The 72,089-nt window shown below is 39.9% G+C and overlaps 2 protein-coding genes across 6 annotated transcripts; both read left to right on the forward strand.

The window, feature by feature from the left end:
- Positions 1–19,475: 19,475 nt before the first annotated feature.
- Positions 19,476–27,921, forward strand: LOC103992011 (syntaxin-132). Of its 2 annotated transcripts, XM_009411564.3 has the most exons (14): positions 19,476–19,680; positions 22,231–22,341; positions 22,427–22,483; positions 22,980–23,028; positions 23,129–23,217; positions 23,866–23,939; positions 24,024–24,066; positions 25,265–25,325; positions 25,444–25,469; positions 25,550–25,627; positions 25,797–25,877; positions 26,980–27,045; positions 27,567–27,741; positions 27,882–27,921. In XM_009411564.3, the coding sequence occupies exons 1-13, from the start codon at positions 19,663–19,665 to the stop codon at positions 27,732–27,734; spliced, it is 921 nt and encodes a 306-aa protein (XP_009409839.2). In that variant the 5' UTR covers positions 19,476–19,662; the 3' UTR covers positions 27,735–27,741; positions 27,882–27,921. The 2 variants fall into 2 exon arrangements, with proteins under 2 accessions (XP_009409839.2, XP_009409838.2); XM_009411563.3 differs by having other exon boundaries at positions 19,477–19,680; positions 27,567–27,921.
- A 1,462-nt stretch (positions 27,922–29,383) lies between these two features.
- Positions 29,384–54,770, forward strand: LOC103992012 (ABC transporter I family member 10). Of its 4 annotated transcripts, none has more exons than XM_065160268.1 (8): positions 29,394–29,541; positions 50,969–51,081; positions 51,538–51,605; positions 51,682–51,877; positions 52,742–52,828; positions 53,560–53,685; positions 53,776–53,898; positions 54,327–54,770. In XM_065160268.1, exons 3-8 carry the CDS (start codon positions 51,559–51,561, stop codon positions 54,534–54,536), a joined length of 789 nt encoding a protein of 262 aa, XP_065016340.1. In that variant the 5' UTR covers positions 29,394–29,541; positions 50,969–51,081; positions 51,538–51,558; the 3' UTR covers positions 54,537–54,770. The 4 variants fall into 4 exon arrangements, with proteins under 4 accessions (XP_009409842.2, XP_065016341.1, XP_065016340.1 ...); XM_065160267.1 differs by having other exon boundaries at positions 50,969–51,076; XM_009411567.3 differs by lacking the exon at positions 50,969–51,081 and having other exon boundaries at positions 29,384–29,541.
- Positions 54,771–72,089: the final 17,319 nt, after the last annotated feature.

Below are 72,089 nucleotides of genomic sequence, written 5' to 3' on the forward strand. Positions count from 1 at the left end.
GTTTCGCCGATTCTCTTAAGAGTTGAGAAGGCAAAGGTTACTTGACTTTGCCTGCCTCCTCGAGGTTGTACTCCATGCATCGAGCTAGTTACTGGTCTTCGCCTGCTCTTTGCTTACACTTCTGAAGCACTTGAAGTGTTTGCACTCCTTGCATTGAGTTAGCTACTATGATTCACCTTCTCAGTGCCATCAAACTTCTGGAATGCCGGAAGTTTTCACCCCAACTTGGAGTAAGTCTCTAGTAGTTTTGGTCACATCTGGGATTGTACCATCTTCTCCATCAACCTTGCCACCTACTCCACTGAGTAGCAAAGGTACAGCACCAAGTACTGCTTGCTTCGTTCCTTGGTCGGGCACTCTTGCATGACCCGAAGTCCTTCACTTTTGGCTATCTTGATGAGAAGCTCGTTGACACCGGTCTTACGAAGTTCCTTGGCCTCTGCCCTTCAGCCTTGTCTCAGTACTTGAAGATTGCCTCTGCATGCTCCACCTCCTCGGTCCCTTTCACGACCAAGTGCTCTCCCTCCATGAGAGCAAGGGAACAATGACTTTCACGGAAGTCCTGCCTCTGCGGTACCATGGCACTGCCATGCCCATGACTCTCTGTGGCACTCCTCCGAGTCCACCTCTATTCTGACTAATGCTTGATTTTGGGTAGCTAAGTCCCTTTGGACTCGTCGTCGCTTCCTCGCCCCTTTTAATCCCTTGCTTCAACACCTCTGTATTCTCCAAGCAGATCCCTTTGGTCGATGGAAAGACAGACTACAACTCTCATGCATGGCCTCTGCCATCACGTTGTAGGATTTGCACCGATTCTGTTCTCCTTAGCTTCCTTAGTAGCAACATTCGCTTACTCGACCTTGTCCTCTGACTTGTCGGGCTCCCTTAAGCGAATATGGCTCTGGAGCAGTCCAACTCTCCAACTGCTTCGATCATAACTCTACATGATCAAGTCCCTCCCATGAGACTCACTGATACTTGCATTCGAACTTTTCCCTTAGTGGAACACAACCCCCATATGCTGATGACCAAGGCTTTCATCCGATGCAAAACTCGATGCACGCACGGAAGACCCACCTCTGCGGTACTATGGCCTTCACTCCTTGATGTTGAATCTCATATTTTAATGATGAAACCACTTAATTTGAGTGACGCAGGATGCTTCGATCAAGATGAGACAATTAAAGTAGGAAAAATCATGTTGTGCCGGAAGAACATGTCAGAAGATTGGACGTCGGGCCGGTGGATCGGTCGACGTATCGACAGAAGGCTTTAGGTCGTGGACTTGGGCATCGGGCCAAGAAGAGCGGGTATTATGCCAAGGATATCGGAGTTGCAGAGTCAATTGGCCGATTAGGCAATAGGCCGCAGGAGAGGACGATGCGCCAAATAATCGAACGAAGCGTCGAGGGACCAATGACATGCCGGACAACTTGGTTAATTGCTTAGGATTAATTGTCTCGATCGAAGTTTTGTTGTATATGTGCAGGATTAACTACGATGAAAGTAAGACATGTAGTAGGAGTTGCGCCGGAGTCAAGACAATGATCACGTTGGGAGTTCGAGAGCTCGACGGAAGTCCGGATGGTCGTCGGAGGTTCTGCGGGAACAAATCCAAGAAGTCCAGGAGCTTGCTAAAAGAAGCTCATCGGAACTCTCCAAGTGGATCATCGCAAGTCTAGGAGTTTGCCGAAAGTCTGCCGGAGCATCGCCGAAGGTTCGTCGGATGTTCGCCGGAAGAAGCGATTGACGCACCGGAGCAAGTTGCAGTACATGCCTTAAGAAATTCATAGTTAGCACGATGATTAAGTTCGAAATGGGAGGTGATCTCATTAACTTAATCTTGGGGCAATTGGGCCCTTGAAAGACCCAAATTGGGCCGAATGGATCAGCCCATTCGGACCCAGATTACTTGGCCAGAGGTGGCATCGCTTGGGTCGGCGGTGGCACCGCCCAGGGCTTAGTCTCCGAGCTCTAGCTGGGCGGTGCAACCGCCTCTGACAAAGGTGCAACCGCCTGAGCTCGGTCTCCGAGCTATGGCAGGAGGTGCAACCGCCCCTAACAGGAGGTGGCACCGCCTAGAGGCTCAGTCTTCGAGCTCTGCTAGGCGGTGCGACCGCCACAGTTAGGCGGTGTAACCGCCAGACCCCGGAATTCTGGGAGATGACAGTTTTGAGCTCGAAATTCAAATTGGGTTGGGGCCTATAAATACCCCACCCTTTCAGTAATGAATGGTAACCCAAAGGCACCGAAAGCTTGATCTTACTCTGTGATTTTAGAGCTCAAAAGTGTTGTAAAGTCTAAAAGTTCTCCTCCCTCTTTTCTTCCAAGTTTTGATCTTTCAAGAGAGGAGAGAAAAGTTTGTAAGGGTTGTCTCCTAAGCCCGTCAAAAGGAGTGAAACTGTAAAAGGGTGGTTGGCCTTCGCCTATTGAAGGAAGGCCTCTAGTGGACGTCGGCGACCTCGTCGGTGGAGGAAGCCCGAAGTGGATGTAGGTCAAGATTGACCGAACCACTCTAAAATTGCGGTGCTCTCTAGTTTGCATTTACTTTGAGCATATTATCTTTACTGCAAACCTCCTCAATAGCTTACTGCCTTCTGCGCATTTACGATCGTGTTTCAAAGTTCAGTATTTTTCGAATCGGTGTTTAGACGTAAATTAGTTTTATCGTATGAACATCATATTTCAGTTTGCGCTTACATTCTAATTTCCATCATAACTGCAAATTGCCTTCATAGACTTGCTTTAACTGCATCTTGCTTGATCACAAGTTAAAGTGATTTACGAATCGACTTTTCTACCGAAATCGCTCTTATCGTACGAACAAAGTTTTAATCGTCGAAAGTTTTCCACTGCACTAATTCACCCCCCCTCCCCTCTTAGTGCTCTTGATCCTAACAATTGGTATCAGAGCCCAGTATTTCTCATTTCGGACTTACACCCGAGAGAAATGACTCTTCATGGCTTTCAAGAGGGTTTTTCGGTTGTTCGTCCACCATTGTTTAACGGATTGGACTACACTTATTGGAAAACTCGAATGAGAGTTTTCTTGATTTCTATGAATTTGGATTTATGGAATATTGTTGAAAACGGTTTTCAACTTCCCTCTAAACCGATGAACGAATGGTCGGATTTGGAGAAGAAGTATTTTTCTTTAAACGCAAAGGCTATGAATGTCTTATTTTGCGCTTTGGACAAAAATGAGTTCAATCGGATTTCTACATGCGAAACGGCTTTTGATATTTGGCGAAAACTTGAAATCACGCACAAGGGAACTAGTAGAGTCAAAGACTCGAAAGTTAACATTTTATTACATGATTTTGAGCTTTTTTGAATGCAACCAAGCGAGACTATAGGCGACATATACACCCGTTTCACGGATGTCGTCAATAATCTAAGAGTTCTTGGTAAATCTTTTTTGAATTCTGATCTCGTAAGCAAGATCTTAAGATCCCTTTCAAAAAGGTGGGATCCTAAAATAACCACAATACAAGAAACAAAAGATTTAAATATTTTTCCACTTGAAGAACTAATTGGTTCGTTGATGACATATGAAATGGTGCAAATGCACATGATGAACATGATGAACAAAATCACCTTCCAAAGAACAGGAAGGATTTGGAACTCCGGACAAATGGATACCACTTGAGCGATGACTCAAGAGGACAATGATGAACTTGAACTTTGAACGCTAAATCTTAATAAGTTTATTAAATAAAAATCTAAAATAAACAATGAACTTGAATGAAGGAAGAGGCCAAAAAAGAGGAAGGGAACCAATGATGAATCAAAAACTTCCAAAGGTGAAACGACGAATTGGGCTTTGACGAGCTTCAACTACAAGGTAAGTAACTCAACTCTCTTGAATTATTTTGAAATTACTTGAAGTTTTTCATGGGTGCTTAATTTAGATAGTAGGAATAGGAAATAAATAAATTATTTTTCAAAAATTATATCATGTTTTTCTTTTTAGCATCTTTGAAAAATTAAAAAATTGATAATGAAAAGTATATTGCTAAGATTTCATGCATGTTATGTTTGGAAATGTTGAATGATGTATTTAACATTAGGGATGATAATATGATATATGATAATGCTTAGGATTAATCCATGCATGTGTATCTTGATGATTTTATGTCATGCATGAGTTTTTGAAGTAAATGTTGATTTGAAACTCTCTTTTTAGATTAATATGTTTTTGGTCTAATCGTTTCTATGACGAATTAAGATGACATTCTCATGACATATTAAGATGACATAGTGCATGTACATCTATAGAATTTCTTGATAGTCTTTTGATGATAGATGTGATATCATGATGTGTTTGGTCTTGATGGCTTCATGATGAAACTTATATTTTGATTTTAAATGATGATACATGTTTTCATAAAAGACTTGAATACCCTCACATGAAATCAATTGTATGAAATGGAAATAATTTTCTATCCTATTGAGATTAATGAATTTATTTTACCAATCTTATGAATCTCATGAAAATAAACATGATGAATATTTTGAAAATAAATGAGTGTATCATGCATTTGGTCTTAATGATTTCTCTTTAATATACTTTTTGAAATCATACTTGATGATGAATGTCAAGATATTAAAAGGATGTTATCTTGGAATCATGCTTTATGATTTGTTTTTTACCTTTCCATCTTAAATGTTGACACTTATTTTATTAAAGGTAAAGGCATGCTTATAAGAAGCAAATCACATGAATAAAAATTTATAAAAATGAAATGTGATCCTCTATCTTATCATTTTTTCAATAAATCTATGCTTGTCATGAATGAATTTATTGAATGTGACTTTGAGGATGATTTCGGATTTTACAAATGCTTGATTCATACTTATGACATGAGACACATTTTAAATATGAATCATGTTCAATGCTTCAATCATGTTACATCTCCTTAATTCATTTTGTTCTCCTACATTTATTTACCAAAGAGGAGAATCTTCCAAATGAATGAAATGATACAAATGAATCACTTATTGATATATGTTTTTGAAATATCTTTTTAATGTGATGTTGATATTTTGAGATGCCTATTGGAATTCATGACATGAGACAATTGAATCCTTGACTTACTCTATATATAGCTTGAAAATGGATGTTTAAAATATTGCTTGATGAGTTGTTTTATAAGATTTTGCCTTTACGTCTTGAACTTTCATGCTTATCTTGATTTGGCATATAAAGACAAATGCATGCTTAGATGAAAAAGAATCACTTAAAAAATGATTTTCTCATCTGATCGAGATTAAAAATTTCATGATATTTTGTGAATCTCGAAATTGATTTTGATGACTTGATTATGAGTTTCAAGTTAACGATTTGATTCGAATGAGTTTTATCTAAATCATAATCTTGATCTTGTAAAATTGGAATCACAAATAATATCTTTTGGTATTCATGAATTGATACTCACAATATGAAAGTATTGGTATTCATGACTTGAATTTGATTGAAACATTGCATGCTTAAATTAATCATTCTCCTATGTTTCAAAAATTCTTTAAATACCTTATATGATGACTGAAAATTAATTTGCTTTATGATAAATCACGAATATGACTTGATCTATGATATTGATATATTTTAATCATGATCCTTGGTCGTATAATTCTTTTGCTTTATTAAAAGGATTTGTCGAATGAATCATGTCCTTCTTGAATTTTCTTGATATCATGATATGATATGGCCTGTATAATGATTAAAAATTTTTGGCCATTGATTTCTCCCTTCTTTTCGACAAAAACAAAGGGGAGAAAACTAATGCTAGTTAGAACATGCACAGAAAAGCAAAGTGCAATCTTGCACAAGAAGCAAGTGTTGAATTGCCATGATTGAACTTAAGAATCTTGCTATGCTTTTGTGCTTATATGTTGTGATGAAAATCTAGCTTGATGTTACAAAAACTTGCATATCTTTTAAAATATCTAGAGCTACTTCTCCTTTTGTTGATAACAAAGGGGGAGAAATATATGAATTGATACTATGAGTGTCATATTTGAATAAGAAATAGATGAAATGCTATGATTGCTAAACACTTGAAATGTTTGAATCATGTTAAGATATCAATAACTTGCATCGTAATTTTACTTGCTGATATCTTGCCATGTGATGAAATGCTACGATTTGTTGCTAAAATGATTCATGCAATACTTATGCTTTTTATGTGATGATATCAATCATGATTAAAATTGCCTTAATTTGAATTCAAGGTTTATCTCAATTATGGAATTTTGAAATAAGAATGATTACTCACCTTTGTCATGATTTAGAAATTGACATAAAGGGTCCTCCCTTCTTTAGAAAGGGTCTTCCCTTCTTTTTGACAATGACTAAGGGGGAGATAACTAGCATGCACAATTCAAGAAGAAAGCAAAAATTACACTTCTCAAAAGAGAAGAAATTGCTATCTTGAACATCACCGAGAATTGCTAGCTTGAAACATCAAGAAAATGCAAAAATGTGCTATCGTGCCTATCTCAAGAAACTCAAATATGCCAACTTGCATATCTTTGAATTTGCTAGCTTTTAAAACTTGCATATTTTAAGAAGCAAGAGTTGCTTTCTTGAACATCTCTAAATTGCTAGCTTGCAAGTTCTAAAATGTTGTAAAATTGCTAGATTGCATGATAAAAATTTAATATTATGTTTTTCATGCAATGAGTTAAACCTATATCACAAACACAAGAATAGTTGTACTTCTCCTTTTTGTTGATGACAAAGGGGGAGAAGTATGTTGATGACATGCTATGCATAAGCTTATGATGACATGTTGCTTGGATTTTTGAATCCAAGAGTTTCTATCGATGTGGCATATTAATAGGGGGAGTTTGTTTAAACTCCGGGAGTTAAGTTTAACTCCGTCATCAAGTGGTTGTCATCATCAAAAAGGGGGAGATTGTTGAATCTCGTATTTTGATGATGAAACCACTTGATATGTGTTTATGTTTTAATTTGCGTTTTGAGTGACGCAGGATGCTTCGATCAAGATGAGACAATTAAAGCAGGAAAAATCATGTTGTGTCGGAGGAACATGTTAGAAGATTAGACGTCGAGCCGGTGGATCGGTCGACGTATCGACAGAAGGCTTCAGGTCGTGGACTCGGGCATCGGGCCAAGAAGAGCGGGTATTGTGCCAAGGATATCGGAGTTGCAGAGTCAACTTGCCGATTGGGCAATAGGCCGCAGGAGAGGACGATGCGCCGAAGAATCGGACGAAGCGTCGAGGGACCAATGACATGCCGGACAACTTGGTTAATTGCTTAGGATTAATTGTCTCGATCGAAGTTTTATTTTACATATGCAGGATTAACTATGATGAAAGTAAGACATGTAGTAGGAGTTGCGCCAGAGTCAAGACAATGATCACGTTGGGAGTTCGAGAGCTCGACGGAAGTTCGGACGGTCGTCGGAGGTTCTACGGGAACAAATCCGAGAAGTCTAGGAGCTTGCCAAAAGAAGCTCGTCGGAACTCGCCAAGTGGATCATCGCAAGTCCAGAAGTTTGCCGAAAGTCTGTCGGAGCATCGCCGAATGTTCGCCGAAAGTTCGCCGGAAGCTCGTCGGAAGAAGCGATTGACGCATCGGAGCAAGTTGTAGTAAATGCCTTAAGAAATTCGTAGTTAGCACGATGATTAAGTTAGAAATGGGAGGTGATCCCATTAACTTAATCTTGGGGCAATTGGGCCCTTGAAAGACCCAAATTGGGTCGAATGGATCAACCCATTCGGACCCAGATTACTTGGCCAGAGGTGGTATCGCTTGGGTCAGCGGTGGCACCGCCCAGGGCTCAGTCTCCGAGCTCTGGCTGAGTGGTGCAACCGCCCCAGTCAGGCAGTGGCACCGCTTGAGCTCGGTCTCCGAGCTTTGGCAAGAGGTGGCACCGCCTAGAGGCTTAGTCTTCGAGCTCTACCAGGCGGTGCAACCGCCAGACCCCGGAATTCCGAGAGATGACAGTTTTGAGCTCGAAATTCAAATTGGGTTGGGGCCAATAAATACCCCACCCTTTCAGCAATGAAAGGTAACCCAAAGGCACCGAAAGCTTGATCTTACTCTGTGATTTTAGAGCTCAAAAGTGTTGTAAAGTCTAGAAGTTCTCCTCCCTCTTTTCTTTCAAGTTTTGATCTTTCAAGAGAGGAGAGAAAAGTTTGTAAGGGTTGTTTCCTAAGCCCGTCAAAAGGAGTGAAACTATAAAAGGGTGGTTGGTCTTCGCCTATTGAAGGAAGGCCTCTAGTGGACGTCGGTAACCTCGTCGGTGGAGGAAGCCAGAAGTGGATGTAGGTCAAGATTGACCGAACCACTCTAAAATTACGGTGCTCTTTGGTTTGTATTTACTTTAAGCATATTATCTTTATTGCAAATGTCCTCAATAGCTTACTGCCTTCTGCGCATTTACGATCGTGTTTCAAAGTTCAGTATTTTTCGAATTGGTGTTTAGACGTAAATTAGTTTTATCGTACGAACATCATATTTCAGTTTGCGCTTACATTCTAATTTCCATCATAACTGCAAACTGCCTTCATAGACTTGCTTTAACTGCATCTTGCTTGATCACAAGTTAAAGTGATTTACAAATCGGCTTTTCTACCGAAATTGCTCTTATCGTATAAACGAAGTTTTAATCGTCGAAAGTTTTCCGCTGCACTATTTCACACCCCCCCCCCCCTCTTAGTGCTCTTGATCCTAACAATTGGTATCAAAGCCCGGTATTTCTCATTTCAGACTTACACCCGAGAGAAATGGCTCTTCATGGCTTTCAAGAGGGTTTTTCGGTTGTTCGTCCACTATTGTTTAACGGATTGGACTACACTTATTGGAAAACTCGAATGAGAGTTTTCTTGATTTCTATAAATTTGGATTTATAGAATATTGTTGAAAACGGTTTTCAACTTTCCTCTAAACCGATGAACGAATGGTCGGATTTGGACTTGGTTATCAGAGTTGAATCCATAGCCCTCTTGGCGTCTTGTTGTTCACCAAAGTGGAGCTTCCAGTAGCTCCCGATCATACCTATGTATGATCTAGTCCCTCACGGGACTAGATTCGTGTGTATCGCATTGCCACGAACTGTTCCACCACGATCCGCTGCACCATGTCGCCTCTTGGTGACATCTCCATTGCATTCTGATCCTTGTGGCATGAACTCGGATTGTGAACCCAGCATGTGTGGTCTCTGCCAATACATCGTAGGGTCTCTTTCATCTTTAATTTTGTTCTCTCCTTTGGCAATCGACCTTCATCCACGCACTCTTGGGTCACACCTAGATGAAGCACCGCTCTAGGACAATCCGTCGCCTAGTAGCTCCCGAAGTCCACCGACTTCGCTGCAATTAGTGCACCATTGTCCGAATCCTGGGCCTTTGCCCCTACCAGCACAATCTCCGCTATGCACCGCTTCCTTCAAGCAACTTGAATGGCAACACTATGGCATATTCTTCAAGAGTACTTGCCTCCGTGTCCTCTTGCCCCGTGCCAAGACCTTCTGAACCCAACTTCGCCTCAGTAAGTTGAGTCACCTTAGTTCCTCCGTCAAATGCTTCTCTGAGAAAGGGTGCATGTGCCCAGAAGCTCCCTTCATCTTTGGCACCATGTAAGATGAGTTCGCTCCATCAGAATGAAGGACCCATGGAACAACATGATCCTGCTCTTACCTCTGCAAGAGTTCATGTCCATGACCTCTTTCCAAGGAAAGCTTTGTGCCTCCGCTCCATGTTCCATCTTCTATGTCGGCTTACTTCATACGGCTTGGGTACTTCACCAAGTTACACCCAAGTTACTCCGCTCCTTTTTGCATTGAGTTGATGGTGGCCCTCGTGCCCATCATTCCATGAGTCAACCCTCCCTTGAGTCTGATCTTCATATCGACTCCAAGTGTGCCTTCATTTGTATTGCTTTGGGTTGCTCCCCCACTTGATCTCGCAATGTATCCACCAATGCATTCTCTCAAGTGAAACCATGCGACGACTCCCCGCCGCTCGCTCGGTCCATTGAGCTTCGTGGAGTTGTGTTTTCAAGTACTCCTCAACATGTGCGGTCCATCGCACATGATTCTCCCTCTAGAGAGCTGGGACTTATCCCTCCTAGATATCTATCCCGTTGGAGCAACATCTCTCTTCGTTTTGGGGACCACCATCCCCTTGGACTACTCCGATTTGCTGAACAAACTGTGCATTGTTTTGCCTCCTGCAAACGCACTTGCTAGATTGCGACTCCATGTCAATACAGCCCCCGCTGCACCACTCAAGGCCTAGCAACATGCTGAACTCACTGCACACTTCAGCCTCCTACGGACGTATCCTTCACATGCCGAAGAGAAAGTTTCAATGCTCCATGGCGCCGAGTTTCGATCGCCTTGGGATGGCCATGAACATTCCATCGTCCGCATACAAGACCTTGCATGAGTACCGAATTCTTGAAGTTAGCAATTTCCCTCACCTCTGTGAGCTTTGCACAACTCTTTCGATCGTTGAGCAACTCATTCCACTTTACATGGTCTCATCCTTTACCAAGCGCCTCGCTTGCCTTGAGCACTATCAAGTATAGTTGTCAACGTCGAGTCGTAGCTCGAACTCAGCCATCCCAACCTTTATGCGCTTCGTATTCTTCCCAGCTTGCTTGTCCTCGTGGTGCCTCTTGCGTGAAAGGTTGGCCATTCTTCTGAATGTCACTCTCAGATGCCTGCTCCTCTGAGCGACTCATTTTCCCTACATCTCCATGCCCGTTTTTCCCCAAATGGTCGCGCGCATGCCGACTGTCCTCAACGCAGCCCCGCTATGTCCCCCACATTTGCATGTCAAGTATTTCTATGAGTGCTTGTCTTGCTCTGATACCACCTGTCACGGACTTAGCTAGTTTTGCCTAAGTCGTGCGGCACCCTTGCGTGTCCGTCCGTAGGAATTCAAAAATTCCTCTAGGAATTCAAATTATGAAAATACCCCTAGGAATTCAAAAATTCCCTATATGTCCCTGATTTCAGAAAATATTAATTAATTAAAAAGTTTAGTTGATTATTATTTTTATCATTATCTAGTAGTCCTACATGATGATGATTATTTATACATGTGATGTATGATGTGTGGACGGATAACCATGGACCATGTGATGTGTGTACTTGTGATTATTATTATTAGGGTCTACGAGTCTCCATTATATTTCTCATTTATTGTCGGGCCTGCGTGCCTATGATTAAGTTGTAATCATATGAGAAAGCGCAGCGGGAGCGTGGATGCGATAGTGGGACTCACGAGACGAACGATTGCGATGCATGGAGATGCATCGATATGTCGACGGAACCGACGAGGATGAGATGGATGATCACAAGGCATGAAGATGCACCATTGTGCACATAGATCTTGATGTGAGTGATCAGGCCTACTGGCTCGAGTCTGATCACATTAGGTTGTGGTCTATGATTATCTGGTGTGATTGCTTATACACATACTAGATATGTATATATATTTGTATGCGATGTAGATATATATTAAATATGTATATGTGTGACATGTCATATTAAGAGACCAAATCATAGAAACCCCTCTCTCGATAATATTAAGTCGATAAACGTGAGGAAATTAGATTGGCCCACGTGGCCTTCCATCGTTATAGGTAGGAACCGATTCTTGGTATAGGTTGAGTTGGTCGAGTCCCTCGAGGCTCACCTATATCGCGATTTGCTATCTTGCTTACGACATAAAGATATCACCGGTGACCTGAGGGCATGGTATGCTTGGTCGAGTCCCTCGATGGTATAGCATCAAATCAGACTCATCTTGTAACGAAGGTGTTGACTTAACCGAGCGTCATGGTTGGTCGAGTCCATCGAGACCATAGTGATTCGGAGGCCAAACAAGACGGGAATCACAAGGAGTTGTGATCAGCAAGAGTTGCCTACCTTTTGGGCTTAGCGTAATTGGTCGAGTCCCTCGAGGTTACACTAAGATGCTGATTGGATCCTAATCCCCATTAGAAGTCTGTCGGAGACATCCGTTTCACGTGTTGAGGGTGTCACGTGACTCACTAGTAAAATAGTGGGAGCATATTAAGATAGAAGCCCATATCTTGATTGTTTATTTCTTGTAAAATCTGCATGTTATTTATTTTTGCTGCATCTTTGTTTTTAGAAAATGTCGCATTCAAATCCCTTACATGGCATGCTTGATGTCAACCGCCTCACTGGTCCAAATTATACGGATTGGCTCTGCAACTTGAGAATTGTTCTCACGGTGGAGAAAATCGTGTACGCCCGAGGAAGGGGCAAGCGAGGATGAGATCGCTCGCTACGTGAAGTACATTGATAACTCCACTCTTACTCAGTGCTATATGTTGGGTTCTATGACTCCTGAGTTACAGAGACAACATAGAAAGATGGATGTCAGATCCATTCTCCTACATGTCCGTAAATTATTTGAGGAATAGGGAAGGACTCAATGATATGAGATATCTAAGAGCCTCTTCCATGCTAGGATGACTGAGGAGACACCGGTTCAGAACCATGTCCTAAAGATGATTGAGTGGATAGAGAAACTCACAGGTCTATGAATGGTCCTAGAGGATAACTTGTGTATAGATATTGTGCTTCAGTCGCTACCATATTCCTTTTCACAGTTCATAATGAATTTTAATATGAACAAGGTTGATGTGACTCTCCTAGAGCTCCTCAATATATTGAGGGAGGCAGAGAGTATTATTAAGAAAGAGAAGCCAGTTCTCTACACTGGTGAGACCATAAAGAAAAGAAAAGCAGAAAAGTACCTTAAGAAGGGAAAGGGCAATGGTAGACCAGGTAAAGCAAAGGTTGCTAAGAAAGACCCAGCAAAGGACAAAGGCTAGTGCTTCCACTGTGGCAAAGATGGGCATTGGAAGAGGAACTGCAAAGAGTACCTTGCAGAAAGGGTGAAACAAAAGCTTGGTGAAGCTTCAGATACATTCATGATCAGTCTCCATTTGTCAGACTTTGATGATAACACATGGGTATTGGATACCGGTAGTGCTTATCATATATACAATTCGTTGCAAGTTCTGACAAGGCCTAGGAGACTAGAGAGAGGCGAGATGGACCTCAAGATGGGCAATGGAGCAAAAGTTATTATAGTAGCTGTTGGCGAGGTCGCCCTACATCTGCTTGGTGGAGCTTTTATTGCATTAGATGCATGTTATTTTGTTCCTTCTATTATCAGAAACATTATCTCTATTTCATGTTTGACAGTTAGTGGATATAAATTAGTTTTTGAGAACAATGGTTGTTTGATATTATTAGATGATGAGATCATCATGAAAGGAACATTGCATAATGGTTTATTTATGCTAGACACTACTCCACATATCATGAATGTAAGTGTGTCTAAGAGGAAACGAGATGAGATGAACAATGCATACCTATGACATTGTAGGCTAGGTCACATCCATGAAGAAAGGATTCAAAAGTTGCTAAATAATGAATATCTAGATCCATTCGATTATGAGTCATATGTAACTTGCGAGCATTGCCTTCATGGAAAACTGACCAACTCTCCATTTAGTGGAACTGGAGAGAGAGCCACTAAGCTGTTGGAACTCATACATAGTGATGTATGTGGACCCATGTCAACTCATGTCATTGGTGGTTACTCCTACTTCATTACCTTTACTGATAATTTCTCAAGGTATGGATATGTGTACTTAATAAAGTACAAGTCCGAGGCCTTTAAGAAATTTAGAGAGTATAAGAATGAGGTGGAGAACCAAATTGGAAAGAGTATCAAGACTCTTCGATCAAATCGAGGAGGTGAGTACTTAAGTATAGAATTTACTCAATTCCTTAAGGACCATGGGATATTATCCCAATGGACACCTCCTTATACACATTAGCTCAATGGTGTCTCTGAAAGGAAAAATCATACGTTATTAGACATGGTACGGTCCATGATGAGTTTCGCTGACCTACCCATCTCATTCTAGGGATATGCCCTAGAGACCGTACCTTACTTTTTGAATAGAGTTCCAACTAAGTCGGTAGTGTCTACACCATATGAGATATTGAAAGGGAAGAAGTTTGATCTTAATATTGTTAAGATTTGGGGCTTCCCTGCTCACGTTAAAAGACACAATCCCAATAAGTTAGAATCGAGGACAAAGCGATGTAAATTTGTGGGATACCCCAAGAAAACTTGTGGGTATTATTTCTATCATCTCGAGAACCAAAAGGTCTTTGTAGCCAAGAGAGTAGTGTTCCTTGAGAAGGAACACATTCTTGGTAGAGATAGTGGGAGCATGATAGAGTTGAGCGAGGTTGGAGAACCAAGCTCAAGCACCACTCTACTGCCCGAGTCTGTTCAAGTATATAATACACAAGTTTCAACTTTACGTAGGTTTGGCAGAGTATCCCATCCTCCTGAGAGATATGTGGGACATATTAGAGGAGATGTTGTTGAGGATATTGATCCTCAGACCTATGAGGAGGCTATTATGAGTATAGATTTCGAGAAGTGACAAGAAGCCATGAATTCTAAGATGGATTCTATGTGCTCCAACAAGGTTTGGAACCTAGTTGATGCGCCCAAAGATATTATACCCATCGGTTGCAAGTTGATCTTTAAGAAAAAGATCGGAGTAGATGAAAAGGTAGAGACCTATAAAGCAAGGCTAGTAGCTAAGGGGTATCGTCAAAGGCAAGGTGTTGACTATGACAAAACCTTCTGACATGTAGCAATACTAAAATCCATCCGAATTCTATTAGCTATTGCAGTACACTATGATTATGAGATTTGGCAGATGGATGTGAAACCTGCATTCCTCAATGGGAACCTTGAGGAGGAGGTGTATATGATATAACCTGAGAGATTCGTGTCCAAGAACTGCCCAGATAAGGTGTGCAGGTTGCTTAGATCCATTTATGGACTAAAGCAAGCTTCCCGAAGTTGGAACATAAGATTTGATGAGGCAATCAGATCTTATGACTTCGTTAAGAACGAAGATGAGCCTTGTGTGTACAGGAAGGTAAGTGGGAGCGCTATCACCTTTTTGGTGTTATATGTTGATGACATCCTGATCATTGGGAATGACATAGGAATGCTATCCATAGTAAATACTTGGTTATCTAGACACTTCTCCATGAAGGACTTAGGGGAAGCATCCTATATCTTGGGTATTCGGATCTATAGAGACAGATCCAAGAGGATGCTTGGCTTGTCCCAGTCCAGGTACATAGAAACCATTGTCAAAAGGTTTGGCATGAAAAATTCCAAGAGATGTCTCATATCGATGAGACATAGGATATCGCTTTCTAGGAGTATGCCCTAAAGACTCCAAAAGAAAGGGCGAATATGGATACGATACCTTATGCCTCAACGATAAGGTCTATCATGTATGACATGCTATGTACTAGGCTTGATATAGCGCATGCTCTGAGTGTCACGAGCAGGTATCAAGCGGATCTAGGCTTGGAGCCTTGGAAAGCAGTAAAGTGTATCCTTAAGTACTTGAGAATGACTAAGGATCTTTTACTAGTATATGGAGGTAGTAGCCTCAAGGTTGAAGGCTACACAGACTCAAGTTTTTAGTCTGATGTCGATGATAGCAAGACGAATTCGGGGTATGTATACACCTTGAATGGAGGAGCAGTGTGTTGGAAGAGTTCCAAGCAAGATACTACTGTTGACTCGACCACAGAGGCGGAGTACATTGCTGCATTAGATGCAGCAATGGAGGGAGTCTGGGTGAAGAAGTTCATCACAGATCTAAGAGTCATGCCAGGTAGCGAGGAGTTGATTTCCTTATATTGCGACAACTATGGGGCGATTACTCAAATAAGGGAACCCGGGTCTCATCAGAAGTGTTCTGACGAGGTTCCAACTTATTGGAGAGATCATGACCTAAGGAGATGTAGTAATGGAAAGAGTTCAATCCGAAGATAACATTGCAGATCCACTAACAAAGCCATTATCTCAGATTGTCTTTGAGCGTCACAGGGGTCTGATGGGGATCAAACACATAGGTGATTGGCTTTAGGTCAAGTGGGAGATTGCTAGTCATAGGTGCCCAATAAGCCAATCACGTGAGTGATGGCACGTGTGACTTGACACATAATCTTTTTTGCTTATTATATTTTGGCATTCATCACTTTATATTAACTATTGCATATATGCATGTATATATTGTGATGTCCTTAGATCTGTGCAATGGGAATCGGATCATGATGAGATCATGATAATGAGATCAATTCACCTTTAAACACATATCATAAATAATCCTGGTCATAGGTTACTCATGAGGGACATCGTGATAACCGAACAGACTAGTGTGCTGTATACCCATCCATATGATGGATGCAGCTGGTCTCATAGCTACTCGTGTGGGGACACTAGGGATATAGTACATGCTCATTGGAGAATGAGTTCACTTGTTGATCCGCTTACGGAATGCTGGATGGTTGATGATGCTTTATTGTTAGACAACAATTTCGTAGTCCTAGTGGTGTATCTGGTCCTTAGACTTGAGACACCAAGGATGTCCTGTATGAGTGCTCTACTCTTTGATACCAGACTTATAGGTTTGGCTGTCCCAGATCTAGTACAGTTGGTCATTGGGAGTGATAGTCGACCTTACGAGGGCTATTGAGTGTCAATAGATGATCATCCACTCTCGGCGTCATGAGAGAAATATCTCATGTGTTCTTGCTCAGACAAATCCTTGGCTAGGATCATTCGGGTTGAGAGAGAAAGAGTTCTCCGGGAGAATCCGATTAGAGCGAGACTCGAGTAGAAACCTTATGGGTCTGACAGCACCATGCTCGATATATGATCTCTGAGATATTAGATGAATGATGGACTATAAGTACACAGTAACTAAGGACAGACAGGTCCAATGGATTGGATTACCCTTTATCGTTTGGGGACTATGGCATAGTGGCCTAGTACGTCCGTAGTCGATGAGTCAAGTGAATTATTACAAAGATAATAATTCACTAAGTTAGAAGGAGTTCTGACAGGTATGACTCACGACCAGCTCGATATTGGGCCTAGAGGGTCACACACATATGGTAGGCATTGCGATGAGTAGAGATTCAGATATGAGATATCCGCTAGAGCCCTTATCTTATTGGATATCCAATAAGCCCCTGAATTATTGGATCCCATGGACGAGATCCAATAAGAGCTAATGAGAGATTATTGGATAGAGATCCACTAATCTAAAAAGGCTTGAGTAATTGGATACAAATCCAATACCCACTAGGGGAGGATCCATTAGGGTTTGACAGGGGACCTCTATAAATAGGAGGGATTCAGAGCCTCATAAGCTAGAGCCTTTGCTTGCCTCTCCTATTCTTCTCCCCCTCTCCACCTCAAAGCAGGCCTGGAGTTTTAAAGAGCGTCGTCGCAACCCTACTGTGTGGATCATCGCTAGAGAGGAGGATGCTTGACCTCCTTCATCCTCTCCTAAAGATCTGTAAGGAAATAGGGATATACGATCTCCTTAAATAACACAATCTACTCTATATGTAGTTTTAAGTTTCATAGATTTTGCGCACCAATCTTTGCACGATGACGAACATCTCTTTGGGAATAGGGGATTTTATTTTCTAGTTCTTCCACTGTGCATGTGATGTCGCCTCTAAGATTTTCCAACACATCTATCACGGACTTAGCTGGTTTTGTCTAAGTTGTGTGGCACTCTTGCGTGTCCGTCCACAAAGGTCAACCTCCTCGAAACCTCCCATGGTCCCTTAGGACATACAAAAGAGAAAACGGGTTAGAGAAAGCGCCTTACTTGGGATCCACAAGCAAATATTTCTGAAAACACCTCATAGACAATGCAAATTATAAACAAACTTTACAAGCTCTGAACGATTACGCAACAAAGGGTCCAAATGGTCCACTACAGACCGAATATCTCTCATAAGTGTCCACATGACAACATTTATTTACAAGCTTAAGAAGGTCACTAAATCTAACTAAAATGGGGTTGTTAAGCCTTCGACCATTCCTCTACATGCTGTGCAAAACATGAACAAACAAAAAGACATGGACATACATAAGTATTACATCAAACATCCTGTTTAGAACTTTGTCCGTGACAGTTCGTTGGAAGTTCTGCCGGAACCAACTGAGAAGTCCAGGAGCTTGCCAAAGAAGCTCGTCGAAACTTGCCAAGAAGATCGTCGTAAAGTCCGGTAGCTTGCCGGGAGTCTGCCGGAACATTACCGAGAGTCCGTTGGAAGGTCGTCGGAAGATCGCCGGAAGCTCACCTGAAGAGCAATTAACGTACTGAAACAAGAGTGCTTTGATTATGCCTTAGTTATTGTAGTTAGATAGTAGATTGAGTTAGAATTGAGAGGTAATCCCACTAACTTAATTAGGGGCCAATTGGGCCCTTAACATGGTTGAATTGGGCCGGATTGAACAGCCCATTCAGCCCTTGAAAATATGGCCAGCGGTGGCACCGCCAGGGCTGATAGTGGTACCGCCCCTGTCAGGCGATGGTACCACCAGAGCTCGGTCTCCGAGCTCTGTTAAGCGGTGGTACCACTTAGTGTCAGACTACAAGCGGTAGTACCGCCCAGTAATAACGGTGGTATTGCTAGTACCCCAAAAATTCGAGATGAGACACTTTTTGGCTCCATTTTTGAAGTCATTGGGGCCTATAAATACCCCACCATTTTTTCTGCATGAAAGGGTAATAAAGTACTATTATATGTGTAAAAAATTCTAAGTGTTTGGAGTGTGAAAACTATTGTAAAAGAGAAAAGTTCTCCTCCTCCCTCTCTTAGCCTTGTAACCATAAAAAAAAAAGCAATGAGACTTGTAAGGGTTGTCTCCTAAACCCAGCAAAAGGAGAAAGAGCTGTAAAAGGTGGTTGGTCTTCGCTTATTGAAGGAAGGCCTTTAGTAGATGCCGGTGACCTTGACGGAGGAGGAATTCAAAATGGATGTAGATCTCATTGACTGAACCACTCTAAATTCTGATTTACTTTTCATTTCAATATTTTCTGAAACTATTTGAATCGAGACGAATTTGATGTGAAATTATCTGAAACTATTTGAATCGAGACGAATTTGATGTGAAATTAGAGAATTTTCTGCTGTACTAATTCACATGACATAAATGACTGAAAATGTAGTTGCTTTTCCAAGGAAGACAATTTTGAGTTTTTTCAACAATAAAATATTATGATATATCGTGACCGTTACCACTTGTGAATATAACTGCTTGGAGGGAACATATTAATTAATATTTTATTTTTGAACGATATATATATATATATATATATATATATATATATATATATATATATATATATATATAACATTAAAATTATAATGACAGATGCGTTATTCCAAAGATGGATTTGTAAAAACACTTTAGTGAACTCCATTAATCCTACCTCGAGAACAATTTAAATGGCCAAGATCCCACCATTGCCTGGGGTCCCTCAACGTCGGACCGCTGGCCTTGTTGGGGGTGCCGTTTAACTTAACCATCCCTCGAAGTCCCAACTTAAGCGCCCCAATCGACGGCGAAAGCGAGAAGGCGTTCACCTCTCTGTTTCCTCGATTAGATCCCATCTCGGATCCCGCCGTAAATCTCCTCTCCTGCAGATCCCGCGTGGTCCTCCGATCTTTTGCTGCATCGAGCCCGTCTCCGCGATCGGTTTATCGCTTCCGGCAGGATGAATAACCTCCTTTCGGTATTTTTCATCTGTTTTTCTGGGCATATATTTTGAGCTTTTTGGGTCTTACAAACCCGGGATTGGTTGATATTAGAGGAAAGTTTGGCTTTTTTATGCTATTGCGTTTGGTTACGGAGCAGGATTTAGTGTAGGTATGGGGTTAGGTTTGTACTATGAAGAATATAAGGGAGTTGTGGAGCCGAGTTCTTATTGGATGAGTTCGAGTTACTTCGTTGGACGTGATTCTTTAGAGAGGAAATAAAGATCGCTGCTGAATACGTCGTGGATGTTCTGAGGTGCAGCAAGAACATGTTAGAAATTTAAGAGTGAAGTTTCTTGATGGAAAGAGAAATTTTAATTGATTTGTTATCTATATGTCTGCCTATATTCTATGTGTATGATAATTTATATCAATGTGACAACTGTTATAGCTACAATAAATCAAGAAAAGGTAAAAGAAGGGAAAAGATCTTATTTTGAGCAAAAATACATTGTTATAAATACATGTGTAACTGTTATAGCTAATGTATCTTTTATTTTGCTTGTTGCTTGGACCCATAAATCATTTTCTACTTAACTAAGACACTAAGATATCATTAGAATATACTTGTTTCTCACTTCATTTGTGATATCGGTATCCATGTTACTGAAATTGATAGAAAATGTGGGGAGTAGTTGGCTTATATCCAATGATATCATTTCCTGATTTTTTTCAAAATTTTAGGAAATCTCTAATCATCTTCAGTATAAGCCTTCACCAGTGATATATGTTAAGTCTATTACGGCCAGCATTGAGCAGTGCTGAAGTGTTGTTTGGGACTTAAATGAAAACAAATTCTTATTTTGCAATAAGGTGATACTTTTGCTTGATTGTTATACTTTATCTTTTTTGTCTTTGAGATGGACAGAAATATGTTGTGTTATAACACAAGACTTGTTTAGACCATTGTTAACATAGATTCAAATACCTGTTTGTTAAGTTTCTAACTTCCAGAGCAAGCAAAGTTAGATATCCATTTGTTTCTGTACAAAAAGGATTACAATTTAGGTTGGGATATCATAATCTTTGATTGAGCAATGATGTTTTAGAGTATTCTATTGTATATTTATATTATTAACATTTACTGAGGGAATACTGCAATGTGTTACAGCTCTCAAATTTAAATCATTATCTTGTTCTTTTTAAAAGAGCATGAAAACTATGTAAATTAACTAGGTTTGAGGAGTTCCAGTACAACTAAAAATGTAAAACAGAATGAAGTTGGACTTTGCTAGTCATTGGTTGTGATTACATGTATGAAATATTCTGTTTTGGCTTCTTGGTTTGTCACGAATTAGGTCACTGGATTGGAAAATATTTCAACTAAAATAAAAAAGAAGAAGTTTCTAGGACCTAAATGTATTAAATATCTTTTTTTTTATTTTACTTTTATGAGGATCAGATCAATGATTTAAAAAACACTAGGCGCCAAGGTCCCAAAACGCTCGAGGCGCTAGGCACTCACCCGAGTGAAGCAAGGCTCTCTAAAATATTAAAATATAAATATATATTTTAATTTTTTAAAATATTAAAATATTTAAAATATAAAAGATATATTTTAATATTTTAAAATATTCTCTACCGTTAACAGTAGAGTGTGAGAAGGAGACCAAGGTGAGAAGCTAAGTCATAGTGAGAACTAAGTCGCTGTTAGGAGGCTGCTGTTTGAACCGGACGCAAATGAGAACCAACTAATGCAAATGCGACCGAACTAGACCTAAAAAGTTGGTTCGGTCGCTTGGTTTAAACTGGGCGCTTGCTCGAAGCGCTTGGCCCTTGGGCTTGGGTGAGCGCCCAGGCGACGCCTCTTTGAAGCGGATCACCTGGACATTAAATGAGGCGCTCGGGCCTCACCTCGCCTTGCCCGAGCGCTTAGGCGAGCGCCTTTTGAAATCACTGGACTAGATTAGGCTTTTGTTAGTTAGGTCTAACTAAACCAACCATGCTGTAGATTGAACAATGGTTCTAGTTTGTTTCTTAATTATGGATACCTCCTTTGAAGCACAAGCCATTTGTATTACACTTCTCTTTACATCAAGCTATAGCTAATAATTAAATGTCATTGTAGGGAATGACAGATAATTTTTTTTTAATGTGGATACCATAAATTAATTCTTCTTCCAAATATGTTGATTTGGTCTACAATTATGTGGATCATGAACAAATGGGTATTTAGTTTGTTTCTGTCAAGGATCTAAATATCTTTTAATGAAAAGTGAATGCACCTAGTCCTCATCATGGATAGACAATTCTGGTTGTTGTGGAATTAATAAATGTTTGTAAATATTTATGTTCATCAAGTTTGATGACAGCATACTACCATTTTGGCTGGTCAAGTTGTAATTTTGATAACTAAGTTAATGAACATCTATAGCTGTGCTTACTCTTATGCAGTTCTCATTTTAATGGTTGCATTGGAAGTTAGTTTTTCCTGTGGATTTGATGTTTTCTTTCTGCAATCTTTTGTGCTCTTTCTTTTCCTAAGTGATGAATATGAATATGAATATGAATCTCATTCTCTTTGGTAGGATTCCTTTGACCTACCTCGAGATGAGCCTCCAAGAGATGGAGACATTGAATCAGGACTGCAGCATCCAAAGAGTGCTGAAGAACAAGGATTGGAAGGTTTTTTTAAGCAGGTACCGATTGTTATGACCATTAAGTTTATGATGTTTGGAATCATGGTTGGACTATTCTTCAACATGATGTTACATTTTGTGCTAGGTTGAAGAAATTGAGAAACTAATTGAGAAGCTTGCAAAGCTATCCAAGAATCTTCAGGTACGCGTTTCATCACATTTGACCTTCCTCTTGACTATATGTCCATCTTGCTCAAGTTGCCTCAGCCTACAGTGTCCTTAAAGCTCTAACTGGCTATGGTAATCTTCATCAAGAATCTTCCCCTGAAAACTCAAATTAGTCTGTAATATTAGTACGGTTCACAACTGTAGCAAAGATCAAATACTTAATTCTATTCATTATTCAATAGAACATGTTGCAAATGTTTCATGATGCATGATAGTACAGTAAATCATAGGTTCCTAGTCTGAACCCTATTATGTCAGAAATTTCATTCTTAATTCAGTATAAATTTTCCAGGAACAAAAGTTGCAACCTTATTTGCTTAATTAGAAATTTGTGTAGATAAAACCTGAGCTATTTTTTACTCTTTTTCAGAAGTTTTATAAATTTATGGATTTAATTCCTAGTGAAATATCTGCTTAAGTCAATCATTACTTTGTATCTCATGTCATTTGCTTGCTATCGGCACTTGTAGGCTGCAAATGAGAAATCAAAAGCTGTTACAAAGGCATCTGATATGAAAGGTAATTAATTTTCATCAATTAACAGTTAGAACACTATGGAATATGCATCATACTTGATCTTCATAACAATCGTTGCAATTGAGCATATTTTTGGCTGTAGCAATCAAGCAGCACATGCAGAAAGATATTGATGAAGTGGGAAAAATTGCACGGTTAGCGAAGTCAAAACTCGAAGAACTGGACCGAGATGTACTTCTACTTTGTATTTATGATGCTCAATTCAACTTTTGATAAATCAGTTAGTTTCAGACATAGTGTTTTTTTTCTTCTTATTTTTGAGAAGTTTGCATTGAAGAGTAATGCTGATGTTGAGCATCTAATTTTCTTGCTCAGTTATAGTTGTTCCTAATTGTTCTAGAATTCTGGAAAACTTCTCAAGCACCTCTTTCTATTTTGAAGTGATTTTCTTTTCTTTTTTGTTGGTTTTGTTACTGTTTTATTATTTACTTTCATATTTGTATCCTGCTTATAATTATTAAGAAAAATTATGGTTCTTTGCTAGTCCAAGTATGTTATTCTTTACAACTTCTTATATGGTCCAACTTCTAATGATTTGACTTATAAGTTTTATACTGGTGAAAATATGGATATTTAATGATTTGACTTCTTTTCCAAGAGGAAAATCCTTTTCCTATAAGATGCTGTGTCAAAGTTAACTTGCTTATAGAAAAGCTTTAAGTTGATTTAGATTTCTTGCAGCATAGTGGTAGAAGCAGTTTCAATTCCATTTTTGTTTCTGGAAGTATATTACTAATAATATTGCATAACATTTTGGGATATTTTGACTTTTCCTTTCTCATCCAAAGGACTGACTGTAGCTTGTTATATGTTAAATAGAACTTGGCGAGTAGACAGAAACCAGGATGTGGGAAGGGATCAGGTGTTGATCGTTCCAGAACTGCAACCACTATGTAAATACATCCTGATTTTGTTTGTTTTGTTTTGAGGATGTGTTATTAGATTGTTACTAATGTGCTTAGCACCATGTGACTCAGAGCACTGAAAAAGAAGTTGAAAGAGCGCATGTCTGAATTTCAGGTAAGTTCTTATTTCCACATTTTCCAAATGATATTCTGCTTGTTAGATTCATTTTTGGTCTGCTTCTATAAAAGTTTATTAACAAGCCAAAAATGAAAATAATAAAAGAAATATGCTTAGTTCAAAGCTAACTGAAAGACAAAGGTTAATGATTTAGATAGGAAAAGGGTTATGTTGTATCTTTTTCATTTTTTAAAGGCTCATTTCTGACTGTTTTAATTTTTGATGTTGCAAAAATTGCAAAAACCTCTACCGGGATCTACTTCTGATTTTTCTAATATGAAACTTGAGATTTTCATGGAACTATTTGGATATTAAGCAGAAACCAAAAACAAAGAGAACAATGTGATTGAAATTCATTTATTTAGTTGATTTTTCCAGTTTTTGTTTGAACTTGTTACCTAAATTATTCCTGGAATTTGAATTATATATAAGCCTATGTAATGAAAACATTTTATGTTCGTTGAAAATTGAAATGCACCCTAGTGATTTTATTTTGGTTCCCTAAAAGCAACAATTAATTGTCGAGGACATACCACCACATGCAAATTCGTTATGATATAAAATTTCATGCTAAACCTATATGGGCAGATGCTAAATCAAGGATTGTCGAGCCATGTGCTGAGTACATGTAAATCTTGAGCCTCATCGTGATATGAGTCTTGTACTGTGACATGCCATACTGCAGTAAGCTGTCTGATGAGGCATGTTTCAGGCTTTGTGCCTGGAGATGGTACCTGGTTCCTGTGTATCCTACTGGCATCCTACCAGCATGGGATGTGCTGGGTGTCATTTTTAGTACAGATCAACATGCTACGCTTATACATGAGGTCTTTGAAACTTTGCAATGTGCCAGTGATGCTACTCCATATCCTGACTAGTGTCTGCTTGGGACAAACCATTATTTTCGGAACTTGCAGGCATCGCATAGAGAATCATAGTGCACCTTTTTCCATATTTGAAGTTGTCATTAAACTAAAAGAATACTGGAAATTTTCCTCCATTATAGCTTCAGTGCATAATCATCAAAAGTAATGGATGGGCTGTACGTTTTGGTTGCTCCACTGAAGCGAATCATCATCCCGATTTAGTAGCAAGACATATTCTCTAAAACTGCATAAATATCTTTTAATTTGTCCTTTTTTCATCTTCTACGTCTTTGCCAAATTCTTGAATCCTATCTGTTCTTCTCCTGCAGACTCTGAGGGAAACAATCAAGCAGGAATACCGGGAGGTTGTAGAAAGAAGAGTATTTACAGGTTAGCCATAATTATCTTTGATAAAGTTATGTCATGAAGTGTTTGGAATTGGATTTTTTTGTACCTTTCATGATGCAGTAATTATATAAGTATCCTTATTATTTTTGGATTTTAACAGTAACTGGTAATCGAGCCGATGAAGAGGTAAATATCATTGCTTAAAAATTGTCCCTCGGTTTTTGCTGCTAATTATTAAATAAATATTTTACTTTTTTGTTTTACAGACAATTGACCATTTGATAGAGACAGGAAATAGTGAGCAAATATTTCAGAAGGCAATCCAAGAGCAAGGACGAGGCCAGGTTTTTTCTTATTTCATATCTTTATCTCTATGATCCTTAACCAGCAACAAGTAGGTTTTGATTTGTTTCTGATCTGCTTAATGAATGAGTGACTTCATTGTTTACGGTGTTTGTTAATCCATGTGTCAAATTTCTAGACTTTACAAATTTTTTTCACTCCCAAATGCAGGTAATGGACACACTTGCTGAAATCCATGAGCGCCATAACACTGTAAAGGATCTAGAGAGGAAGCTTCTTGAACTGCAACAGGTAGATCATACCATTTCAAACTTTTTAATTTGATCTAAGAAATTATGTTTATCTATAATTGCTTGTGGCTTGAACAGAGAGTTTTTATCTATTTTAAAAACTTGAGCAAGCAAAACAATGTTTTAGATATTGAATAGTATATCATCCTAAACATTTTAGAAAGGCCACTGTCTCTCTTAGATGTCATTTTTATAGTCATTTAGATAATTTTGAAGTCTTCATTCAGTTATCGTAAGATCAATAGATTATTTTGCTACCTGTTGAATCATAGACTTCTGAAAGGTCCCTTTATTTTGTTATTTTACATCCTGCCAGAGCACTATATGGTGATTCTATATGATGCAGATAGAGCATGCCAAAGCCATAACAACACTGGTCGCCAATTTGAGTTCTTAGCTATCTATTCCTCACAGGCTATATACCTGTTCGTTTATGTTTCTTACCTAGCTAACTGTCTTGCTAATTATGAAGGTATCTTTAAGTAGGAAATTATTTCATCTTAGTTGACTTAGTCAGACTCTTTATCTCTTTGAAACTCTGCTGGCACCTCTGTAACTCTCTATTATGTTTCCTAAAGTACCTAATTGACTGTCCTAGTTGTTCTAACCCGGTTGTCTTCCTATTTTTGAAGGCATCTTCAAATATGGATATATTTCATCTTAGCTGACTTTGTATGACTCTGTAACTATCTTTTCAACTCTTTAAACATCTTTAAATCTTCTTGTTCCAACTACATTTTTTACTCCAATCTTTGTGTTGTTGGCACATTATATGGCTTGTTCTTGTCATACTTTCACTGCAGCAGTCTGAATATCAGGTCTGCAATATCTGTTAAGTAAATTTTGGTTGATTTGTATCGTTTGACTTTATTTTGTACGAGACAGCTTCATGCAATATTGGAGTCTCATAAGACATACAAAGATATGTTTCGTTTGTGTACAGAAACAGTATGCCTGCATCATTGATGTGTGATTATGGCAATAGCAAAATACTTATCCATCTTGAGAATTTGGCCTTGATATTGGTACATTTTCTTTAAAAATGCAAAATGTAGAGATTTTGACAATAACATGGATTTATTTGCTTTTGTATCGTTTTGTAGATTTTTGTTGATATGGCAGTTCTGGTTGATGCTCAAGGGGAAATTCTGGATAATATTGAATCTCAGGTATATATTAGCAGTTCCTCTCATCCTTGAAACTAAATTGTCTTGACCAGAATGTCATGCCTCCATCATGTTTGCTCACTTTGCCTATGAAAAAAGTTTGTTTGAGAGGCTTTGAGTGGGTCCTCAGAGGTTCCTGCTCCCATTAAACTGTCATGTGGCAATTTCCTGCATAAGTCACCTAAAAAAGATAACAAAAAATCTAATAATTGATATTTTGAAATGTTTGTCCCAAAAATTTTGTATATAAACAATTGCCTGATGGGAGCAATAGGGGCTAAATCTTAAAAAGCAAATTGTATCCACTTGAGACCTTAGACATGTGAATGATTCTATGCTTACACTGGTCATGAAAGATTTTTATTTTTGAGTTGGGATTATGAAGTTTGAGTTAACTACTATATGTGTTGTTTTATATTTAAATTATAGCAAATGATGACTTGCAGTTGGTAATCATAAAATCATTATAGTTCATTAAATGCCATATGAAGAATAATAATCATTTTAGATATGTTTCCTTATAGGTTTCGAGCGCTGTGGATCATGTCCAATCTGGGACAGTTGCTCTCCAGAAGGCAAAGAAGCTGCAGAAGAACTCCCGCAAATGGATGTGCATAGCCATAATCATTCTTCTACTAATTGTTGTTATCATTGTCGTTGCCGTAATTAAACCATGGAGCAAAGGTGGATAAAGATGAGGTTAGATGCTAATCAAAGGCAATGTGCAAATTCAATCTCCTATGTTCAATATATAAATATATTTTTTTTCTCCATAAACACTACATCCGTAACCAGTTGTCTTTCTGATTTCTGAAATTTTCTACTTGTTTAATTTGTAGAAAGCGTGACCATGTAATAAAATGAGGCTTGCAGTTTCAATATTCGTGTTTTAATTGAGCTGGAAATAGGTGCTCATCATTTATATCCTGTCTTAATTAATTGTATTCTTGTTGGTACATATATATATGATCAGGATTTGAATTGTAAAAATAGTTTATTTACTTGTATGAATAAAGCTGTATACATTCATCTTCTTTATCAATCTCAATGGCCCTTTTCCCTCTACCTGATTATACTGATTTTTTTTTGGTCAAATTGAGCTGGTAATATAGGCATTACTGCTCAAGTTTCTTTTTTATTTTATGCCTAAAGTGAAAAAGGAGGAAGAATATAAATCAGTTAATTAAACTGGGAAAGATCTTAAAGTTAGTTGTTGACAGTAAGATTTTAAAATCAAATTTTATATGACTTCACCATAAAAACTTACCCAAGTTTTTTGTTGTGTAGTTTAACTTGGTGGATAAGGATCTTAAAGTGGCAGCTTTTTTAATGTTTTTTTGTCCTTTTGACTAAATGATCAAATCATGGATAATTAAAAAAATAGAATAATAAATCTGTTTTAAGAAATAAAGAATTATATAACACATTAAAATATTAAAAATTTATCAGATCTTATATATTTTCAGGAATTTTTTTTTAAAAAAATGATAAGACCAGATTCAAGTTTTTGGACCTTTTGATATCTGTCAAGGTTTTTAGTCGCTAAGATAGTCATCGCCTTCAAACAATTGTATACGAATAAAAAAAAAATACATGCTTATATATTTATCTTCATACATCAAAACTTTTATAAAGTAAAATGCAATAAGGATAATATCTTAATTATTAAACACATTCTAGTTAATGTATCTTTGGAGAATTGATTCAAACGGATGTACTACTTCTCTTTATGCATTGAAGTCTATTCATACTCATATTTCGATTACAACATAATAACTGAAACACACTTGATCCTGAAGTTTTTTTTTTTTTTTGTCTCTTTATGGTTTTTTTTTATACACACAATTGAATTTTTTATTGTAGATTACGATTATCTGATATGCAAGGATGCAGAGCCAACTCGAGTCAAATATTACACTTGTCGCAAAACTTGGAGTTGATGTTTGAGATGGTTCGACAATGCCTCATGCAAAGATTGCATTTAAGATCGGAATTAGTAAAAGTGACAATCAATGAGTGAGTCCATAGTTACCGGCCGCATGGTTCACATAAATGAGGTGAGAAGCCAGACTTATGTATCGACGTGACCAGGCGATGTTGATGATGTAGGCATGGACTTGTCGAACTCACATGATATCCGACGACACTAATAATATTAGAGGCACTCGACTGCTCTGTTCAGGCGATTGGACGAAACGAGCCGAGGCCCAAATGTCTCAAATAAGGTTCGAACGCATGTCTTCAATTGTGAGCCGCTCAAGTGCTCGTCAAGTTTGATGTCAAATCTGATTGAAATGGCCTAAGCTTGAGTTGACTATAAATCTTACAAAAGGTTCAACCAACCTATTCTTATTCTCTTCAATCCCTCGCTTCTGCTAGCCGACGCCGCCTCCTCTTCACCTGCGGCCACAGCTCCTCACCGCCGCCTCCATTTCTGCCCCTCCTCCCGACTCGCCGCCGCTCCGCCCCGCATCCGTGCGCAGCCCTCCACCAGTAGCGGTACCTCCTCCTCCTCCTCTCTCTCCCCCTCCCGGCGTTGTGCCTCCCGCTTCTTTTTCCCGTTCGCTGTCGCTCATCCTCTTTCTCCCTGCTATCTCTCTCCCTCCTCCTCCAGCGATGTCCCCGTCGAGCCTCCTCGATACCCCTTCCCTCCTCCTCGTCCTCCGTGCTTCTCCCCCCTTCCGACCCTCCTCCTTCCCTCCCGCTAACTCTGTCCCTCCTCCTCCGCAGCCGCCCCGTCGAGCCTCTTCTCCCCCCAGCCTTTCTGATGGCATCCCTCCCTATCCCTGCAATTAGACTGCGGCTGACATCCTCACCCTCTCTCTCTGCATCTCCGCAGCAATGCCGCAGATCCTCCTTTTTCTCTAATTCTCTCAGCTTCTTTCTCTACCCAACAGCCCCGATCTCTCTTGAATTTAATAGTAACGTTAATTATTAACAGTAGTTAATTTTTGTTAATTATAGCCTATGAATTGATTAAAGGATTGAATTTGTAATTGCTAGTATTTTGGAGTGGCACCGTTGAACATCTTTAATCATGACAAATGTAGTTTTAGGGTTATTATTCCTGTTGGTATATGATAAGACCCTAAAATCTTATCGTCACTCTGATACCAATTGATAATACCCTAAAGTTTTATCGTCGCTCTGATACCAAATGATAAGACCCTAAAGTCTTATCGTGATAAGACCCTAAAGTCTTATCGTCGCTCTAATACCAATTGATAAGACCCTAAACTCTTATCGTCGAAGAAAGGGGAGAAAAGTGAATGATAATACTCGCTTCGAGGGGATCGGCCTCGTTGATCGCTTCAAGGGGATCGGCCTCCTAGGGTTTGTCCACAGAGTGGAATAACATTTCATTGATTGATTAATTGATCCTCAAAAGAAAGGGTTACATCACTATTTATAGAGTTCCACCTAGGGTCCACCTCTTAATAATAAATAAATATTAAATAAATCTCTACCTGACTCTAACTGAACTGAACATACTCAATAAACAACTGGACTAAACAGACTCAATAAACATTATTCAAAAGCTGAGAAAAATGGTCCTAAGAGTTCCTCCCTCTTCAAATCAGCCTTGTCCTCAAGGCTGAGCAACATCAATCTCGGGGAGCTTCTCTTTCAGTACTTTAGTCATAGACTATCTGCAACGCATCACAACCCGTTGATCAAGTAAGTATGGTCTACACTTTTTGATAGTGTAAGCAACAGGTCGGTCTTTCAGTGTAGTAATCATTGCAAGAAACTTCTGGCCCTGTATAATCAATTTTATCTTTGAACCTTTGTTATCACAAGTGAAAATCCGTCCATCAACGATCTTTACTTCGAATGTATCATAGTCTTCAATGTGGTGGGCCAATCGGTCAACAGTCTCACTGTTCATAAAATTGTTAGTGCTACCAATATCAATCAAAACTATAATAGGCTGATGCTCTAGAGTTTCTCCAACTTCCATAGTTTGCGGGTTAGAGTAGTCGGCTAATATATGCATTGTATGTATGGTAGGTTCAACATTTTCATTAGAAATTATACCTTTATGATCGGAGTCCACATTCTTAGCTTTCGGCTCCTCTCTAATTGGTTCAATCATCAGAAGTTGCCCTTGTTTACATCGGTGCTCCATACTCCATTTTTCATCATAGTACAAACCTCTTGCTGATCTTTCCTTGCTAATTTTTTTCTCATGTAGATGTGCAAATGAGATCGCAGCTATCATAGTGCAGGGTTGACGAGCCTTAACTTCACATTGGATCTCTGGAATAAGCCCTTCAATAAATGTATCCAGAAGTTGTCGGTCTTACCAATCTCTAGCTTGATTTGACAATCTTTCAAACCTACTTTGATATTCTAACACTGTAGAAGTTTGACGAATTTTGGCGAGCTGACCATCAACATTCTCATATTCGGAAGGGCTAAATCGAACAAGAAGCCCTCTTTTGAACTTCTCCCACGAAGGAACTTCGTAAACAATTTCATACCAATCGTACTACTGGAGTGTATCTCCCTCGAGCTGGATTGAGGCCACTTCTACCTTAGATTCTTCTGGGGTTCTGTGAAAACGAAAATTTTTTTCTGCCTTAGAGATCCAACTAGTCGGATCCTCATATTCCCATCGTGGAAATTCTACCCTAATGCGTGGGTAGTGTGTGTCACCATCCTGGGGCCCTTTTCCTGTACCTCCCAATCTGTTCAACATAGAACTTGAGCTCCCATCTTGTTTAAACCCGCTAAAGTACTCCAATAAGCTCTTTTTGAAATTATGAAGGGTTTCTTGTAGTCGATTCTCAATTCTTGTTTCCAACGCTTCCATTTGTGCTTTCACTGAGTTATCGGCAACCATTGCGTACGATTGCAAGTCGGTAATCCCTAGTTCTTGTTTCTGATGTCTAGTCAAGGGCATCCGCACTGTAGCTACGAAGCTGTCGAGGAGGAAGAGGTGCTGTCCTATGTTTTAGTCGCTGTGTGATATGAGAGCGTCAAGGGCTGGAAGGCGACGACTGCAACTATTGTGACTCACGGGAGAAATCACTAAATAGTTAGGTCGAGGCTGCGATGATGGCATCCGGCGGCTGCGGCAGTGGAGGCAAAGCAAGGGAGAGGTAGCGTTGAAGTGGCCAGGGTTGAGGTTGCAGTGGAGAATAGGAATCGACGGTGGCACTACGAGAACAAGGGCAATCGATGATTTGCCCTGTTTCTGTCACCAGAGCAAGGGGGAGGCTGCGAGGATCACGGTTGGGCGGTGAGTAGCGTCGTCACTGGCTGGGCAGTAGCAGCGACGGTGACGGCAATCGGCGTTCGCAGCAGCAATTGTGGTGCGGCTGGAAACAAGGGCAACAAGGTGAGTTGCTTGTGCTTGCTTTGTTTCGATTACAAAAGATGCAGAGCAAGGAGGAGCGGCGGTTGGGAGGCGAGCGGCGGTCGTCGCACGGTGGCTGGCAGCGGTGGTGGGTCGGCTGGGCGGCGACGACGCTTGAGGGGAAGAGGAGTGCTGGATGAGGCGCGGCTACGATCAACGAGGGGCTGCGGCAACAAAGGAAGCTTTGTTTTTTGCAACCGCTGCAAGGAGGGGCTGCGACAACCGGCGACTGCGGTTGCGACCCCGGGGGGGCAGCACGATGGCGGACTAGGGCAGCGTCGCCGATGGTAGAAGCGTCGATGGGGTGGTTTGTTGGTTGGGATCGACGAGGGGCTGTGGTAATAGAGGAAGCTCTGTTTCTGCAACCTCTGCAAGGAGGGGCTGCGGTTGGGAAGCGGGCAGCTGTGATCGAGCGGTCAGGAAGCAGCGGTGGCGGTGGAGAAAGAGGCAGCGAGGGTCGTTGCTGGCCGGGAAGTTGCGATGCTGGAGAGGGGAAACAGAGTGCTCTGTTTCTATCGCACCACAGCCGGAGCCTTTGGCGATGCTGGCAACGACGGTGCGGCAGTGAAGGAGGCAACGGTGGTGGCGCTGTTGGGAGCAGCGTCACCAACGATCGCCGAGGAGGGGAGGTCGAGCGGCTGCGGCTGCGACCCAAGGGGAGCGGGCAGCGGTGGAGAAGGAGGCAGCGGTGGTGGTTGCCTCGCCGAGGGCTAGGATCGATGAGGAGAAGATTGCGGCGACTGGCAGTGGCGGCGGTGGAGAAGGCAATGGTGATCGGTGGTCGGAAGCAGAGTTTCCTTCTCGGTTGAGAAGGCAGTGGTGGTCGGTGGCCGCCGGCTTCACCCTTTCGCACACGATCTCTGTCCTTCTTTTTTTTTTTCCCTGCGATCTTTTTTTTTTTTTTAAAGATGATGATAACTGTAGCGAGAACAGTGAAAATGCCAGCCTAAAGTGGCATTTTCACTCTGTGACGGGCGGCCGATCCCCTCCTATTGAAATGGAAGAAATGATAGAAAAGGGGATGAAATGGAGGGAATGATAATGATCGCTTCGAGGGGATCGGCTCCTTGATCGCTTCGAGGGGATTGGCCCAAACAGCGACGACGGTGGAGAAAGAGTTGCCTTGTAGTGGTGGTGGGGAAGAAGGGAAGCAGGGCTGCGGTGGGCTGCACCAAGGATCGTTGCTCTGATACCAAATGATAAGACCCTAAAGTCTTATCGTAAAAGAAATGAAAGAAATGATAGAAAAGAGGATGAAATGGAGGGAATGATAATGATCGCTTCGAGGGGATATGCCTCCTTGATCGCTTCGAGGGGATCGGCCCTCCTTGATCACTTCGAGGGGATCAGCCTCCTAGGGTTTGTCCATATAGTGGAATAACATTTCATTGATTGATTGATTTAAACAAAGGGTTACATCACTATTTATAGAGTTCCACCTAGAGTCCACCAAGACTTGGACTCTTAATAATAAATAAATATTAAATAAACCTCTACCCGACTCTAACTGAACTAAACAGACTCAATAAACAACTGGACTAGACAGACTCAATAAACATTATTCAAAAGCTCAGAAAAAGGGTCATAAGAGTTTCTCCCTCTTTAAATCAGCCTTGTCCTTAAGGCTGAGCAGTATCAATCTCGGGGAGCTTCTCTTTCAGCACTTCAGTCATAGGCTATCTGCAACGCATCACAACCCGTTGATCAAGTAAGTATGGTCTCCACTTTTTGACAGTATAAGCAATAGGTCGGTCTTTCAATGTAGTAATCATTGTAAGAAACTCCTGGCCTTTGCTATCACAAGTTAAAATCTGTCCATCAATGATCTTTACTTCGAATATGTCACAGCTTTCAATGTGGTGGGCTAGTTGGGCTACAACTTTCCTGTCCATAAAATTATTAGTACTACCTATATCAATCAAAATAGTGACAGGCTGATGCTTCAAAGTTCCTCCAATTTTCATAGTTTGTGAGTTAGTGTAGCCAACCAATGCATGCACTGTATGTGTGATGACTTCAATATCTTCATCAGTTTTCACACCTTTATGATCGGAGTCCAACTCGTTTGCTTCCGGTTCCTCTCCAATTGGCTTAATCATCAGAAGTTGCCCTTGTTTACATCGGTACTCCATACTCCACTTTTCATCATAGTATAAACCCTTTGCTGAATTTTTCTTGAGTTCTTCTTGGGTTAGTCTTCGGGTGTCAAGGCTTTGGTTGGGAATAGATGGGGTGGGTGGCTTACTGATCATCTGGTTGTTGTCACTTCTGTTTCCATAATTTCCCTTGTTGATTTTTTTCTCATGTAGATGTGCGAATGAGATCGCAGCTATCATAGTGCGGGGTTGACGAGCCTTAACTTCACACCGGATCTCTGGAATAAGCCCTTCAATAAATGTATCCAGAAGTTGTCGTTCCGACCAATCTCTAGCTTGATTTGACAATCTTTCAAACCTACTCTGATATTCGAACACTGTAGAAGTTTGATAAATTTTGGCGAGCTGTCCATCCACCTTCATGTATGAGTAGATTGTGTCACAATCTTGGGGCTCTTTTTCAGTATTTCCATACTTGTGCAATGTAGAACTTGTGCTCCCACCTTGTTGAAATTTACTAAGGCTCCTCAGTAAGTCCTTTTTGAAATCATTAAATATTTCTTGCAACCGGTTTTCAATTCTAATTTCCAATGCTTCCATTTGTGCTTTCACTGAGTTATCGGTGGCCATTTCGTAAGACTGCAAATTTGTAATCTCAACTCTTGTTTCTGATGTCAAGACTAGGGCATAAATCACTGCCCTACTCGGTGCTGTTGTTGTGATGCAATCGGTGGTAGCACTATTGGAATGAAGGGTTGCTGCGAGGATGTAGCTGCGTTCACTGCGTGGGAGGCAATGATGCTTGCTGTGGTCGTTGCATGGAGGGATCGCTATTGCTGAGGGTTGGGAGGCAGCGATGGTGGTGCGGTTGGGGGTAGCGTTGCTAAGGGCCTATTGCTGCGGTGGTTGCGACGGTGCAGATGGAAGGCAGCGTTGCTCTGTCTCTATCGCACTACGGAAGGAGGCATTGGTGACGCAGAGGGATCGCGTGCGGTTGAGGACGCGATGGTGCCGTTGAAGCGGCCGAGGTTGAGAAGAGGAGTCGGTGCGTGTGTTGCCGAGGTTGAAGCGGCCGCACAAGAGCTTGCTATGTGTGCTGTTGGAGGGCGGTTGCGGTGGCATTGCCGAGGTTGAGGCTATAGTGGAAAATAGGAATCGACGGTGGCAGGTTGGGCGGCGAGCGGCGTCGTCGCTGGCTGGGCAGCAGCGGCTACGGTGGTGGCAACTGACGTTCACAGCAGCAAGAGGATTGCCCTGTTTCGGTCACCAAGGGGGCAGAGCAAGGGGGAGTGGCGGCAGTCGTTCTCGCCCGAGCCAGGGGGAGCGGCGACTGGGAGGCGAGCGGCAGTCGCCGCACGATGGCTGGCAGCGGTGGTGGGTCGGTTGGAAGGCGACGACGCTCGAGGCACGGTTGCGATCGACGAGGGGCTGCAACAACAAAGGAAGCTCTGTTTCTGCAACCGCTGCAAGGAGGGCTACGGCAATCGGCAGCTGCGGCTGCGGTGCCGGCGGTCCTTCTCGCTTGAGCGAGATGGGGACGCGACGAGTAGAGATCGCTGGCCGGGTGATCGAGCGGCGGCGAGGCGGCTAGGAAAAGTGGTGGTGATGCGGTTGGGAACAAGGGCAATCCGTGAGTTGCCCTGTTTCGGTCGCCGCGAGGAGGGCAACAACCGACGGCTGTGGCTGCGACCCAAGGGGAGGCGGGCAGCGGTGGTGGCGCGACCTTTTTTTGAGCTTTTGAATAATGTTTATTTAGTCTGTTTAGTTCAGTTAGAGTCGGATAAAGTGAAAATGCCAAGGATCCTAACACGTCAATGCGAAGTTGCCGATGAGGTGGACGCCGAGGGTAGTGCTGTGGTCGTTGCGTTGGAGGAAGAGTTGCTGCCCTATTTCTGTCGCTGCGTGGGGTGAGAGCGCCGGGGCTGGAAGGCGACTGCGTCGATGTGGCTGCAGCTACTGAGACCCAAGGGGCGATCGCTGGACAACGGGGTTGAGGCTGCGGTAATGGCAACCTGCCTTTGTGGTAGAAGATGCTAAGCAAGGGGGAGGCGGCGTTGAAGCGGCCGGGGTTGATAATAGGAATCGGTGATGCGTGCGCTGCTGGAGTTGAGGCCGGGCAGCATACTTGCTGTGGTTGTTGCGTGCGATGCTAGAGGGCGGTTGCTGCAGAACGAGGGGTTGGTCGTTGGCCGGGAGCAACGGCAGCGGTGGTTACAATCGGTGGCTGCGGCAGCAGAGGATGCTAATGTTTTTTGTTGCTGCGTGTGGCGGTGGTTGCTGCGTGCTCTGTTTTTGTCGCAACACAGAAGGGGTTGGCTGTAAGGATCACGAGCGGTTGAGGAGAAGGCTGCCGTGGTTGGCAGCAGCGGTGGTCGCTGGCCGGAGTGCCACGGCGACGGTGGAGGAGGCAACGAGGGTTGCGGCAGGGATCGACGGGGTTGCAGCAATAGAGGAAGCTTTGTTTCTGCAACCGTTGCAACGAGGGGCTGCGGCAACCGACGGCTGCGGCTTCGACCCAAGGGGGGGGGCAGGCTAGGGTTGTGGCTGGGAGGCGGACAGCGGTGATCGAGCGGTCGGGAAGCAGCGACGGCGGTGGAGAAAGAGGCAGCGATCGGAACAACGATCCTTGGCGTAGCCCACTACAGCCTTGCTTCCCTTCTTCCCCACCACCACAACAAGGCAACTCTTTCTTCACCGCTATCGCTGTTTCCCCTGCCGCTCGACCACCGCTCGACCTCCTCGTTGTCCCATCTCGTTAAAAAAAAAAAAAAGGGAAGAAACAAGAGAGGAAGAAGTCGTAGCCACCCCTGCGTCTCGTGCTTCCGGCCATCCGCCGCTGCTGCTCTCCGGCCAGCGCCCACCATCGCCCCGCTTCCCAGCTAGAGGCCACCACTGCCCGCCTCCCCTTGGGTCGCAGTCGCAGTCGCAGCCGCCGGTTGTCACCCTCCTCGCGGCGACCGAAACAGGGCAACTCACGGATTGCCCTTGTTCCCAACCGCGTCACCACCACTTTTCCCAACCGCCTTGCCGCCGCTCGATCACCGCCGCCCGCCGCCCAGTCGCAACCCTAGCTGCCTCCCCTTGGGTCGCAGCCGCAGACGCTGATTCCTCTCCTCCACCGGCATCAACAACAGAGCATCCTCTGCTGTCGCAGCTGCTGGACCCTCCGCTGCCTCTCGACCTTGTCAAACACTGCCGCAGCCACCTAACCTTCAACCTGAATGTAGCCTTCCAGCCCTTAACCAGCAACCTCCCCTCCTCGTTGCGCCGTAACTGCCACAACCACATCTTCTCCCATCCGAAGCCCATCTGGTTGAAAGGGGCCCCTCCTTCCCCTGCTTTCGGCTAGCCCCACCGTCGCCGCTGCTTTCCAATCGGTGACCACCGTCGTCACTGCTCCCCGGCCAGCAGTCTTCCCTCCTTGTTGCTCCACCCTGCTCGAGCGAGAAGGACCGCGGCCGTTGCTTCCTGGCCAGCGGACCAACCCCCTCGTCACTTCTACCGTTGGCGACGCTGCCCCCAACCGCGCCACCATCACTGCTTGCCCTTGGGTCGCAGCTGCAGTCGCTTGACCATCCCTCTTCGCGACGATCAAAACAAGGCAACTACGATTGTCGTAGCCATCGTCGTCTCCTCGACCGCACGTGATTCCTTGGCGTCACTAGTGCCTCCTTTCGCAGTGCGACAGAGATAAGCATCGTTCCCTCCCATCCGCACCGTCGTAGCCACCGCGGCGGCGAGCCCTTGGCAACACTGCCCCCAGCCGCACCACCGTCGTTGCCTTCCCTTGGGTCACAACCGTCGCAGCCGCTCGACCCCCCCTCCTCGTGGCGACCACAACAGAGTAACTTTGCATTTTTTGCCACAGCCACCAATCACTGCAGTTCCCGGCCAGCAACCACTACCGCCGCTGCTCCTGGCCAACGACCAACCCCTCGTTCTACAGCAGCTGCCCTCCAACAGCGAACGTAGCAACCGCAGCAAGTACGCTACCTTGCCTCAACCCAAGTAGTGCACGCAACACCGATTCCTCTTCTCAACCTCGGCCGCTTCAACGCCGCCTCCCCCTTGCTTAGCATATTCTGCCACAACCATAGGTTGCCATCACCATAGGTTGCCATCACCACAGCCTCAACCCCGTTGCTCGGCGATCGCCCCTTGGGTCGCAGCGGCTGCAGCCACATCAACGCAGTCGCCTTCCAACCCTGATGCTCTCACCCCACGCAACGATAGAAACAGGGCAGCTACTCTTCCTCCAACGCAGCGACCGCAGCACTGCCCTCGGCGTCCACCTCCTCGGTAACTTCGCATCGACAGTGTTGATGCCCTTGACTGACACCAAAAATACAGATTTGCTGTCTTACGCAATGGCCACTGATAACTCGGTGAAAGCACAAATGGAAGCATTGGAAATCAGAATTGAGAACCGACTGTAAGAAACACTTAATGATTTCAAAAAGAGTCTACTGGAGAGCCTTAGTAAATTTCAACAAAATGGGGGCTCAAGTTCTACGTTGCACGGATCTAAAAATACAGGAAAAGAGCCGCAAGATTGTGACACAAATTACTCACACATGAAGGTGGAATTTCTAAGATGGAAAGATGGAGATCCAACCAATTGGATCTCTAAGGCAGAAATTTTTTTCCGTTTTCACATAACCCTAGAAGAATTCAAGGTAGAAGTGGCTTCAATCCAGCTCGAGGGAGATGCACTCTAGTGGTACGATTGATATGAAACTTTCCACGGAGTTCCTTCGTGGGAGTAGTTCAAAAGAGGGCTTCTTGTTTACGTTGGCCCATCCGAATATGAGAATGTTGATTGCCAGCTCGCCAAAATTCGTCAGATTTCTACAGTGTTAGAATATCAGAGTAGGTTTGAAAGATTATCAAATCAAGCTAGAGATTGGTCGGACCGACAGCTTCTGGATACATTTATTAAAGGGTCTTATCAGTATATTTGAACAATATAGTATTTTAGTGCTTTATAGTTGGTGTTAATTGATAAGTTGGTCGTCATCATCCCAAGAAGCCGAAGATGGTCGGAGAGGAATCTGCCACTGGGATCCGGATGTTGTCCATTCTCTTAATGCGTCATCTGAGAACTTGTAGAAGATCGAGGTCAAAGGTAGCCCGACTTGATCCGCGTAAGTCAATAGTGTCGTACATTTTAACTAGTGGCGTAACTGCCTACTGAGATTACAACTTAGGTAGAACAACCGTCGCTGATGTGGCTTAACCGTATGCCAAGCTGACGTAACCATCTGTCCATTTGAGATGACGGTCTTCATTGCTGATGTAGAGGTGTCCATGTGTCAGTCTTGGGACAGTTCATTTTGTCCTCTATCATTAGATAGAGGATTATAAGACGTCGTGCAATTATCTGAATACTAAAGCAGATGGAGCCTTTATCGATCTGCCACATAATAGGGCCCACTTTGGGCACATGGGGCCTATGGTGGAGCCAAGGGACTCACGTCGAGCAATGAATCCGCTTCGTCTCAATCTACCTACATCAGGCAGATATGGTGTTGGCATGGTAAGATTTTCCCATCTCTCGATTTGCTAGGGAAGCCATCCTTTTTACCATGGTCTGCCCACATCGATATACATATGGTTGGCGTGACAAGAATTCTTATCGTGAATTACTACATTGGAGAAACAATTCTTTATATCCTGATCTGCCCACATCGGGCAGTTATAGTTGGTGTGGGAAGAATCCTCCTCATCCCGATCTGCCCACATCGGGTGGAGTACTGCCCACATCGCAGAAGTTGCAATCCCCGTCTGCCTACATCGGGCAAGATCAAGATCTTACATCGAATGGACTCTTGCTACGCCAAGCAAGATATGCTCCTGATTTGTCCATATCATGCATGGTCTCGATCTACCCACACCGGACAAGATCATGATCTACCCACATCGAATAAGCTCTTCTACACCACATAGGATATCCTTTGGATCTCTCCATATCAGGCAGATATGGTGTTTGCATAGCATCCTCTTGATTTGTCACATCAGGTAGATTAAGTAGACGCAGGTTGATTTACCTCCTGATTTGCCATTTCGGGAACTCCTTTCTTTCCCAGATCTGCCTATGTTGAGAAACATTGGTTGCAAAATATTCTTTTATCTAATCTCTATCGCACATTAGGTGATCTCCTGATCTACCCACATCGGGTAGATTTGTTAGCAGTTTGCTCCGAGACTCATCTGATCTATTATCTTACGTTGGGTGGCTTCCCGATTTAGTCATATTGGGCAGCTTTGCTAGCAATTGGCTCTGAGATATACCTAACCTGCTCTTACATTGGGTGATCTCCTGATCTGCACACAACGACCATATTTGTTGGTGATTGGCTTTGAGACATACTTGATTTACTCTCACATTGAGTGATCTCTCGATCTACCCACATCGGGCAGATTTGCTGATGATTAGCATTGAGACATACCTGATTTGCTCTTATATTGGGCAATCTCCTGATCAGCCCACATGGGCAGATTTGTTAACAATTTGCTTCATGGCTTACTTGATTTGTTATTTTACGTTGTGCAAGATTGCGATCTACCTACATTGGGCCATAAAAACTACCTTGTCTCGATCTATCCACATCAGGTAATTTAGGTGTGTTGGACTGATCTACCCACAATGGACAATTTACAAATGCTGGGCTGATCTGCTTACATCAAGTAGCTTGGTTGGACTGATTTGTCCTCATCGGGCAGTTGGCTCCAATTTAAGGTTTTTTATGTTCGCAAACGATGTGTTGGCCGTTGGGATATTTTTTATCCATTGAGGATGCATTGGATGCTATGGACGCTCTCGTATGCGAAGAACACATCACGCGTTAAAGATGCTTTTGTCCATGAAGGATGCGTCGGCTATTGAATGCTTTTGTCTGTGGAGGACTCATTGGACGCTTTGGATACTCTCGTTTGTCAAGTACACGTTGTTCAATAAGGATGCTTTTATCCACAAAGGACGTATTAACTCTCTGGATGTTTTATCTACGGAGGATGCATCATATGCTTTGGATGCTCTCATACACGAAGGACGCACCATGTGGTCATTGGCTTTTCTTCAACATGCAGGTGAGATTTGCTCTTGTTCAGATGAGGGAAATGAGTTAGGACTTCGATCTTCTAACTGCTATATGGTTGAGGGGTCTTTGGTGCTACTTCTGATAACCATTTGGGATCAAGGAGTGGTTTCTTATCCTTCGCTAAAAGAAGATTCACGTCTTCATCCGAGGGGGCCAGGGTCCAAGATCTCCAAGAGGGGAAGGATTGTATGGCTCTAAAGAACTTCTTTGATTAAGACTCCTACTTATATTTAGAGTTCTTATGCTTTCCTCGAGATAAGTACCTTATTCCTATTAATTATGAAAATCGGCCATTAGGCCCTTTTCCCCTTTAGCCATTTTCCTTTGTGTTTATATGGATGCTGTGGTGGCGGGACTCCGATTTTTCATTCACCCATTTATCATAGTCTTTCTTAGATGGAGGATTTCACCTTCACATATGGTGCCTAACTCTTGGTGCTATTTGGTTGCCATTATAGGCGAGTGTAATCATTAAGGGATGATTCCATCTTTGAACATCTTTACTCTTGCTTTTGTGTTTGTCATAGGGAAAACAAGTACTATTTCGTTGCCTATGAGGGATTTAAAGTGAGGGGGGCTCTAATTTCCAACAAGGGTCGAAGAGTCGATTCTTCAAACTATTGGACACTGATTGTGGTTTTAGTCTTGTATGGTATGCTCGTACTCTATTGAATTTGAACCCTATCACAATCTTGAATTTTGCAAAGAGGGGGAAGTTCTCTCCTTGGCCGAGATCCTACCGTCCTTCTTGGCCATCAAGCGTATGGACAAGGAGTGGTTTCTCAAAGCATGCTTAAGTTCATTTCAGGAGGGTATGCTTTCTTACAATTGAATCTTGTAATTTACAAACATCTTGACCTCTTGTCTTGGTTTCTTGTATGCAAAGATGTTACGTCGTTCCACTTGAGCAAGATGAAGGCACGATAGCCACGAAGGTAGGAAGTTTCGATGCGATGACTTCGACCCTAGCTATAGAGACCAAAATAATTTCCTCCTAGCCTCCAAAGAAGAATGGAGTTGTTGTGAAGATTAGAACATTAGTTGGCTTTTGCACTTCTAAAGCTCTAAAAGATCAAGCACATCCTAAACCTAGAGCACCCCAACATGATGCGATGCAACAAAGGTCTCGACGATAATCGATGGCTCGATTATGCGAACTTAAGTTGAGTCTTTTTGCAACGATTTAGATGTCAAAGCTGCTTGATGGCCTCTCGAGAGAACCACTTCAACCTCATTGGAGTGGCTAAAAAAAATTATTCTCTTCCTTCAAAGGTGATGCTAGCTGAGGCATTTAAGCATATGGTAGTGGTATGTTTCCATGCCCTTGTGCATTTATTACTCATAATCGTAGCCTTCTTATTCCCTTGAATACTTTTCCTTTGTTACAGAATCACCATTATATGATGGGGTTATCCGATCGAGTGAGGGATTTAGGTTTTTTCATCGCAACAACTAAATAAAGAGATGGACAAGTTAGAAGGAGAGAATGACTGAGCTAAAGGGTCAAGCTGACCCCATGGAGATATCTTAAGTGAAAGAAGCTTTGGCGGCATCCCAAGCATCTTTTGTTGCATCTCAAGTCGAAGTAGAAGACTTGAAGTGTGATTGTATCGATTAGTAGAAACAGAAAACTCTCAAAAAAGACTTAGCCTCCAATTGAGAGATGGAAGATCAACTCTTGATGCTCCAAAGTAAGGTTGGGGCCCTAGAGGCTAAAATAGTCTATTTGAAAAGTGAAGTTATAGCCTAAGAACTTCAAGCCATCGAGAGGGTGTTTGAAGCCATTAAAGCCTATAATGAGTCCAAAGGCTTCAAGATGATCTGGGGTAGCTTCCTTCAAATATAGGTACTAGTTGGCTATGACCCATGTGTTGGCTAAGTTTCCATGCCTCAAGTTTGCAAAGATTTCATTCTCAGTTCATCAAGAGGACAACAAAGTAAAGATGAAGATGAAAAAAAGCTGACGAAAAGCAGAGGATAAAGCCTAAATGGATTGTCATCGAAGATCTAGTTCTTTGAAAAGAAGAGGTCGACGATCCAACAATCCAAATGATTCTAGAAACAAGATGACTCTTAATTGGGAACGACCTTATCGAGTTCTTCAGGAAATCCGAGTTCGAACATATTGTCTCAAAACATTGGAGGGTCTGACTATCCCAAGGACTTGGCATGTCTTAAATCTCCGAAAGTTCTATCTGTGAGAGTATCAAGGATAAGTTTCCTTTCATTAGCTGAAATAAAAGTACATATTATTAGTTGGGAATCATGATATCTTCCAAAACTTGACACCCAATTTAGAAAAGGGAACATAACTAAGATACTACATTTATAAAAAAAGAGACATTTAGTCATCTATCGAACCATTGTCTAGCCCACCCCCAGTGCAGTCTATGTCCTCGTTATTGTCGTCTTCCTTATTGGATGAAGTTTCCATTGAGGTCTTGAGGTTGTCGTTAAAGTCTGTCTATATCTTCATCTTCACTCTATTGTCCTCAGGACCAATCGAGAATGTTTTTTTTGCAACCTTCAGGTATGAAAACTTAACTAGCACACGGATCATATAGCCATTTGGTACTCGTATTTGAAGGAAGTTTCCCTTGGTTGTCTTATACCCTCCTTGAAGCCTTTGGACTCCGTATAGGCTTTAATGGCTTCTATCACCCTCTCGGCGGCCTAAAGTTCTCGAGCTATTACTTCGCTTTTAGATTGACGATTTTAGCCTCACTGGCCCTAACCTTACACTGGAGCATCAATAGTTGGTCTTCTATCTCTCGATTGGAAACTTGAACCTTCTTGAGAGTTTCTGCTGATCGGCACAATTATGCTTCAAGTCTTTTGCTTTGCTTAAGACGCAACCAAAGATGCTTGGGATGCAGCTAAAGCTTCTTTTAGTGGAGATATCTCCTTGGGCTTAGCTTGATCTCCAGTTGAGTCACTCTCTCATTCAACCTGTCTATCACTTCATTCAGTGTTGCGATAATAAAACTCGAATCCCTCAGTCATATAACCCCATCATATAATGGTGATTCTACAATAAAGGAAAAGTATCCAAGGGAATAAGGAAGCTACGAGTTACAAACGCACAAAGGAATTGAAACATACTACCACCATATGCTTAGATGTCTCAACTAGCATCACCTATGGAGGAAGAGAGTAAATTTCTTTGGCCAACTTGGGAACTAGACCTCCTTAAAGATACTTGGGAGTCATCTGATGATGCACCCATGGTTCGTTAGTCGCCTCCAAATTCCAACGAGGTTGAAGTGGTTTTGTTGAGGCACTATCAGGTAGCTCCGACATATGAGTCACTACAAAAGGACTGGACTTAAGTTCGCATAATTTGGCCATCGACTATCGCCAAGAACTTCATGGCGTCACATCATGTCAGGGTGCTCTAAGTTCGGGATGTGCTCGATCCTTTAGAGCTTTAAAAGTGTGAAAGGTACATGATGTTCTCATCTTCACAACAACTCCTTTCTTCTTCGTAGGCTGGGAGGGAATTATTTTTTTTTCTATGGTTCCTCCATGGCTGCCCTATCCTTTATTGTCTTCTTCATCTTGCTCAGGCAGAATGATGCAAGGTTTATGCTTAGAGGAAATCGAGATAGGAGGTTAAGATATTAGGAAATTACAAGATTCGATTGAAAGGAAACGAACCCTTTGGAGTCGGACTTAAGCCCACTCTTATAAGCCACTCATCCATATGCTTGAGCTATGGAGGCTGGTAAGATCTCGACCAAGTGGAAAACTTATCCCCTCTCAGAATTTAAGATAGGATAGGATTCGAAAGAGTATAGGTAGACCACACAAGACTAAAACCACAATAAGTATCTAGTTGAATGAAGAGGAACCGACTCTTCCAACCCTTGTTAGATGTTGGAGCCCCACTCACTTTAAATCCCAAACGGGAAGTAAGATAGTATCCTTTTTCCCAATGACAATCACGAAAGCAAAAGGGGAAGATGTTCAAAGATGGAATCATCCCTTGATGATTACACACTTCTCCTATAAAGGCAACCAAATAACACCAAAAGTTAGGCACCATATATAAAGGTGAAATCCTCCGCCATCTAAGAAAGGCTATGATAAATGGGTGAATGGAAAAGATGAGCCTTGCCTCTAGAGCATTAGAATAAACATAGGAAATTGATTGAAGTGAAAAGGGCCTAATGGCCAACTTTGGGAGAATCATTTTGTAATTAGAAAGAATAAAGCAATGATTGTTGTACCACCTGAAACAATACAAAACGGGTAGGTACGTGCCATTCCAAGCATGGACCAGTACATGGATCACCCTTGTTTCCGACAGCTTAGTCTAGTTCTATAAAAATAATAAAAAAATCAAAAATAGCGATGGGCCCATCCAACTCTATATTAAAAAAAGAAAAAATCTAAAATAGAAATTAGGGCAATCAAACGCGAGCCCTCGTCCCACGTTCAATGCTGTTGCTTTGCCGTTGCCATTACCGTTGTTTGATGTCATAGTTTTCTGATGTTGCGTTCCTTCTTCCTAAGTACGCTCCCACTTCTTCTCGTCTTCCTTCCTCTTCTCACTACTTCTTACTCCATCACTTTCTCTTCTTCTTACTTTGTTCCTCCATCATCCCTTCCTTTTTTCCCTCTTTTTTTCCTCTCTGAAACACCGCTACATACTGGTGTACTAATATGGTATATAGGTATTGACCAATATGTACTAGTCCGAAAGATCACTGAAACAAATTTGATATTAGAAATGACGATCCTTGGAATAAAGTATTTCGCTCGAAGAAAGCTTAAGGAACCTGGACATAAGCAGGATTCTTGATCAAGGAAATTTTTCATATCCGTAAGATCCTTCTCTTGATGATCTTGGACTATGGCCCCCTTGGATGAAGATGAGGATCTTCCTCCCTTGGAGGATGAGGAATCACTTTCTTATCCTGAATGGTTATCAGACAAAGCACCTAAGAACCTCTCGACCACATGGTGATTGATAGATTGAAGACCTAACTAATTTCTCTCATTCGAACTAGAGAAATTATCGTACATGTCGAAGGAAAGTTGACAACCAAGAGGATGTCGAAGTTGCCAACCTAAGAGAGGGAATGGTGGAGAAACTCAAAGGAAACAAGTGAAGACTTCTTCACCATGCTACAAAGGGGAGCTCTTCGAAGCAAGGAGTTCCCACCACTTTGTGTTCAATGAATTAAATACTGTTTGAACACCTAGCTAAGCCTTTCTAATAGTTAGTAGATGACTCATTAGTTAGACAAGCTTTGACATCAGAGTTTAATTCAATCATCAGATCAACGTAGACTCACGGAAACCGATGCATCCTCCGTAGACAAAAGCATCCCGATAGTCGGTACATACTTCGTGGAGAAAGTGTGTCCTTCGCGGATAAAAGCATCTTTGACTCATTAGTTAGACAAGCTTTGACATCATAGTTTAATTCAATCATCAGATCAACGTAGACTCACGGAAACCGATGCATCCTCCGTAGACAAAAGCATCCCGATAGTCGGTACATACTTCGTTGAGAAAGTGTGTCCTTCGCGGATAAAAGCATCTTTAACGTGCAATGCACCCTTCGCGGATGAGAACATTTGTTGTATCCACCACAGTCAAGAGCATCTTGATAGTTGATGCGTCCTTCACAAACAAAAGCGTCTTTAACGCACGATGCGTCCTTCATGGACGAGAGCATCCAGAGTTTCTAATGTGTCCTTGATGGATAAAATATATTTTAACGGCCAACATATCCTTTGTAGACATGAGCATCCTGAACTTGGAGTCAATTGGCCGATGTGGGCAGATCGGTCCAACCAAGTGAGCTGTCCAATGTGGGCAGATCGGCCCAGCATGTGTAAATTGCTTGATGTCGGCAAATTAGTCCAGCATGCCTAAATTGCTCGAATTGGGCAGATCGGGACAAGATAGTTTTTATGGCCCAATGCAAGCCGATCGTGATCTTGCCCAACATAAAATAGCAGATCAGGTAAGCCTCAAAGCAAATCACCATCAAATATGTCTGATATGGGTAGATTGGGAGATCACTCATGTGAGAGTAGATTAGGCATGTCTCAAGGCTAATTGCCAACAAATGTGCTCGATGTTAGAGCAAATTACGTATGTCTCAAAGCCAATCATCAGCAAATCTACCCGATGTGGGCAGATCAGGAGATCACCCGATGTAAGAGCAGATCAGTATATCTTAGAGCCAATGGACAACAAATCTTCCCGATGTGGGCAGATCAGGAGGCCACCCGATGTGAGATAATAGATCAGATTAGTCTCGAAGCAAACTGTCAACAAATTTGTCCGATGTGGGCAAATCGGGAGATCATATGACGTGAGGTAATAGATTAGATAAAAGAATATCTCACCATAAATGTTTACTGATGTGGGTAGATCGGGGTAAGAAAGGAGTTTTCCCGATATGGAAAATTGGGAGGACATCATGCCAACACCATATCTGCTTGAAATGGGCAGATCCGAAGTATATCCTATGCGATGTAGCAGAGTATGCTCGATGTGGGTAGATCATGATCTTGCCCGATGTGGGCAGATCAGGATCTTGCCTGATACGGACAAATTGGGATCATATCTTACATGATGTAGCAATAGTCCATATGATGTGAGATCTTAATCTTGCCTGATGTGAGCAGATCGAGAGATTCTTGCCACACCCACAATATATGCCCAATGTGGGCAGCTCGGGGTAAAAGGATTGTCTTCTCGATATGGCAAATCAGGAGATGGTAAAAGTCTTATCGCACCAACACCATGTCTGCCCAATGTGGGCAGATTGGGACGAAGCAATTTTGTTGTCCGACATGGGTCCCTTGACTCCACCGTAGGCCCCTTATGCTTGAAGTGGGCCCCATCATGTGGTAGATCGATAAAGGCCCCATTTGCCCAAAGCAAACAACTCGACATGTTGTGGAGCTCTCCCTGCCTGATGTGGGCAAGTCGGCATCACTATAACTAATCTATAAAAGCCTCACTTGAAGTACGTAGATCAGCAACGTTAGGCACATTCAAGGCTCTCCAACCCGATAGTGGTAGGTCGGGGTCAAGGAAGAGTCAACCGAGACTTGATGCAACAACATTTAGTCTGCAGGTAGTTCTCTCCCTTGAGGCATTCGGTGCCTATTAGAAGTGGACATGGCACTTCACCTAGAAGATCTTCTATGACGAAGCACAATGAGGGGATAAGTGATAGAGGACAAAATGAATCGGGACTGACACATGGACACCTCTACCTTAGCAACGAAGGTTACCATCTCAACAAGATAGTTATGACATGTAACCACATAGAGAGCAGTTGAGCTACTTTGGTAGATGGTTACGTTAGCTTAGCATGTGGTTGAGCCACGTCAACAGAGGTTGTTCCACAACTGCCATCTCAACAGGCGGTTGCGTTATCCCTGCAAGTCTTTAACTACTGAAATTGACGACAACCACAAGGACTTGGGTATAAAATGTAAATACATTCTCCCTCATTTCCTTTCTCTCTCTTTCACATCCCTACTTTCTTTACACCTTGGACATTGCTGACTTAGGCATCGAAGGGACCTAGTCGGACTACTCCTAATCTCGGTCTTCTGTAGGTTCTTGGGCTTCATGTCGAGAGAACGGACAACATCCAGATCGCAATAGCAAATTCCTCTCTGACCATCTTTGGCTTCTCGGGACGAAGAGGGTTGCCCATCGTCGGGTCTAAATCGGGTTGGGTTGAAGTTTTCTTTGTTTGTTGGACCACCAACCTCGAAGTTAACAGGTGGTTAAATGAATTTACTTCGATGTATTAGTGCTGATATTTTGAATATGAAATTATATGAAACTCATGTATTGTCTAATTTTTACTTTAAAGCAAGGTTCGCCATACCGATGCGTACCGCCCGGTACGGGCGGTACGTACCGGTCCGAGAGGCGACCGGTACGCGGACCGCCCTCTACCGGGCGGTACACCAAAAAAAGCCTGTATTGGGCGGTAACGGTCGAAATTTCGACCGTTACCGCCCGGTACCATTCGGTAACGGTCGATTTCGATCGTTACCGCCCGATACCACTCTGTAACGGTCGAAATCGACCGGTACCACTCGGTAACGGTCAAAATCGACCGTTACCACATTGTAGCAGTGCTACAGTGCTCCAACGGTCAAATTGACCGTTGGAGCAATTTCTCCTCATATTTAAACTAATCTTTTCTCCCCTATTTCATTATACACTCTTAAACTCTCTCTCAAACATTTCTTTTCTCTCATAAACTCTATAAAACAACGATTTGTGAATTCAATCAAGGTAAATTTGGGAAGATTAAGAGGAAGAACTTTCTAATCAAGAGGTATGAGTCAAACTGCTCGAGGAACTACCGATACCCAACGGTCACACTCGTCCGCCCAACGTGCAAAGGCAAAGGGGAAGGCAATAGCATCAGTTGCATCGTTGGAAAGAATCGAGTCGGGCGACGAGACACCTTCACAATCACATTCTCTTTCTCGTTCGGTCCAGAGACATGACAGCAACACGGACACTAGTGCCTCAACAGATGATGGCGGTGATACCGGGCAGTCGTTGGTCTCATCTACACAACTTGAGGGTGGTGAATGGACTGAGGAGCAATATTTTACACATGCCACTCAAGATTCAGATCATGGAACTCGACAAGGTACTAGTTAAGTTTATGCGCGAAAGGGAAAGGAGAAGGGGAAGGAGAAGGCAGTGGATGAATATGAACAAATGCGACAGAGCATACATGATATAGACACAGAAAGAGACTCATCGTATTCACAGCCATCGTATTATGAAGAATCATATGGGCAACAACAGTATGGTGATAGTTGGTCATCCTTCTCTGAGCAACAACATGATACAAAACAACACCAATATATGCCTCAAGAGCTGCCTCGGACAAATATGATTTATAACGATCAATCTACGATCAGTACCACATTGATGCATCAATGGCATATGGTGTATCAATACGCTATCTCATGGGATCAATTTTATGATTGGGTCCAACAAACGTATCATATTGATATGTATCGGATCGAGAACCCCGATCCACCACCCGTAGAGGCCCGTCATTCGTTTTGGTGGTAGAATTAACAATCAGGTATATCTAGATATATGATTATTTAATTCATTTGAATTTTAGAGTTTATATTGTAACAAAATAGTCTAACAATTCAATTGATTTTTCTATAGATATTTCAATCTATAACGAGCTGAAATACGAACCTCGAACAAGACTACCTCAAAGCCCGAAAAAGATATGTGATGTTATTTTTACCAAATTTACATTGATTTTGCTAAACTTATACTATTACTATATTTATTTGTAACTTGAAAACTCTATCCTAACTTTTTTTTTTAATTTTCAGGTATTTTCGGAGGGATAAATCGGTGAAATCAGGTGTACCGAGCGGTACACCTCGGTATACCGCTCGGTACGCCGTACCGTACCGTACCGAGCCAGCGTCGAAATGCCGGTACGGTACGGTTCAGCGAACCTTGCTTTAAAGATTGTTTTCCTCCTTAAATATATTTTTTATAATTTTTATATTGGTGAGCCCTTGGTTTGCTCAAGATGTTTGGAAGCTTGGAGCCTTTTAGCGCTTGGTCCTTTGATAACACTGAACGAGACACAATGTGGTATTGAATCGATGACGTGTTAGACCTCTTATTGGGAAGATTTAAAATAACATATTTACCATGTAAATTTTAAAGTAACATGTATATCTTTTTAATTATTCAGACACGCTCTGTAGACCATTACACACGTTGTTTTTATCATTTTAAGTTTCACAAGCATATTAAATATTGGTTTATTTCTTTTTCTATTTCATTTTTGGTTTTTTGGGGAGTCTTATCAGGCCTTTAACATGTGAACCAAATTCCAGTCATTAGATAACACAAATTGCTGCCTTCTCTCTTGTTCTCAATGCTGCAGGAAGTCTTCTCCTTCGCCCCCATGCCATGGGCTTCCCTTTCTACTGCCCTAATGAAACCATCGCCAAGGTCATCATCTCCTCCTGTAATGATTCTCTTCTTTTGTGATTCTTGATTTGAATTGATGATGATTTGCTCCTCGCAGGTATTGTCGGTGTCGATCGCTCATCGTGGCGGCAGAGGTTGCTCCTGCCATTGAAGCCCATAAAGTGAGCTTCTCGGTGACCAACAAGCAGGGGAAGTCGGTTCCAATTTTGAAGAATTGTTCCCTCCATGTCCCTCCTGGCCAGCTGTGGATGCTTCTTGGTCCCAATGGTTGTGGCAAGTCCACCCTCCTTAAGGTAACTCATCTCCTGGTGAAGCAATTGATTTGTTTTCAACATAGGAATGCTGTAGTTTGAGTGAAATATTTAGAACAAGTGGAATGGTAAACTGGCATAGATTTGGATGATTGAAATTTTTGGTTGTATTAAGGAATTAGTGAGTTTCGGCTGTTTGATATTGAGGGTTTTCTTGTAACATGACATTCGATAGAGGAGGCAATGGACCCGAAATGGCAAAGGAATGAGATTTTTGTCTAGCAGGAGAAACCAAATTGGTGGCCTTTGTGTGATGGGGGTTGGTCTTCTGTGTTCACCAAATGAGGATGGACCTATGTAAGCAAAACAAAAACCAAAAGTTGGGGATGAGAGAGAGGTCTATTTTGTTTCCTAATTTTCAAAATTTGGTTTTATGAAATAGAGAAAAAGAAAAGGTTTGAGATAATGAAAATATAACTGTGCATGTAATTGCCAATGCAGCCATCAAATTTATAGGGGCAATTTGATGGAAATAGGACCCTTATGGAAGCTTATAGTAACATTCTTTAAATGTATGAATTGTGAAACGACATTCAGTGAAGATGTTGATCAAAAGTAGGCTTGTAGAGCATCAGGAAAAAAGAACCATTTGTTTGGTTATAGGAATTCTGAAAACCCTTTTTGCATTTAGGGAAGTATCAGTTATGTGTTTTTTTTAAAAAAAAAAAAAGGGTTATGTGTATTTAATGTTGTCGTGTATTCTGTTACTACTTCCTTCAGGCTTAAATTTTGTACAATTATGCTGACATAACCAATATATATAGGTCACAGCATGTGTACCTTTTTTCACGATGATTTATTGATTGTTTATAAATTTCTGAACTGATATTTTTGTTTGCTGCATAGGTCTTGGCAGGACTTCTAAATCCTTCTGATGGAACTGTGAATATAAAAAAACCAAGTAGCTTTGTGTTTCAGAATCCTGATCACCAGGTATTTCCTTCTCGTGCTTTTTATTGACTTTTTATTGTTGAGAAACAGTTGTGTCTGTTAGAAAAACAGTTGTTTCTTGTGAAGTTTGCTCAATATGTGAATTCTGTAGGTGGTATGTGGTGTTCCAACCATAACTTGAAGTTGTTTATTAAACCATGATATCACTACATACTGAAAATAAATCAAAATTAGTTAGATTCTAGTTTTCTTGGTATGTGCCCGTTATCATGTTAGAATGCTTGTTCTAGTTTGTATCATTTTCACATAGATGGTGAAATCCATGACACATGATCATAAGTATGTCACCAAGTTTTTAGAATCTGTACTAATTGAAGCCTGTCAGTCATGTGAGATTGATCGTGACTATCAAACTTGTTGGTTGCTGTTAATGCACCCTGGACACATCCCTTCATAGCTCCAGTAGATCTCAGAAAAGTAAATGCCCTTTTCTTGTCCTATTGGAGAGTACTAATTTTTCCTCTTTCTGCCGCCTCCTTTTTTTATTTTTGTTGTGTTTTCCTTGTCAATTACTTCAGGGCCTCAAAGAATATGACTATCCTTTACATGTAAATTGTTTGTTACTATGTATAAAAAGAACAAATCACTTTAAGGGATTCTGAGTAGGTTCTTCATGGATGGTACTGACAACAAGACACATTTTCTTTCTTTAATATGTAGTGCGAGCTATTTGAAAACCTTTTTAGTGTTCTCTTTATTATCACTTTGATTAGGTGGTTATGCCAACAGTGGAAGCAGATGTGGCATTTGGTCTTGGTAAGTTTAATCTAACATCAGATGAAGTTAGATCAAGAGTATCAGAAGCTTTAGAAGCTGTTGGCATGCTGCATTACTCACAAGTAGGTGTTTGACTTTTGACATGTATGTTTGATTTCTGGTGTTGTATCTGAATTAAATGTTATGTTGTTTACCTTTGTTGCATTTATCAGAGGCAGATTCAGACTCTTAGTGGAGGGCAGAAACAAAGAGTTGCTATTGCAGGTGCCTTAGCTGAAGCATGTAAAGTGCTATTATTAGATGAATTGACAACATTTTTGGATGAACATGACCAGGTATGAGTTATACTCGAGAGAGCTACTGATTTATAAATCCATGTATTCTTGTCAACCAGCCTCTTCATTTCCAGTTACAGTGGCCTTATGAAGTTCAATTGGCTTTTTCAACTCAAATCGAGCTGTCATGCCTGTTGAAGTGTCAACTTTGTCTCAGTTTTCAGTCGATTCTGCCTCCCATTGTTTTACATCCCATCCATCGTTTTGATTCATAGGCTCCTGTTTTTCACATAAAGCACTCTTCTAAAAGCCTAGATGTTTGTTGATTTTTTTTATTTCGCCGATAGACTTTTTATCTTATCACTTGCATCTACCCTTTCAATTGCATCTTTTTGTTTCTTGATCGTTAGAAGGATAATCTTGTTTTCAAAAAGAAAAACTTTAATCATACTACTGACAGACAACATATTCTTGCTTTTGGTTACCAGATAGGAGTTATAAAGGCAGTCAAGAACACTGTGGTGGCTTCGGGAGAAGTTGCAGCATTGTGGGTGACTCATCGCTTAGAGGAACTCAACTATGCAGATGGTGCTTTATATATGGAAGATGGCCGAATAATGATGCATGGAGATGTGTGGAGTGTTTTAAGCTTTATAAAAGCGAAGCAAGTCCAGTACAGAGATCATCTTCATCTCTAACTTCTTCACTACCATCTCCTGCATTTGTTGCCACCTCTTACTCTCTGTTTTTAAGGATGATAAGTCTCAACCATCTCAATCTTATCATGTGCTACTGCGTGCAGCTCAACCTTGTTCTGTAAATACCCTAATCAGCATCTCAATATTATGGTGTGCAAGTCTTGACTTTATTGAGGAGAAAAATATATTTTCACAAATATATATATTATTCTCACATGATGAATGATTGAACCATATGAATTTTTTATTCACTTATATATGGATTTGTGCTTTCATTATTAATTCTTTCTAAATGTGTTTTGTAGTCTTCTCCTCACAAAAGAGATTATTTGGATGCTATAATTTCTTTCAATTACATGAATTTGTGTATCATGTGTGTGGATCTAAAAGATGTCTAAGAATTAATTGAAAGAAATTGTAGCATCCAAATAATCTGAGAAAACTCATTATATATCTAAATTTGAGAAAGTGTAATTTGAGAAAGATCTGAAAGAGTTCTAAAATATTATATAATTAAAAGTGTAATTTGAGAAAACTCATTATCAATTTATTGGATTAAAAACCCATTGTTTGAACATATCTCCTCCGATTATATATCTAAATTTTTATATCCCCTATTTTCTAAACATTTAACTAAGTCGTTCATATTTGTTAAATCGCATGATGATTCGTCAATTTTTTTAAAATTATTTTATCACCCATTTAAAATAATATTAAAAATTCAAAATATTTTATCGAAAAAAGGCTCACACTATTCACTTTTTGCCGGATGTTGCACCTCAATTTGTGTTTTTTTTAACCGAGGGGCATGTTAATGTGTTTTTTTTTAACGATAAAAAAAGGTCATGAATCAAACTCAAGCCCAATTGAATCAATAATTTCTCAACTGTTTGAAATTGAATCGATTTTGAATCGGCTCAATTAGATCTCATTCCCTTCTTCCTCATCTCCTCCTCCTCTACCTCCTTCCCCTCCGCCTCCTCATCCACCTCCTTCTCCTCTTTTCCTCCTCCTCCTCTTCTACCTTCTCCTTCATCTCCGCCTCCTCCCCTTCGCTACCTCATCCTCCTCCTTCGCCTCATCCCATTCTCCTACTCCTCCTCCATCTTCTCCTCATCCTCCACCTTCACTTCCATTTCCTTTCCCTTCTGTACCTCCTATGCCTTCTCCTCCACAACGACCTCTACTCGATGACGAGTTCCCTTCTTCTACGGCAGCGGATTCCCTTCCTCGGCAGCGATAAGTTCCCTTCCTCAATGGCGGTGGGTTCCCTTCCTTGACGGTGCAAGTTCTCTTAGCAACGACGAGTTCCCGTCCTCAGCATTGCCGAACTCTCCTCCCGATTTCCTTGCTCGGTAGTGACTTCTTGTGAATATTTACTGGTGTGAATATTGTTTGTATCATGTATCGTTATTGTGAAAATTGTCTGATATATCTTTGGTGTGTTCCTACGATGTGTATTGATATGTACGCATGTTTGTATCATTAATTGTATATTATTGTGATCTTATTAATGATATGCCTGTGGTCGTTATGTTTACTATGATGTGTATACGTGTTTGTATTGTATCTATTTATATGTTATTGTTGTGAAGGTTGAATAATATATATTTGTTATGTGACTACTGTGATGTGTAATATGGATACGATTTTGTAATATGAATATATTTGTTATGTTACTCAGATAATTAATAGGATGTTTTATATTTTTAATAATTTTAGGGTGATTAAATATTAAAATTAAGGAGTTTTTGGAAAAGATGATACGATCCAATGTAACTTAGTTAAAAAAAAAAAGAATATAACTCGATCAATTTTCAGGAAACATATTTGAACTTTCATAAAACTACATAACATGTTCATAACATAATTAGTAGATTTTTTTATGAATTTAGTGTGATTAATTATGAAAATTAGAGATGTTTTTGGATAAGTACCATGATCCATTGTAACTCAATAAATTTTTATAAACCTATCTAAACTTTCACAGAAATAGTATGACATAATGGGATGACTAAATATCAAAATTAAAGAATTTTTGAAAAGATATCGTGATCTAAGTGTAACTTAGTTCAAATATGAGTGTAACTCGATTAATTTTTACAAAACATATCCTAACTTCCAGAGAACTAATAGGACAAGATTGTAAGATGATTAGTATTATTATTTTTTTATTTTTTTGAAGATTTTAAGATGATAAAATATTGAGATTGGAAATTTTCTTTTAAAGATACTGTAATCATCGAGTGTAACATTGTTCAGAAACAAGTATAAGTCAATGAATTTTTACGAAACCTATTCAAACTTTTTCAAAACTAGTAGTACATGATTGTAAGATTATTAGTGATAATTTTTTATTTTTTTAAGGATTTTAAGCTGAGAAAATATCGAAATTGGAAAACTTTTCTAAAGATGCTGTGAGGAGTATAACTTAGTTAAAAAATAAGTGTAACTGAGTCAATTTATATGTGTCCAAACTTCTATAGAACACCAGGACATATGGTTAGTAAGATTTTTTTTTTTTTGATGATTTTATGGTGACTAATTATAAAAAAAAAAAGATTTTTTTAATAGATATCATGATAGAGTGTAACTTAGTTCAAAACTAAGTGTAACTCAGTGAATTTTCACGAAACCTATCGAAACTTCTAAAGAACTACTTTGAACATATTGGTAAGATGATTAGCAGGATTATTTTTATTATTTTAATAATTTTAGAATGATTGAATATCAAAATTAGAGATTTCTTAGATATGTACTATGGTCGAGCCTAGTTCAGTATAACTCGATGAATTTTTATGAAACCCACCCAAGCTTTTACAAAACTATCACGACATATTTATAAGATAATTAATAAGTTTTTTTATTCTTTTATTATTTTAGGTTGACTAATTATCAAAATTAGAGATTTTTTGAATAACTTACATAAAAAAAACTAGTGTAACTCAGTGAATTTCTATTAAATCTATCCAAAGTTTTACAAAACTACTAGGATATGCTTTTAAGATGATTAATATTATTTTTATATTTTTTAGGATTTTAGAATAATTAATGAAATTTGATATGTTGTGGTAGGATTATAAGATCATATCAACTAAACTATAATTCTAACTCAACTAAAATCTATTTTTACAACTCAACTAAATTGTAAAAGTGATTGCACAATGGTGACTTTATTCTTAAAGTTAATAACAGTTTCTAATATTTTATAATGTTGTGGCACATTTCTCAAAAACTTCTATAGATATACTATAGACAATAAGACCATTTCCTGTAGCAAATGTAAATAATAAAAAACTGAAGATAATTGATAATATTGAGTTATATAATCATTAAAAATTTGCATGAGTATCGATAGTGACGTATGACACCACGTATATCTTCAGATGATTTTGCCATTATCTCGATAGATTTGAAGTGTTTTCAGATATTCTATGTAAAACCACCCAATTCTCATTAAAAAACAAGTTTCATAAGACTAATATTTCAACATCTAACAAAGGAACAATGCATCAATTTAGTTAAAAAAACTCAAAGAACTCCTTAAACTTTGCCAAATGAATTAATGATAGGATTAGTCGATGTAGCCGAGGCTTCAACGATGCAATGGCAACATCTTCATCAACTAGTTTGACATAGTGATAACACCCACAAACTCTTTGGCAATGCAGCAGCAATGCCTTCCATGAACACTTTGTAAATACAATGATAAAGGATGCAACGATGTAGCCTTGCACATCGTGAATGCAACGAAGAATTTGCTAATGCAATTGAGGCTTAATCGATGTTGCTAAGACTTCAGCAATATAGTAGCAGCGACGTTTTCCTCCAACAGTTTGAATAAACATCAACCCAACCTTAATGGGAAGTATTTTCTATTATCCGCATGGATATGGGACGGGGATAAGTAGAGCACTCCCCATCACATTATCATCCTCAGGCTCACCTTATCAATATATGAGCCTAGATGCTTGATCCGCTCGATTCAAATCAGACTAGGTTTAGTTGAGTTGATTATGAGTCATTTGATTCGATTGAATCAAATGAAATAATATTAACATTCAATAGTAACATCCCTATCCTCTCGATCTATGTTCCTGAGAAATGGATTCAATATTCAATAGTTATTATTATTTATATATTTTGATATTATTAATTGATTTTAATAATATTTTTTTAATTAAATAAATAAATTAGGAGAATATGAAGAATCCATAAGTTCTGCCTCCAATGGGGATTGCTTGTCCCCACCCCTAACCTATCTAAATGGGGAATTGAGTGGAGATCGGAAAATTTTCACGATTTCATAAAATTATTCGTTTCGTTTAAAACCGATTCCGATGAAAATGATTCTGATTCAATCTGTTTCGGAGAGAAGTTGAACTTGAAAGCTTTCATAAAAGTGTAAGAGAAGATTAAGCAGGTTTGCAGTAAAGTAAATTGCACAAATGAAAAGCAAACCAGAATTTAGAGTGGTTCAGTCAAGATAACCTACATCCACTTTTGGATTCCTCCTCTGACGAGGTCTCCAGCGTCCACTAAAAGCCTTCATTTAATAGATGAAGACCGAACACCTCTTTACAGTACTTTCCCCTTTTCCTGGGTTTAGGAGAGAACCTTTAGAAGTCTCACATTTCTCTTGAATGATCTTAAAATTTAGAAAGGGAGGAGGACTCTAGCATTTGTTTACAACACTTTTATACCCCAATAACTCAAGATTATAATCACACTTCGGTGCCTTTTCATGCTGAAAAGGGTGGGGTATTTATAGGCCCCAATGGCTTTAAAAAATGAAGCCAAAAAGTGTCTCATCTTGGATTTTCGGGGTACTAGCGGTACCACCACTTGACACCTAACACTGAGCGGTACTATCGCTCAGTCTGGATGGTACCACCGCTTAATAGAGCTTAGAGATCAAGTTCTAGCAGTACCACCGCCTGACAGGGGCAGCACCACCGCTTTGACAGGGGTGGTACCACTGCTTGATAGTGGCGGTACCACCACTGGCAACAATAACTACCGGTGGTACCACCGCTGGTAGTAATAATTACCGGTGATACCACCGCTGGCAGCAATAACTATCGGCGGTACCACCGCCCAGTCTGGGCGGTACCACCGCCTAGACCACCTGGGGTGTTGCTTTCCAAGCAGTGCCACCGTCGGCCAGGAATTCAACATCCTGGTTACACATTGACTCTGGCCCAAACCAGCCTAACTTCGAGCCCAGTTGACCCATAACAGAGTTGATAGGATTACCTTCCAAATCAACTCTAATTATCATTCTAACTATGATTAAGGCAAGCATGGTCTGGTATGTCGATTTTTCACTCGGTGATCTTCCAACGAACTTTTCGGCGAGTCTTCCAGTGAGCTTCTAGCGAACTCCCGGCCAACTCTCGTCTAGTCTTCCAGCGTGCTTCCGGCAATCTTCCGATGAGCTTTCAGCGAGTCTTCCAATGTGCTTCCGGTGATCTCACGATGAACTCTCGGCAAGTTCCTAGTATATCATACGAGTCTTCGACTCCAGCCCATTATCTGCTTTACGCCTTACTGCTATCATAGTTAATCCTACACACTTATCTCAACACATGGATTAGATCAAATAATTTATCAATTAATTTTATTATCAAAATCCAAGATTCAATAATCTCCCCCTTTTTGATGATGACAACCAATTGGTAATGGAGTTAATCATAACTCCCCCTATCTATATGCAGAAAAGATACTCTTGAATTCAATGCCTTTGAATTCAAGCATTAAATTGATAATTTAGACTTATTATAATCATGCACATCATGATTTACCAAATCTAAAGATGATACCACGTATTCGTCGATAGAAATGATGTCAAGACATGACATCCATTTTTGAGTCAAAATCACAGATATTTTCAGCATCAAAGTAAGCATGATATTGACAGAAATTTTCAACATCAAGGTAAGCATGATATCATACTCATCATTTGAAGAGATAACATGGAAATCAAAGTACAGAATTGTAATCATCAAAGTGAGTAGCATTTTAAGTTTACAACATCAAGGTAAACAATATAGGATTATAACATCAAAGTAAGCAGAATAAAAGAAGGGGATTTCATCAATTTCTCCGCCTTTGTCATCAGCAAAAAGTCACAATTAATTATTCAAGTGGTGGCCAATCAAAATATCTAAACAAGATATTGAGTTGTTGATAAATCTATTGCAGCTTAGTCAAAATTTGATCTTGGCGTTGTTCAAGTCGATTTTGATGTTGTTCAAATCGATCCATCCGAGTCCCTATGTCGTCGATAGATGAGGGAGGTGCTTGCTCTACTGGAGGTGATTCCTCAAAGGGACCAGTTGGAGGAGATAGATTGCCCTTAAAAATTGGTGTTTCAAGTTCTGGTTCAGGTTAGAGGGGATCAGTCCTTCTAGGCAGTCTAGTCCATATACCATTTCTGAATATACATCTCATAGGTGTGTGGTGCTAAATCTGTCTAGTTTTATAACTTCTTCATGAAATGATAATATCATAGATATGGAGTAGTCTTATAATTAAGCTACCATATGGAAGCATCATGTCTTTTTTTGATAGTTTAATCATGTTTTATTGGATTAGGTACCAAAACAATTGTTATGTCCCTTCATAATCTAATACATGGTACCTAGTTCCATTTAGCTTACTTTATCATGATGATATTGCTTTGGGAGAATGATACTTATAAGGATGTGATGAAGTATTTTTGTGCTTAAAGATAATAAATGTTCGCAGCTTTTTGGAAGAATCGTTAAGTGAGGATTGCAAAAAATTGTTCCTAAGGCATCAACGTAAGTAGTCCCAACTTTTTCATCATCCCATTATCCTCTAAAATAATACCCTCTTTCTTTTACCGGAATTTCTATGATGTTGCAAATTGATCTATCCGTAATGGGTATATGATGTCCTAATAGATAGATAGATACCCTTTCATCTTCATCTACATGTAAATTGTTGTAAAATAGCCTAACAAGTCTAGAGTAGATAGGTTTACTCATTTGAAGGATTGAGAGAATGTCTAGATTAGTAAACCATTGAATAGGTTCTAAATCACTTAATTCATATAAATCATCATATTTACCCTTATGAACATGTCTAGACTCTATTGATGAAAATTTTAGGGCATGTTGATTAGAATTAAAAAGTAGGGAGTTATAATTTTTATCTAATCTCCTCTTCCCTTTGTCCCTAGAGGATCTTCTAGAAGTCATGAGACTAAACACATAAATGATGAGAGAACTGCACATAAGAGGCAAGATCTATTAATAAATTGAGAGAAGAGGTTTGAGAATTACCCTTGTAGTAATCTTCTTGAAAGATTGAGATTGATCCTTGAATTTGAAGAAGAGGAGAGTTTCCTTGAGTTTCTAGAGGAGGATGAAGTAGAATGAGGGGTGGAGAGGTGTTTAGAGGTGTGAGGAAGGAATATAGGAGGGCTTAGGGTCAGTTCTACCACCGACCCTAAGTGCATTTTTATAGGGTAGAGGTTGCGGGCGATGGCACCGGTAGCCGGGCGGTGCTACCGCCTGCCACCCATGACAACTGGTAGTGCTACCACCAGCTGGGTGGTGCCACTACCTACAGGCAATGAGCACTGCTCATATTGGTGTGTGGTGCTATCACAGGTGATTTCAATTTTGTAAGATTTTTATTGTTGTGAAGCACATAACCTTATTTACTTCATCATGTAAAATTTGCATCATAAGAGAAGATGATTCGTATTGAAGATTGTACGTTCATGATTCATAATATAAAATACATACCATACTCAAATATTGTATATAACTCATAAAAAATGCATACTGTAATTTCATGATTCACTATATAAAATTTGTACGTAAGCATCATAACAACTCATAAAGAAAAATGCATATGGCTCATTGCGCATACTATAAGATCATGATTTAGGTGAGTGATCAAGAAAGTTCGAAAATAAAAATTTAACAAATTCATAAGTTCGGACAGTTTAACATCCCTAATTCCCTTCTAATAAAACCAAATTATTCTTCATTTAAGGGTTTTATAAAGATATATGCTCATTGATGTTTCGTATTAATAAACTCTAATATTACATCATGATTTTAACAAGATCTCATATAAAGTAATGCCTAATGTCAATATGTTTAGTTCTAGAGTGTTGAATAAGATTTTTAGCTAAGCATATTGCACTAGTGTTATCACACTTTATAGGTATGTTTTTTATGTCAATTCTATAATCCTTTAAAGTGTTTTTCATCTATATAACTTAAGCACAACATGCACCTATAGCTATGTACTCAGCTTCGGTTGTAGATAATGTAACCGAGTTTTGTTTCTTCGAAGACCAAGAAACGAGTGCGTATCCTAAAAATTGACACATTCTAGATGTGCTTTTTCTATCTAAACTACATCCAGCAAAATCCGCATTAGCATAACCAAGCAATTCAAAGTTCTTAGATTTAGGATACCATAATCCTACTTTAGGAGTTCCTTTTAGGTATCTAAATATCATTTTAACAACTTTTAAATGAGATTGCTTAGGGTTAGATTGAAATCTAGTATAAAGTCCTACGCTAAACATGATGTCCGGTCTAATTGCGGTGAGGTAAAGCAAACTACCTATCATACCCCTATAAGCTTTTTGATCAAAGCTTTCTCCACTTTCGTCAATGTCTAACTTAGTGGAGGTACTCATATGAGTCTTGGTAGCTTTTGAACTGTCCATGTTAAATATTTTTAGCAAGTCTAAAGCATATTTTGTTTGATTAAGAAAAATGTCATTGCTAAGTTATTTAATTTATAAGCCTAAAAAGAAGGTTAGTTCCCCCATTAGGCTCATTTCAAATTTTAGGCTCATGCTTTTGGCAAATGATTTACAAAAGAATTTATTTATAGAACCAAAAATACTATTATCAATATAAATTTGAATAATAAGAAAATTATTTTTAAAATTTTTAATAAATAATATAGTATCGACCTTGCCTTTAGAGAAATTATTATGAATTAGAAATGAATTAAGTCTCTCATACTAAGCCCTTGGGGCTTGTTTCAATCCATAGAGAGCTTTAGTCAATTTAAACATATGATTAGGAAAATTATCATTCTCAAATCTGGGAGGTTGTTCAACATAAACTTCTTTAGAGATAAAGCCATTAAGAAAAACACTTTTAACATCCATTTGAAATAACTTAAAATTATTACTATTAGCATAGGCAAGGAGCATCCTTATGACTTCTAATCGTGTCAGAGGAGTGAAGGTTTCTTCATAATCGATATATTCTTCTTGGTTGAAACCTTTGGCCACTAATCTAGCCTTGTTTCGAACCACGATACCAAATTCATCTTGCTTGTTTCTAAAGACCCATTTAGTACTAATAACTAAATGGTCATTTGGTATGGGAATAAGCTTCCATATTTCATTTATCTTAAATTGATTCAATTCTTCTTGCATTATGATGACCCATGAGTCGTTTTTATGGCTTCGTCAATATATTTATGTTCAATTTGGGAGATAAAAGCATCGTTGGCATAAAAATTCTTAAAAAAAGAACGAGTTTAAACCCCTTTGAATGTGTCTCCTATAATTAGCTCATTAGGATGAGCATCTGCATACTTCCATTCCTTTAGCAAAGAAGGTTCGGAAGAAGATGCATCCAAATTGCTAGATGGAGAAAGGGATTCATTTAAATTCAAATTATCAAATTTAAGATCATAATCAAAATCATTTTTCTTAACTTTAAAAATTTCATTAAAAATAACATGAATAGATTCTTCTATAATCAAAGTTCTTTTGTTAAAGATACAAAATGCTTTAGAAACAAAAGAATAGCTAAGAAAAAATTCTTCATCGGATTTTGCATCAAATTTACCTAAGGCATATTTTTCATTCAAAATAAAATATTTATATTCGAAAACTTTAAAGTATGAAACGTTGGGTTTTTCGTTGTTCCATAACTCATAAGGAGTCTTGAAAAGTAGTGGTCTTACTAGAACCCTATTCATAACATAGCATGTTGTATTTACGGCTTCAGCTCAAAAATATTTTGGTAGGCTATGTTCGTTTAATATGGTTCTTGCCATTTCTTGTAAGTTTCTATTCTTTCTTTCTACTACTCCATTTTGTTAAGGATTTTTTGGAGCAGAGAAGTTGTGGTTGTATCCATTAGATTTATAAAATTCTTAAAAATTATGGTTTTGAAATTCACTACTATGATCACTTCGAATTAATGAAATTATAAAACCCTTTTCATTTTGAACAAGTTTACAAAATTTAGAGAAATACCTAAAGCAATCACTTTTGTGTGCCAAAAAACAAGTCCATGTATATCTACTATAATCATTCACGATGACGGTATTTGCTACCTCCTAGGCTTGATGTAGCAATTAGTCCGAATAAGTCCATATGAATCAATTGCAAAGGTTTAGAGGTGCTTATTTGATTCGTAGGTTTGAAGCTACCTTTTATTTATTTTCCTAGTTGACATGCATTACACATGTTATCTTTGACGAATTTGATATGAGGAATTCCTCTTACAAGTTCTTTAGATGAAATTTGAGAGATTAGTTTCATGCTAGTATGACCTAATCTCCAAACAACTTTCGATATTTGGTGCACTCTTGAAATCACACAAGAAGGCACAAGTAGTGTAAAAATTTCTAAACTTAATCTTTTGATGCACGATTTTGAGATGTTTTATATGGAACCAAGAGAGACTATTAGAGACATGTACACCTATTTTATAGATGTCGTCAATAGTCTAAAAGCACTTGGTAAAAGTTTTTCGAACTTTGAACTCGTGAATAAGATTTTGCGTTCTCTTTCTAAGAAGTGGGATTCAAAAGTAATAGCTTTACAAGAAACAAAAGATTTAAATATTTTTCCACTTAAAGAACTTATCGGTACATTGATGACTTATGAAATGGTGCACAATGCACTTGATGAACATGAAGAACAAAACCACCTTCCAAAGAATAGGAAGGATTTGGGACATAGAACATTTGAAGACCACTCGAGCATAAGCTCAAGTGATGGTGAATAAGAACTACTCACTAAGAAATTTAAAAAGTTAATGAAATAAAAATTAAAGAACAAAAAGAACGAAACTACTTGCTTTGAATGCAAGAAGATAAACAAAAATTTGGATGAATCAAGCTCTTCCGAAGACGAGGAGAAAATCAAGAAAGGCCAGATGGTAAACTACGCCTTAATGACATTCAACGATGAGGTAATCGAAACCCCCTTAATTTATTTTGAAACTACTTTATGTTTTCCATGATGCATTTTATTTTATTAAATAATTATTTTTCTTAAAAATTACATGTTTAAAAAATTAAAAATGCAAGAATATGATCATGCTCGTAATTTTGAAAATAATAATAAAAATTATATGTTTTATGTTAATGAAATAAAATGTTAGATTTAAATCTAATGATCATATGTATTCTTTTCTTAAGAAGAAAAAATGTGTATCTTGTTGATTTCCGATTTTGATTGAAACCATGCTTGATGTTTTAATAAAAATATTAAGAAGTTTAATATCATGCTTAATGATGATGCATGGATTTTGTATGGAAAACTAAGCATGAAAAGATAGATTTACCTAAAAAGAAAAATGCATGACTACAACAAATAACAAAATGATTTTGGTTGAAAATACCTTATGCTCAATAAAACATGAATATGCTTTATGTTTAATATTTTTTTTACTTTGTATGTCCTATAATGATGAATATTTTGAAAATAAATGAAATCATGTTTGATTTGAAGTAATGCATAATGATCATGCTTAATGAGTTTTCTTTCAAAATGATGCATAATGATTTTTGTGATTTATAAATTATTGATTTTTACGATAATAAAAGTGGCTTTTTCGATTAAAAAAAAAAATGATACATGTTTTGATTTGACATAAATGAAATAGGCATGCTTATATGAAATAGTGTAAGTGTCATGACGATTGTATATTTAATGATGCATAAAGTTGTAATGAAAATATTGAAATTTTGATACCATGATTTGATGATTTTATACATGAGATTTTAAAGTTATACATGATGATTTTTGTGGTTTATTGATCTTGATGGTTTTTGTTACAAAATTTATTTTTCGATCCTAAACGATTGATGATATATATATTTTTTGGCACAAAAAGAACAAAGGCATGCTCGTATGAAACAACTAAATAGATAAAAGTATTTTTCTTTAAAATATTTTTTCTCTATCTTATTGACTTTGATGAATCTATTTTATCATCTTTTTATGAATCTGTTGAAAATAATTTTGATTTGATAATTTGAATTTGAATGAGCTTTATCTTGATTTTTTTAGATTTATAACTTGAGATTTACTCTATAAAAATCGAGATATTTTATTCTCAATGTTTCTTTTTACCATCTACCATCCAAATGAATCATGATTGGTATCATTACTATATTTCTTCTTATCGTGTACTAAAGAGAAAATTTTTCTAAATGAATCATGATTTTTTGGAACCATAATTATTTTTATGATTCATAATGAATTGAGAAATTTTATATGCTTGAATTAATATCTTATTCTCCTACATGATTGAATAAATTTTATCTATATCATGTTCTCCTAAGAATTCTTTTCATTTTTTTTTAAAGAGGAGATGTGTCAAAATGAATCATGTTTTTTGGTATTCATATGATTTTATCTTTTCATGATAGGATTTTTATACAATTCCTTATGTTCATGAAATATTTATCTCATCACCCAATAATTCTTCTTGATATTCCTTATGTGATGATATGAATACATGAACTATTCATTAATTTGTTTTGATGTATACAAATAAGAAGTTTCGATCATGCATGATAAGATGTAATTTGACAAAATTGGTACCATCATGATGTGAAATAAATGATAATTTGGAATCACGCATGTAATGATGATTTTATATACATGATGATTTGAAATTATGCATGCAATACTTATACTTATGATAATGATGCATGCAATGATAAAATATTCATGATAAAATAATTGTTTTGACATTCATGACTTGAATTTTCATCTTTAGAAATTAATGTAAAGGGTCTTCCTTTCTTTTTGATAATGACAAAGGAGGAGCAAAACATGCTAGAAAGCTAATTTGCTAGCTTGCACAATTCAAAAAGAAAGCAAAAATTGCACTTCTCAAAAGAGAAGAAATTGCTATCTTGAACATCACCAAGAAAGTGCTATTTTGCAAATCTCAAGACACACAAATGCAAACATGCAAAATTTGTAATTTTGTACATCATTAAAATTTATGATGCTTTGGTGATTATGCATCTTCTAAAATATTATAAGATTCACTAGTTTGCATGATGCAGAACTTGCTATCTTGAATATCACCAAGGAGTGCTATCTTGTCTATCTCAAGAAGGAAAAAGTTAACTTGCACATCTAGCAAAACTTATATTTCAAAAAGTAAGAGTTGATTTCTTGAACATATCAAAATTGCTAGCTTGCATGTTTTAAAATGTTCAAAAATGTTTTTGCTAGCTTGTATTTTTATGATAGCAAACTTGCGTGATGGTAAAAATGGATATTATATTTTTCATGCAATGAGTTGAACTTATATCACAAACACTTGATTGTGGTACTTCTCTTTTTTGTTGATGACAAAGGGGGAGAAGCATGTTGATTATATGTCATAATTTTATCATGACATGTTGCTTAGATTTTTGAATCCAAGAGTTTCTATCAATATGGCATATTGATAGGGGGAGTTTGTTCAAACTCCGGGAGTTAAGTTTAACTCCGTCATCAATTGGTTATCATCATAAAAAAAGGAGAGATTGTTGAATCTCATATTTTGATGATAAAACCATTTGATAATTATGTTTATGTTTTAATCTGTGTTTTAAGTAACGTAGGATGCTTCGATCAAGATGAGACAATTAAAGTAGGAAAAATCATGTTGGGCCGGAGGAACATATTAGAAGATTGGACGTTGGGCCGGTGGATCGATCGACGTATCGACAGAAGGCTTCGGGCCATGGATTCGGGCATTGGGCCAAGAAAAGGGGGTATTGCGCTAATGATATCGGAGTTGCAGAGTCAATTGGCCGATTAGGCAATAGGCCGCAGGAGAGAACGATGCGCCAAAGAATCGGACGAAGCGTCGAGGGGCCAATGACATGTCGGACAACTTGATTAATGCTTAGTATTAATTATGTAGATCGAAGTTTGTTTTACATGTGCAAGATTAATTACGATGGCAGTAAGACATGCAGTAGGTGTTGAGCCGGAGTCAAGACCAAGATCATGTTGGGGGTTCGAGAGTTCGTCGGAAGTCTGGACGATCATCGGAGGTTTTGCAAGAACAATTGAGAAGTCTAGGAGCTTGCTAAAGAAGCTCGTCGAAACTCGTCAAGAGGATCGTTGTAAGTCCAGGAGTTTGTCGGAAGTTCGTCGGAGCATCGCTGAGGGTTCATCGGATGTTCGCTGAAAGAAGCGATTGAGCACCGGAACACGATTTGCAGCATTAATGTCTTAAGTGTTGAATCTCAGATTTTGATGATGAAGTCAATTGTCACTTGTTATCTAATCTATATGTTGAGATAAGTGTGTAGGATTAACTACGATGAAAGTGAGACATGCAGCAGGAGTTACACCGGAGTCAAGACAATGATCACGTTGGGAGTTCGAGAGTTCGACAGAAGTTCGGATAGTCGTCGGAAGTTCTGCGGGAACAAATCCGAGAAGTCCATAAGCTTGCCAAACAAGCTCGTCGGAACTCGCCAAGTGAATCATTGCAAGTCCAGGAGTTTGCCGGAAGTCCGTAGGAGCATCACCGAGGGTTCATTGGATGATCGACGAAAGGATCAACCCATTCGGACCCTGATTTCTACCAAGCGGTTGAACCGCCCAAGGTAGGAGGTTGCACCGCCTGGGCTCAGTCTCCGAGCGAGACTGGGAGGTGCAACCGCTCCAGCCAGGCGGTGGCACCGCCTGGGGCTCAGTCTCTGAGCGAGACTGGGCGGTGCAACCTCCCCTGACAGGAGGTGGCACCGCCTGAGCTCAGTCTTCGAGCTCTGCCAGGCGGTGCAACCGCCTCAGTCAGGAGGTGCAACCGCCTGAGCTCGGTCTTCGAGCTCTGTCAAGAGGTGCAACCGCCCTTGACAGGAGGTAGCACCGCCCAAAGGCTCAGTCTTCGAGCTCTGCCAAGCGGTGCAACCGCTCCAGTCAGGAGGTGCAACCGCCTGATCCCAGAATTCCGAGAATTGACAATTTTGAGCTCCAAATTTGAACTAGGTTGGGGCTTATAAATACCCCACCCATTCAGCACTGAAAGAACAGAACTTACACTGAAATCTTGATCTTTTTATGTGATTCTAAGAGCTCAAAATTGTTGTAAAGGCCAAAAGTTCTTCTCCCTCTGTTCTTCCAAGTTCTGAGTTGTAAAGAGAGGAGAGAAAATTCTGTAAGGGTTGTCTCCTAAGCCCGTCAAAAGGAGTGAAATTGTAAAAGGGTGGTTGGCCTTCGCCTATTGAAGGAAGGCCTCTAGTTGACGTCAGTGACCTCGTCGGTGGAGGAAGCCAAAAGTGGAGTAGGTCAAGATTGACCGAACCACTCTAAATCTCGGTTTTCATTTACTTTGAGCATATTTTCTTTACTACAAACCTCCTCTAAAGCTTACTGCTTTCTGCGCATATACGATCGGGTTTCAAGCTTTGCACTTTCCGAATCAGCGTTTAGACGTAAATCTGTTTTTCATACGATCATCATATTTCAGTTTGCGTTTATGTTTGATTTCTATCTTAACTGCAAACTGCCTTTATATCCTTGCCTAAGCTGTATCTCGCCTAATCAAAGTGATTTACGAATCAGCATTTAGACGTAAATCAGTTTCTTCGTACGAACATCGTATTTCAGTTTGCGCTTATATTATGGTTTTCATCATAACTGCAAACTGCCTTCATTGATTGACTCTAACGTCTTCTCGCTTAATCTTAAGTTAAAGTAATCTTAGAATCGGTTTTCACACCGAAATTGTCTTTATCGTTCGAACGTTTTTTATCGTCGAAAGATTTCCGATGCACTAATTCACCCGTGCTCTTGATCCTAACAATTGGTATCAGAGCAGGGTTAACTCTCTAACGGATTAAAACCCAAGAGAGAGTATGCACGTTAAAAGATCTATCTTGATCGTGCAAAAGTTCTCATCTTAAAAAGAAAACTCTTACGTAATTACGTAAGTAAAGTTGATTACTCTGAATGAAAATTCTTCTCAAGTCAAAAACTCTCAAATCAGATCACACTGCGATCAGAACAAGTGCTCACTGCCTGCAGGCGGTGGCACCGCCCCAGCCGGAGGTGCTACCTCCGGCTGTCACGTGTTGCAAGCGGTTGCACTGCCCCAGCCAGAGGTGCAACCGCCCGCAACTCTGCCCTTTTTAACCCAAGCTAGGGTCGGCGGTGAAACCGACCCCAACTCACTCCCTTCCCCTCTTTACTCTTTCAAAGCTCCTCCATCCTCATTTCTCCCCTCATAGCATCCCAAATACCCCTCATTTCGGAGCAAAACATCAACAATCCTTCCCTCTCTCGAAGATCTCACTAAGGTATTATCTAAGAAGCCCTTAAATTCTGTCTTTGATTCATTTACTCTTGCTCATCACTATTCTTCTAAACAGCAGTAGTTATGGGATCTAGAAGATCCTCAAGGGACAAAGGAAAGAGGAGATTAGTAGAAGATTTTGATCTCACCCTTTTCGATTCAAAATACCATGCTGAAAAGTTTTCCTCTTTCGAACTTAGGAGTGTCAATAAGGGAAAATATGTAGATTTAAATGAACTAAGAGACTTAGAGACAATCCAATGGTTTGCAAACTTAGATCTACTCCCTATTTTATAAATTAATGAACCCATCTATCCAAGACTTGTTAGATTGTTTTACAACAACATACAAATAGATGAAGAAGAAAGAATGTCTACCTATCTTTTAGGACAACACATCTCCATTACAGATAAATTCATTTGCGATATGATAGGCATTCCCATAAAAAGTAGAGGACTTTACTTTAGAGGATCATGGGATGATGAAACTGTTGGAACAACATATGTTGAAGCCTTAGGAACAATTTTTGCCAATCCCAACTTAGCATTTGTTCCTAAAAGTTGTGAACATCTACTACCTCTAAACACTAAGGTACTTCATCATATCCTAACTAGCATCATTCTCCCTAAACAATACCATCATGATGAAGTAAGCCAATTACAATTAGGAACTATGTATTTGATCATGAAAGGACATGACATCTGTCTTGGTTATCTTATCCAACAAAACATGTTAGAACTATCTAAGAAAGACATGATGCTCCCATATGGTGGTATAATCACTAGAATATAGAAAGCCTACGATATTCTAATACCACCGGAAGAAGAAGTAATAAAAGTGGATAGGTTTAGCATAATAAATAAAAATCTACTTCATCGATTAAGATGTTTATATAGAAATGGTAACTGGCTTAGAATGCCTAGAAGAACCGATCCCCCTCAACCTGAACCAGAATCGGAAACACCAGTCTTTAGGGGTACCCAATCTC

This window comes from Musa acuminata, chromosome BXJ3-7 (assembly GCF_036884655.1).
Source record: "Musa acuminata AAA Group cultivar baxijiao chromosome BXJ3-7, Cavendish_Baxijiao_AAA, whole genome shotgun sequence".
NCBI classification, from domain to species: Eukaryota; Viridiplantae; Streptophyta; class Magnoliopsida; order Zingiberales; family Musaceae; genus Musa; species Musa acuminata.

What these genes read in the sequence shown, in the direction of transcription:
- LOC103992011 (XM_009411564.3), top strand. An exon ending in AGAAAGAAGAGTATTTACAG is followed by an intron (nt 25,326 to 25,443) that starts GTTAGCCATAAT and finishes GGATTTTAACAG; the next exon opens with TAACTGGTAATCGAGCCGAT. An exon ending in AGCTTCTTGAACTGCAACAG is followed by an intron (nt 25,878 to 26,979) that starts GTAGATCATACC and finishes ATCGTTTTGTAG; the next exon opens with ATTTTTGTTGATATGGCAGT.
- LOC103992012 (XM_065160267.1), top strand. An exon ending in TTCAGAATCCTGATCACCAG is followed by an intron (nt 52,829 to 53,559) that starts GTATTTCCTTCT and finishes CACTTTGATTAG; the next exon opens with GTGGTTATGCCAACAGTGGA. An exon ending in TTTTGGATGAACATGACCAG is followed by an intron (nt 53,899 to 54,326) that starts GTATGAGTTATA and finishes TTTGGTTACCAG; the next exon opens with ATAGGAGTTATAAAGGCAGT.